The 71,252-nt window shown below is 52.2% G+C and overlaps 1 pseudogene; it reads left to right on the forward strand.

Moving 5' to 3' along the window:
* The first annotated feature begins 1,368 nt into the window (after positions 1-1,368).
* LOC148218104 (class II histocompatibility antigen, B-L beta chain-like) lies at positions 1,369-50,074 on the forward strand (annotated as a pseudogene).
* The last annotated feature ends 21,178 nt before the right edge of the window (positions 50,075-71,252 follow it).

Consider the following 71,252-nt stretch of genomic DNA (forward strand, 5'->3'; position numbering starts at 1 on the left):
AGCTAAAATCTTTACAGCTGCAGTTCGTGAAACACAGAAAGAAACCCAGCAGAAAGAGGGAGGGAAACCACGAAAACCCCCACCGAAACAAGGAAATGAAGCAGGAAATTATTCACCAAGGCGAACCTGCTTTTAATGTAACAAGAAAGGTCATATAAAGAAAAACTGTAAAGAACGGATACGGGATGAAAAATTGTTCCAAGAAGACGAATAGGGGTGTCAGGGGCTGTATGATCTGGGGACCATACCATCTAAAGAGCCCTTGATAAAATTAAGGATTGGTCCCCAGGGGGAGGTGGTGGAATTTTTAGTAGATACAGAAACCGAAAAAATCCACAATTAAACACCTACCAAAAGGGTGTAAACCTAGTAGAGAAACAGCACTCGTGGTTGGAGCAAAAGGTGAACCATTTCGGGTCCCTATTATTAAAAATGTACAAATTGAGACCCAAACCAAAATTGAATTAAAAGATCTGCTGTTACTGCCAGATGCAGAAAATAATTTACTGGGGAGGGATTTAATAATAGCATTGGATTTGAAAATTGAAGTATCCCAAGGGTAGCTTAAAATTTTTGCTTTAACCCAAAAGGACGAGGAGCAAATATGTCCTGAGGTGTGGTACACCCCTGGAGAAATAGGGAAGTTAAAAATGAAACCTATCAAAGTGAAAATCACTGATCCCGATTTACCTATCCGAGTTCATCAATATCCAATATCACTGGAAGGGAGACGGGGCCTTAAGCCTCTCATAGAAAACCTTTTGCAACAGGGGGCTTTGGAACCATGTATGTCCCCACATAATACTCCTGTTCTGCCTGTCAGAAAGACAGACGGGAATTACAGATTGGTACAGGATTTGAGGGCTATAAATCAGCGAACTGTTACCAAATTTCCTGTAGTAGCAAACCCTTACACTCTCTTAAGCCAGTTGTCCCCTGACTACACTTGGTATAGTGTAATAGATCTAAAAGATGCCTTCTGGGCATGCCCGTTAGAGGAAAGTAGCAGAGATTGCTTTGCCTTTGAATGGGAAGATCCTGATAAGGGCAGGAAACAACAACTGCCTTGGACAGTATTGCCTCAGGGCTTTACAGAATCCCCCAATGTCTTTGGGCAGCCCTAGAAGAATTAATGCAGTCTTTTGAGCTACCAGAAGGGCTGTGATTGTAGCCCGTTCATTATAAAAAAAGGGAGTCCATATTGTACTGAGTTGTGGTGGTGTCATTCCTATGGTGGGTATCCCCCATTCCCATTATGTGTCCAGTGTAGAAGAAATGAATGTAAGGAAACTATTAAGGTACTTAATACCCTATCAGCACAAGGAGAAATCGAAATTGATTATCATAACTGGTGGGAGTTATTCAAGAATGGAACGAGGTAAAAAAAGAAAGCCAGAGCAGAGGTATAGGCCAAAGAGTGTCAGAAGGGTTGTGTATACCGAGCTGCTACTGCTGTACCTCGTACTGGAATGTTAAAGCTAAAAGCTGGGACAAAATTAAGAAACACTACCAAAAGAGAAAGACAAAGTGGGAGAGCCCAGGACATATTCCCTGCTGCCGAGAAGATCAAACAAACCTCGGCTACTGGCAGCAACCCCGTAGGCCTTGAGGGAGGCAGAGGGATGAAAATGGTCATGGGAGTCATCCCATTGCTAATGATGATAAAAGGAAATAATGCTGATGCTTGTTCCAAGTGTCACCAGACAATTGGGTACGGGGATGCACGGTATCCACCCTTGCCTTCCACACACACATCAATTCGGCCTGCTGTAATAAACACATTATGCACTATTATGGAAAGAAGTGGCCACCAATTTGGGAAAAGGAGGGTGGGCTCCATGGGCATACCAAAGTTGCCCAGTAGGAGAGACACACCTCTGCTTCACAAAAGAAGGTATGTGGGGATATTCAGATCAGGGAGGAGTGCAAGATCACTACAAGGAGGAATTGATTAAAAAAAAAAATAACTAAAATGTTCAAGGGAAAAAGGACAAACCGTGGGGGAAGTTTTAACTTCTATGAGAGAATAAAACAACAACTCAGCGAACGGGAATTACCCACCTCGGGAAAAAATTTATTTGTAGAATTAATGAAAGAAATTACTACTGAACTTAACTCATTGTTGGATCTGTAGAGGAATGCAGATGACTGAACAATGGCCATGGAGGGGGGGAGGGATTAGGGCCAGAACAGTTGTTACAGTGAAATCAAACAGAAATATCGAGGGGGAGTGTGTGGGAAATTTAATAATTCTGAATACTGATTAGAAATTTATGATAAGAGTGAAGTAATTACTAAAATTGCAGAAGAAATAAAACGAATAGCCCATGTACTGTACAAACCTGAAACAATATGATTAATGATAATTGGTGGAATAACCTGTTGGGGGGAGCTTGGTGTAAGAAATTAAGGTTTATGTTAACATGTGCATTATTAGGAGTACTGTTCATCCCTTGTCTTGTTCCACGCTTCATTCGACTAATCCAGTCGGTGATTCAAGGAATGCAAGTTGCTACAATACCAAGAGACCCTGAGAAGGCAACAAAATTAATGGCAGTAGATGTATTAAATCTAGTACAAGAAGTACTGACAAAATTTGAAACCAGAACACGAATCAATGGGATAAAAAAAGAGAAGTGGGGAAATTGTGACAATTGATAAAAGATTTGTGTTAATCACAAAAGCATTGGGGTTTGTATAAACCAGAATACTAAGCTCTGAAATGAAGCATGGACACTAGATAAAGGAAATTATATGATAAAATAATTCTGTTTAAAATCACCTTGTTATGTTATATTATGTTGTATTATCTTATATTATATAATATGTTATGTTATGTTTTTCAAATAAGTTGTATAGACTACCAGCTTGCAAAATCAGACTTCCCAAAAAGCCCTTCCTGCCTTTGTCTAATCAATACTGCCTATCTCAAGGAACAGACTCCCAGAACTTCTCTGGTGCTTATCTAGAAGGACCGGATGGCTATCTGTGACTGATTATCACCCAAAGGCTTTGTGAATTTGTGTACAACGAGAACCCACAGTATAAGAAGAGGCTGCAAACCGAGGTTGGGTGGAGCGTGGAGTGGGCGGTGACCCCTCACGTTCCCCAGCGCTGCTTGCTCTTTCTATATCAAATAAAGCAATCTAAATTTTGCTGAATATCGAGACTTTTGTCTCTCATTTATAACAGGGTTCACCTTTTCCTCCTCCATGTGTAACGTCGTCTAGAGCACAGAGGTCCCAGGAGCTGCTTCCTCCTGAGCCAGTGGCACTCCTGGCACTGGGCAGCGCAGGGCCCTGTGCCCCGTATATACCCCTGCAGGGCGGGGCTGTGCCATGTCACCAGGACAACAGAATGGCCAACAGCACCCAGGAACCCGATAGAACGGCCCTGTGTCACAAAGGGCCCAGCCCAGCAGCCCTTCAGCAGCCCAAGCCCCTGGAAGTGTCATGGAGCAGGTGCCCAGCAGGTGCTGGCTTTGCAGGCTGGGCTGTGCGGGGCCAGAGGAATTGGCCGGATGGACGCAGGCAGGGAGTTGTGGTCAGCGGCTCCATGGGCGGCTGCAGGCCGGGGATGAGGGGTGTCCCTCAGGGAGGGCTCTGCCTCGGCCCCGGGGGGGCCCAATGCGAGGGCGAGGGGCTGGGGGGGCCATGGGGGCGTTCGATCAATGGGGAGGGCCCGGGGAGTGCTGAGAAGGGGGTGGTGAGTGGGGGGGAGGGAGGGGTCCCATGGATTTGGGGGGAGTCTTGATGAGTGTGGGGGGAGTCCCATGGATTTTGGAGTCCTGGTGACGGGGGGGGAGCGGTGAGTGGGGGGGTCCCATGGATGGGGGAGGGTCGGTGAGTGAGGGGGGGTCCCAGCGCTTTGGGGCGGTCGGTGAACGGGGGGGGCAGTGAATAGGGGGAGCCCCGGTAAATTGGGTGGGTCCCTAGGAGCTAATTCCCCCTTCCTTGTTTTAAAAACAGCATGCATGACTCTTGCCATGAACATGAAGGGAAGTTCAAAACAAAACCATACATGTAGTAAAACCAAAACTTACAGTAATCGGGAATAATTCTGATACAACAATCCAAAACATTTCCGAGAACAGATATAATTAAAAACACTTGTCAAATTAGATTATTACCAAACATTAAAATATTGTACCATCATCCCAGTGTCTGCAACAGCTGATAAACCTCAAATCAGTGAAGAACTGGATAAGCGTCTGTTGGGGGTTGTTTTTTCCTTTCCTCTCTGCCTGTGGAATTTTTTCCCATTGACATGCTAAGAAGCACTGATGGTTAGGTCCTAGCACCAGGGAGAGCCTCCCTGGTTTTTTGGGAATTTCTCTCGGAGGGTGGGGGGAGGGAAAGGGGGAACACGGTGAGATTGGAAGCAGGTAAAGGAGGGTGGGGGGCAGTTGCTGGCTCTCGCTCGCTTTTGGCTCTCGGAGCAGAAAGGTCATTGCTACCCCCCCACCATCCCAACGCCGGGAGCTGCCTCTCTGTTTTGGACCCCGCAGCCCTGCTTGGACGCCCTCCTGCTTCAGCTTGCTGTTTTCCCAGCATCCTGCCTCTCCTCCATCCCTTCCCATCTGGGACACAGCTGCCATCACCCCAGTGCCCCTGCAGCCTCACGGGGATCGTCGCACCTGCCCATCAGGAGCCTGCCAGAGCTCACTGCCAGCTGTGACAGCAACTGCACCAAAGGGGAAAGTGCCCGTGGCCCAGAGACTGGAACTGGGCTCCTGTTCTGTTTGTTGTTAATTTCATACTTGTTGTTATTCCTATTTCCATATCATTGCCTGAGAGACCCTTAATTTCAAAATTATACAGAGTGTTTATGACCCTCTAAAACTGGTGGAAAGCAGCAGGATCTTCCCTAATATCGACTTCTGTGCTAGTTTCACCTGGGGAGAAGAAACTCAAGAGAGAAATTCCCTGTGTGAGAACTCCCTCTGGGAGTTGATGGGACCTATTGGAGGCTGGTTTGGTTACTGACAGCCTGAACAACCAATTGCAGAAAGTTAGTTCGCTCGGTGAGCACACATTTTGAAGGCGGTAACCCAGGAAAAAACTCTCATTTATTTCCGGTGGCTGAGCAGGTAACAACGGCCCAGCCCGGGCTCCCTCCCATGTGGGGGGAGCTCGGGAGGCCGCTGGGCCCCGTTTGCAAACCAGGGAACCCGATGGCCGGGGGGAGGAAAGGCTCATTGATGAGACCTTAGCCCGGCTTCCTCCCCTACGAGCCCGCGGCTCTGGGGGGGCCCGGCTCCTGCTGCTGGCTCGGAGCAGCTTTGGAGGGGCCGAGCCCGCCCAGCCCCCGCACGGCCTGGGGGAGGCAGCCGGGCCCTGTCTGGAAGCAGGGGTGGCCATGGGCAGTGTGGGGCTGCAGCAAGCTCCAGAAAAGCTGATTAACATCTCAGCCGCCCCCACACCCAGCGCCGTGACTTCTGTGGGAAACTTTAACTCTTTAGTGCTCAGGTAAGATTTTGCAGACCTCCGGCTTTCCTTTGAATATGAGAGGGGGAAAAGGAGATGCTCCAAAGTCAGTGAAGCAAGAGCTAAGTTTCTTTAGACGGAAGGAGAATGAGGAGATGCTGTGAAGATGGCTGAAAATTACTTTTGTAAGATTTTAGGGATGAACTGATGAATATTCCTATAAACCATGGAGAAAGACACGGGGAGGTTGGAGATGTTCTATTTGATAGATTGTTAATCAAAAGCATCTGTGGTGAGAATCCTTCGTCCCGAGGAGAAAAGGGGATCTCTTTTTCAGGAGATGAAACACGAACAGAGAGAAAGAGTGATAAAGAGAATTTTAGTTTGGAACAGTTAATTCTTAAAACTAAATACCTCATGGGTTTAACATGGCCCATAAGCACAGCTTTGGGAAAGCTGTGAAGATGGGAGGAACTTCACTACTTTGCAAGTTTTTTCCCAGGCAGATGTAAATCGTGAAAGTGAAGCCATGAGAGGACTGGTTTTTTCCCTTCCTGTGGTGAAGTCACTATGGCCTGACAAGAGGAAACTTCTCTCTCCAAAGTGAACTGAAAAGGACTATTTAAGTTGGGAACTGACTGAAGTAGTTTTTTGTATGTTTGTTTTGTTGTTATGAAGGTTGGGAGAGGGAAGGAAGGAGTGCTCTAGAGATCTTATTCTGAATTTGCTTTTCTTTCTCTTTCTTTGTGTAGTTAATAAAGTTTTTTATACCCTTTCTAAGTTTTAGGCCTGCCTTGCTCTTTTGCTCCTGGTTCTGTCTCACAACAGAAAAATTAGTATATTTAAATTGGCAAAACTATAACAATGGAGGAGAGTGTCAGCAGCTGCAGCTAAGGGCTCGTGTCCCATCAGAGTCTCTAACGATGGCACCAACGCTGCTGCCTTGCAACAGCCGACTCTGGAAGGCGAGTGTGCCCTCGAGCAGAGCCGCTGAGGTCAGTCAGGGGGACAGGCTGCAGCTGAAGCTGCCAAGCGTTGCTCTGATTCTGGCAAGTCAAGAGAAAACCATGGTGACCACTTTCCCTGACACCCTTTGCCAAGCCACAAAAAATTATGCCCATAGCATCCCCTCTTTTGGCATCCTGTCTGGTGTGCATGTCTTCCTGAGGAGGTACAAGCCTTCTGGGTGCTGCTGTTCCTGTGCACACTCTGGTCATTTTTCTCTGGTGTCCAGAGCCACGTTGACAGCAGGAGCTCTGCAGGCCAGCTCCAGGAGACATCGTTCTTGCCATGGTGGCAGCAGCTCTGTGGGTCCCGAGCTCAGTGTCAGGGGAGTCTTGGCCACACAGCACTGTGGCCTGGACAGCTCTGGGGACCCGGGCTGATCGCCAGCGCTGCCACTTCCCACTGCTCCTCGCCTGCAGCAGCCAGTGGCCGTGCTCCAGCAGGGCCTCCTTGTCCCTCCCTGCCCCTCCTTCTCCCTGGCCAAAGCAGCCTGGCCACCTCGGGGCTGTCCCCACCGTCCTGCTGAGGCCAGGCCTCGAGGGCTTCTGCCACGGGCACCAGAGACGCGTCGGGGAAGCGCCAGAGCAGCCGGCTGGCAGGAAGAAGGTGGCTGTCTGGGGGCTGCTTATGGCCTCTGCCACCCAGTTCCTCAGGGCTTCCCACCAACCCATCCACACAAGTCCTCCTGGCCCATCACAGCCTCCCGCCACCCAGCGCCACACACATCCCCCTCACGCCTTCCCACTGCCTTCTCCGGGCAGGCCTTGGCAGCACCGCAGCCCTTCATGGCCTCCCACTGTCCCGTGCCCTCCACGCCTCCCCCAGGCCTGCCTGGCTGCTGAAGGAGCTCCAGAGGAGCCGCATCAAGAGGCACCTCAGAGCCCTCAGCAATCCAGCCAGCAACACACGGGCAGGACACAGATGGCGCTTCCAGGCTGGCAGAGGGGTGCTGGCCATCTCCAGGGACCGGTCTCTCAGGGATCCCCGCCGCAGCTCCGGCCTCTGCCCGCCCGCTCTGTCAGAAGCCTTAAGGCTTCCACAGAACCACCAAAGGCCAAGGGCCTTTTGGCCACTTTCCCTTCCACTCCGCACGCTTGGCCAACTTGCCCAGCACAAGCACCCTTTTTGCCCTCTTCCCCATTGGCCTGAAGACTCTGGGCACCAAAAGAAAGCTCCTGGACCTCTGTGTATGACAACAGCAATTTACTAATCCTACAGTGGCGTGAAACAAAGTGCTTGCAGAGCAGAGGTGTTCCCTGCAGGCTCAGGTGGTCCCAGCAGACGCAGCCTCCCGGATCAGTTCTCCACGGTGCTCATACAGGACAACCAGCCCCGGCGACACAGGGAAGGCCGTGACTTCCAGAGGCGGCGGAATCCATCTCGCATCTGCTGGAGTCGGGAGGAGGGAATGCTCTGTACAACTCTGTTGATGTACAGAGTCTGAAGAGCCAGGCATGAGATGGCAGGGCTGGTGTCATCTGTCATGTCCTGAAGGGCTGGAAGAGAGAGGAACAGAGCCACAGTCAGAGCCTGCATCTGCAGGGACCTGGGGAGACCCTCCTGCCCCATCCATCCCACACGGCAGCTCTTGCCATGGCCTGGAGGAAGCAGGAGACAGCAAGGATCAGCTGGAAGGCGCTGGCCACGAATGTCCCTCCCGCAGGCCCCTGGAAGGTCTCTGTGCTCTGCCCACGCCGCCCCTCGTGCGCGCAGGGAGCAGAGCCCTCCCAGCCGGGGCAGGGAACGCAGCTGCCAGCGCCAGCCCCCGCTGACAGCCCGCTGGCCTCACTCACCCCTGCACATGAGCTGCAACTCTCGCTGCTGCTCTCTCAGGAACCGCCCGGCCATCCCTGCCAACACAGAGCCTGTCACGGCCCCAGCCGCACAGCTGCCCCGCAGCGGCGCTGCCAGCCCTGCGGCCACAGCAGCGCCTTCCCCTGCAGGGCTCAGGCCCGGCCCTCGCCGCATCCTGACGCCCAAGGACACGGCTGCGAGAGGGCGGCAGCGGCGCCGAGGGCAGGCGGGGCTCCAGAGCCCCGGCCCGGATGGCGCTGCCGGGGCAGCAGGCGGGGCTGGGGCCGAGCTGCGGCGGGGCGGGGAGGGAGCCGGGCTTGTGGCTCACCAAGAAACCTGAGGGCCGCCTCTCGCAGGGGCTCCTGTGGGCTCCGCAGGTACGGCAGCGCCTGGCGCAGCAGCTCGGCCGCTCGGCTCCTGTCCTGTGCCAGCTGGAGAGAGCGGCAGGGCACGGAGGGAAGGGTTGGCGCGGGCTCTGTCCCTTGGCCCCGGCCTGCCCTGCCCGCACAGCCCTGAGCGGGGCAGAGGGCCCGGCAAGGCGCGGGCTTGATGGAGCTCGGGGCTCCATCAGCTCCTGGCCTGGGGCCAGAGGAGCCTGGAGAAGAGCCCGCGTGGGCAGCCCAGGGAAGGGAGCAGCGTTCTTACCAAGCACTCGCCAAACCTCCACATCTGATCCGCCATCAGCAGGTGCTCAAGATCCCTCCTCTTCAGGAAGCTTAGTGCTGAAAGCAGCGTTTCACAAGAGGCCTGCAGAGCAGCAGAGACCCAGAGATGGCACCGCAGCCCAGGGCACAGGAGCTGCCTCCCTGTGCCAAGGCCAGGAGGAGGCTGGAGCCCATGAGGTGCCCGGGTGCAGGGAGACAGCTGAGCCCCCTGCCAGGAGGACAGCAGCGCCCAGGAGTCCTCACCTCTGCCACACGCATGTTCTCATGGTGGCAGTTGAAGAAGAGTGGCAGCAGGCTCTTGCTCACAAGCATCTTGAGGGGCTTTTTACCCTTGGCCGCTACCAACCTCATCACCTCTTGGAAGAGGCGAATGGAGAGCAGCTGTACATGGCGGTTGTCCTGTTGGAAAGGAAGCAAAAGCCCTCCTCATCAGCTGCTCCAGGCCCCTCTGTGCACAGGCCCAAAAATCCACGGGGCACCACACTTGGGGACAGCACCCAGTGGCCGTGGCTGGGGGCACAGAGCCTTACGTTGTCCAGCAGTGGCCAGAGCACGCCAGCCAGCCGCAGGGCGATGGGGCTGGGTATTGCGAGGTGTCTGTGCGAGAGCAGAAAGCTGAGCACCACGACGGTCATCTCAACGATGTCTTCATCTGCATCCCGCAACAGGTCCACAAGGCTTTCTGTCAGGCTGTACATTCTAATGTTCTGCACGGAAGACAAGGCAGGGCAAGCCCACGCTGCTGCTGCTGCCGTGGAGCCCAGGGGCCGAAGGCCTGTCCTGAAGCACTCGGGCAGCTGAACAGCAACGCAGGAGAGCTGGGAGCAGCTGCCACAGCTCCCAAAGCCCAGCCAAGCCCAAGGGGCTGCTTTCCCCAGCCCCACGCTGCCCGCACAGCTTCAGCCACTGCTGTCTTCTCACCATCGAGGGGTCCTTGCTGAGCTGCACGAGGCCTCTGAGCACCAGGCGACGCATCTCCCTGGACGTGCTCTGCAGGCGCCTTGCCATGATCTCCAGGAGGCTGTCACCCCATTCTTTGATGTCCAGGAAGTCCAGGACCTGAAAGGCACAAAGCAGTGACCGGGGTGCCCAGCTGGCAGGAGCTCAGAACTGCACAGGGCTGAGCCAAGGCAGCAGCACAGGGCACGGGCACCATCCCAGGCAGCTGCGGCTGTGAGAGGGCAGAGAGGTGGGAGGCAGCTCAGCTGTGCTGCCCATGGGGCTCACCTCCACAAGGAACGCCATGGCAGGCAGCTGCCAGTCTGAAATGTCTTGGCTGAGGAGCTCCAAGAGGCAGGAGATGAAGCTGCAACACCAGATCATGGAGACACAGCGCATCTCCCTGGTGGAGGGGAAAAGGCATCATTGCCCGTGAGCCGAGAGGGCAAAGCTCTCCCAGGAGTGACCCACGGAGCTCTGGTCTTTTCCCAAGCACCCCGTGGGCGCTTTGGGAGGCGGCTGTTCCCGGGCACCCTCCTGTGCCAGCCTTTTCCAGTCTGCTCGTCCGTCTCTTTCTGAAAGAGCCCTCTCACCCCTGCCCATGGGAACTGTGTGGGGCACCCTGGGCACAAGTGCCGGGGGCAGCAGGGAGAAGGGGGTCTCACCTGGCCAGGAGTCCCACTGCATAGTGGTGGGTGTCAGTACAGAGCAGCGTGTCCCAGCCAGCCTTGCCTTCCATGGCTACCACAACACGCTCACACTGCACTCGGCAGAGCAGGACCTTCAGGGTCTGCACCGCAAACCTGTGTGCAGAGCAAAGCCCAGGTCATGCTGGCAGCCCTGGCTCCTGCCTTGGAAGGGATGGGGAGACTGGGAGGACTGGGATGGAGCACCTTTGGGGGTTGGTGGCAAGGCCCAGTTGCTCCTGGCACCCCTTCCAGAAGGTATCAACCTCCTCTGGCGTATCCAGTGCGCTGATGTAAACTTGGAAGAGCAGACACAGAAAGAGACGGGGAAAATACTCCAACACTATAGGTGGGCACCAGGTCAGGTTGAAGACCCTCCACAGTGTCACGGTTGCCTGCAAAAAATGAACCACCCAGAGACAACACTCAGTGCCAAGACATCCGTGTGGCAGGGCCCGAGCATGCCAGGGAGAGGCCGGGGGAGACACCTCGGGGGCGCCCAGCCTGGTGCCCCTGAACCTTGCCCCTAAGGCAGGTTTCAGCGCAGTGCCTGAGGCAGAGAGATGCAGCTGGGGGGAGGACAGAGAGCTAGCTGCTGGAGAGGTGGCCTAGGGGCAAGCCAAGGTCAGTTGCAGGAACTCACAGCCAGGGCAAAGACTCCTGTGCTGTCCCCATCGGAGGTGTACACACTGTCCACTGGCCAGGCGTTCAGCACATTGAGGAGTATCTGCAGCGCTGGCTCCGCAGTCCCAGTGGAGGACATGATCACTCCCCACATGGCCGTAGCAGCTCTGTGGGGTCAGAGCTCTGTGTCAGGGGGGTCTGGGCCACAGCACTGTGGCCTGGGCTGCTGCAGGGGCCCGCGCTGGCCGTCAGCCCTGCCTCTACCCACTGTCCCTCGCTGGCAGCACCCAGCCAGCCCACGGGGGTGCAGGCATCTTGAGGGGCAGGGAGGGAGCGTGGCAGCACGCTCAGGGGCTGACATGGCAGCACTGGCAAATGGAGAAGCCAGAGGCTCCTGGAACTGTCCCCCTGTCTGGCAGTCACCAGGGACAGGCTCTAGAGGGTAACGGGCCGGGGAACCCTAAACCCTCAAGGCAGGTGGGGCTGCTGTACCTGTCACCCGATGGGGCCCAGCGCAAGAGAGTCATCAGCACATCGCAGGGGTATTCCCTGGTCAGCTCCAGAAGGGCCTTGTCCAGCCTGTGCCCAGCAGACTCATTGGCCGTGAGCCACTTGTGGATGTACCTCACCATGGCTGGCACCTGCAGAAGGCCCGGGGAGACTTGAATACCTGCCCGAGCAGCAGGTTCCCCAGCTCCCCCTGAGAAGTGCTGCCCTTCCCACCCTATTGGTCTGGGCCTCAAAGACTGAAGGAACCCAGCAGAGCTGGCTTGAGGTGCCACACTATTCCTGGCTACAGGCTGCTTACTTGCTTTGGATTGGAGACACCCTTCTCCACAAGCAAATCCAGCATGGCAGCCCCGGTCTCAGCAGTGAAGAGGTGAAAGTTTGCCAAGAGCCCAGTGCCCACACCAGTGGTCTCTTCCCACCAAATGCACATGATGAATTCATAGATCATCTGCAGGAGAAGGGAAGGAAGAGAGGGAGAATCCATGGAGTGCTCCAAGCACGGTGCTGGGCTGAGCAGTGACAGCAGGCCCAGCCCAGGTGGGGATGGCTGCAGTACCTGCACTGTTCTGCGGAAGCGGCCACGGGCAGGGTCCTGCTCTTGTGTCGGGTCCATGGCGGCACCTGGCAAAGAGCGAGCGCAGCCAGGGCTGAGGGGCTGTGGGAGAGGCCGGAGAACACAGCCCAGCCCTGCATTCCCAAGCAGGGACAGCCCTGGGATGCTCCAGGGATGGGGTGTGGCTGCCAGGGCGTTCAGCCCCAGCGCCTCTTCTGTCCTATCCATGGGCATGTGGGATGGGATGGGATGGGATGGGATGGGATGGGATGGGATGGGATGGGATGGGATGGGGCTAAGCTGGCTCCAGGCACCAGCCCTGTGACCCAGCTCTGCTACTCACCGTCCTGCAGCAGCTGGATCTGCTCCAGCTCTTCAGGCTGCTGTGCTGAGGGAGCTGCAGCCTCCTCCTCCTCCTCCTTCACCCAGGCCAGCTTGGGCACTCTGGGTGGTGTCTGCTCCATGTCACTGTATGGAGTTGGGACTGCTTGCAGGAGAGATGTCTCAGAAAAGCTCCAGATGAGCAAGTGCTGCAGTTGAGCCTTGTAGGCACCTTCAGCAGAGAAGCCTTGGGAAGGCTACAGAACACCGTGTCCTGCAGTCTGTCCTCGAGGTCACCTGCAGAGGAAACGCTTTGGAAAAGCTCCGGGTCAGTAGGGAACAAGCTGGCTGTGTGGGGGCTCCTCACAGCACCGCTCTCTCCGTCCTGTCCCGACGAGTGCACCGAGCACTGTGGTGTGGCCGTGTCACCGCCAGCACCTATGTCACGATGTGTCACAAAGGGTCACCCTTGTACGCTCTGTCCCTTTCCTATTGCACGGTGACCACGGTGCACTGTGTCACAAAGAGCCCTAGGACACACCTCCACGTGCCCTGAGGACACCCCCACCCCCACCCCCCCCCCCCCCCCCCAAAGTGGCTCAGCTTGCAAGGAAGACGTTCCCCCAAGGTTCGAGGAGAGCCCAACAGGGATTTTAGGAATGGCTCAAACAACAAGCAGATGCTCCTCTGCTCTGCCTGCTCAGGGCAGCAGAAGGAGCCCCCACGGTTGCCGATGCAGCTGCAGCAGGAAGGGCATCGGGGCCTTCCACAGCAGCTGCCAGGGCCGCTCTGGGACAAGACCCGGTGCTGGGTGGCCGTCACACACACAGGAGTGTGACACAGACACGGGACGTATGGCCCAGGGCACGAATGCTGCTCTGAGCCCTGGGAGCAGTGAAATCAGCAGGTGTGGCAGAGTCCCTGCCAAAGGAGACCTGCCGCCCCCAAGGCCTGCCAATGCTGGTGCCTGCTCCTGCCACAGAGACCTGTGTCCCCTGGGGACTTCTCTGCCAGAGGACAGCCAAAGCCCACGTGCATTGGTGTGTGTGCTCCTTTCTGCAGGCGGCTGTTGGCAGGAGCACCTGGTGGCAACACTTGGTCTCTGTCAGAAGCTGTTACTCCTTCCTGGAATGATTTTTGCTTGGAAGTGATGATCTGCAGTGTCCACGCATCTCCCCAGCCCATCACTGCCTCACACACGAGGTGACCACCAAGCCACTCTCCGGCCATCTGACCCGCAGCTGAGCCCTTCCCAGAGTGCCCGCACCCGCAGGGAGCGCAGGGCTGGATTTGGCCGCCAGAGAGTTGGTGACCCTCGTGAGATCCTCGGTGCATTTAGTTCCTACAGGAGTGTGGGCACCACTGGGAAATTATCTGCATGCCTTGTTAATTGGATGTTCTTCCACCGCTAGCCTGGGACAGGATCTCTCCTGCTCCTCCTCTCAACTCCAGGGCCTCTCCTCAGCCAATCAGAGAAGGCACCAAAATAATTGAGCCAATCAGAGCACGCGGCGCTGATGACTCCTCAGGCAGTCCCAGAGCGCCCAGAGCTCCTCACCTGGACTCCACCCGCGCCCCGCCCCCAGCGCCCCCCGCCAGGAGAATTTGGGGAGGGGGGTATCGCGTTTAATCTTCTTTTGTGTTTTTCTAGAGTCAGGATTAAATGCTCGAGAGACGGAATTTCGTGTTTGGACTCAGATATTTTATTCTTATCTATATTACAGTGAGTTCTACAGCACTTCTAGCTAACAGGTCAAAAATGGACACGTATCTCTCTCTACAAGGCCTTTTAAGGGCCAATCTGTCCACTTAAGAACACACAGCTAAATTCTTTTTACTTTTAACCCAACAACCAATCACCTGTGACCTGCACGGTGGAATTTTCTATCCAATTACAAAAGTAGCAGCAAGACCCGTGAAGAAGGTGAAAAAGAAAGAAAACTCCACCCTAAAACCTCCATCTTGTTTTATATATATATATATATATATATATATATATATATATATATATATATATATATATATATATTAATATAGTCTAAAACCACAAATTCTAAATTTTCCACCATGGGACATTACACACGTCTATTCAAACTACACACCAGTGATTCCAGTTCTATCACAATTCTGGAAAGCTTCTTCACAGCCTCAGGTCAAAAGCAGTGTTTTCCTGGGGGTCAATGCCTGTCAGCACAGAAAGCCCAAACCCCTCAGTTTCCAGGGTTCCAGCAGGGGGGAGGTGTCAGACCCTGCCCGGCGCTGGCCATGGGGCGTGTGGCGGGGGCCCGGAGCCCTTGGCTACTGTGGGCTGCTGGGGGGCTGCTGGGGGGACACCCCCGGACCTGTGTCCTGCACACACAGCGCTGTTCCAGGAGATGGTTTAGTCCGAGTGTCACTTCATTCACGGCACCGACCGGCTGAGGTTCGTGGAGAGGAACATCTCCAACCGGGAGCAGTTCCTGCACTTGGGCAGCGATGTGGGGCTGCACGTGGGGACACACCTCCTTTGGGGACAAGGCTGCCAGGCACTGGAACAGCGACCCGCAATGGATGGAGTACAGACGGGCTGCGGTGGACAGGCACTGCCGGCACAACTACGAGTTGTCCAGCCCGTTCCTCGTGGAGCGCAGAGGTGAGCGTGGGGCAGAGCGTGTCCCCTCGGGCCCTGCCCTGGGAATGACCCTGGAGCCCCTCAAAACCTCCCTGGGAATCACCTGAGACACGTCAGCCCTTCTTGTTCCCACCCTCGGGCCTCCTGCCCCTCACCCCAAGTGACTCCGGTTGCTCTCCCAGTTCATCCCAGTCTCTCCTGCTGTCCTTACAGTCCGTGTCACCAGAGTATCTCCCATTTCCTCTCAGTCCACAGCCATTCCATTCCCTGTCCACTCCCCGAGCAGAAAAATCTCTCCAACCCCTTCCTCCCACCCAATGGGGATCACCAGGACCACGGATCACCAGGACTCTGGCCAACGAGGGTCACTGGGGATCATCCAACACCGATCCTCCCATGGGGGATGGAGCTGGAGCAGAGCACGAAGCTCTTCCCACACTCGGGGCTCTCACAGGGCTTCCCTTAGTGGAGCCTCCGTTGGTGATGGGTCAAGTTAGAGCTCTGTGAGAAGCTCTTCCCACACTCAGGACACTCGTAGGGCCTCTCCCCAGTGTGGATGCGCCGGTGGTCAGTGAGATGGGAGTTGCGGTTGAATCCCTTCCCGCAGTCGGGGCAGCGGAAGGGCCTCTCCTCTGTGTGAATCCGCTCATGTAGGAGGAGATTGGAGCTTCTCTGAAATCTTTTCCCACACTTGGGACACTCGTAGGGCCTCTCCCCAGTGTGGATGTGCTGGTGTTGTCTCAAGTCGCACCTCCACCCAAAACTCTTCCCACATTCCAAGCAGGTGTAGGGCCGTTCCCCAGTGTGGCTCACCTTGTGCCGCATCAGGCTGGAGCGCTGGCGGAAGCTCTTCCCGCATTCCCCACATTCATAGGGCTTTTCCCCAGTGTGGACCAGCACATGCTGCATCAGATTAGAGATCGTCATGAATCCCTTCTCACATTCCCCACATCTGTAAGGCCGTTCCCCAGTGTGGATCCTCTGGTGCCGGATCAGCTCGGAGCTCCAGCTGAAACCCTTCCCACATTCCAAGCACTTGTGGGGCTTCTCTCCTCCAGGAGACTTCTCCACCAGCTCTGAGCTCCGCCTGCATCTCCAGCCTCCTTCCTGGCTCGAGGAGGGTCTTTGCTCCTCACAGCTCACTAGGCTGGGTTTGCAGCCCCTCGTCCCACGGGATCTCCGGGGCTTTTCTTCCTCCTTCATCTGTTCACACCTTGGGAACGTAAAATTCTGGTTTGGGGAAAAAAACAAGAGGGGAGTGCCTTGAGTTGCGGGTCCCTCCTTGCCCAAATGTAAACCAGGAAATTATTGGGCATATGATGCCTGCAAGAACCTACAAAATACCAAGATTCAGCCTAAAAATCCTCCAAAACATCATGACACAGATAAGAAACTCCGCATAACAGCAAGATTTACCCAAAACCTCCTCCAAAATATAAGCATTCAGCCCCTGCAAAAAATCCAAAGCACCAACATTTAACCCAGTAATGCCCAGAAACACCAAGATGCACCCCTGTGGAAATCGTGGATCCCCCTCCCCGGTCACCTGCTGAATGTGGCGAGGGCAATGCTCCTGGGGCTGGGGGTTCCTCCTTTCAAAGTGCAACTCAGGAAGTCATTGGGCATCTTGTGTCTGTAAGAACCTCCAAAACACAACGATTCAGCACAAAAATTATCCAAACATCAAGACACAGATCAAAAACTCCCCAAAAAGCAAGTTTCAGCCCAAATCCCTTCCAAAATATAAAGATTCAGCCCCTGCAAAAAATCAAAGCACCAGCATTTAGCCCAATAAAGCTCACAAACACCAAGATTCACCCCTGTGAAAATCATGGACCGTGCTCTTCAGTCACCTGCTGCATGCGGGGGGAGCAACGCTCCTGGGGCTGGGGCAGAGGCTGCAGATACAGGGAGGAGTGGAACATTGTGCTGCTTCCCGTTTCTGCTCCTCCTCTGGTATCCCTACTCTTCCTCACAGGCCTCTTCCTCCCATTATTCATCTTTCTCCTGCACAATCCCACCTGCTCCTCCCACGTGCAGCGTTTGACCATTTTGTTCTTCAACCCTGCTTCTCCTTCCCTTCTCCTGCTGCCCCCAGGCCCAGCACCCACTGCCGGCTCCCTCTTCCCCCCAAACCCACAGCATCCCAGCGCAGGGGCAGCGATGGAGCTGGGGCAGCTCGGGCTGGGGCAGCGCTGGGCTCTCGGCCGCTCCCGCCCGCACTCGCTCCCCACTGCAGCCGCTGCCGCCACCACAGCGCGGGGGGGCCCGGCCTTGGCGCTCCCCCCCTCCCACCTCCCCAAATTCCCCTGCCGGGGGGCGCTGGGGCCAGGAGACAGACGAGTGACAGATCAGGGGGGCTGGGAAGAGTCGGCAGCCAGAGAGCACTGAAAATCTCAGCAGTGACTACAGTGGCATCTTCGGGGACTAAACATGGCAGGGCACCCATGGAGGGTAGAAAGGGAAAGCCAGGAAAGGCTCCTGGCTAAAGGGATGATGATCCCAAAATATCTCTGAAGGGTCCCAGGGGAGCATCTTGAGGAAGTTTGAACATTCTCCCAGAGGTAATCAAGGACAGGGACACCCAGGGGGGCAATAAGGGAATTCGAGAAGGGATTTAGACAACAGGGGATGGAGGTGTTGGTGTGCTGGGAAGGGATTGGGTGAAGGGGAGTGTGCAGGAATATGGTTCAGGCAAGAAGAAGCAGCAGGAGCAATCTATGTGGGAAGAGAAAGGATGATGGAAAAGAGGAGGAAGAGAAAAATACTGAGGATGGGGATGTGTTTCAGCAGGCTCTCATCCTCAAAAGTTGCCAGCTGCTGCAGATCCTTTGTATCCCCGGTTGCCAAGACAGGCACACAAGGAGGTCAGGATTGCAGGGGGTTTCTCTGTGCTGGGCAGCGGCAGGAGCGGGCGCAGAGGGGCGGCACCGGGAGCACGGGCTGGGGGCCTGTGGGGAGCTGCGGGGCCGGGCCGGGGCTGTGGGGCAGCCGGGGCTCAGCGCCGGGCGCTGCCTGAGCCCAGCACCCCCCGGCAATTGCAGGCCCGGCAGTGGCCCCCGGCCCCCAGGAGGCTGCGGGACGCCCCGGCCGCTGCCCGGCCCCGTGGAGCTGCCGGCCCTGCCCGCCGGGGGGGCCGCGTTTGGACACTGCGGCAGGACAGGCACCGGCTCTGGGATACGGGCTGGCCACGGCAGCCACAGCACAAGGAGCAGCACGAAGGAACAGCTGGGAAATGGGCATTGGACGTGCAAACATCCAGATTAGCTTTTAAGCATTTTCCTTGGGTCAGTGCAGAAAGGAATGATTTAGCAGAAAGCTCAGCAGCTGTCAGAGGATGAGCACCCCCAGGCACTGAGGGGGCTGCAGGAGGGGCAGAAGAAGCCCCTGGAGCACTTGGTCACAAAGGCACAGCAGGGGAATGCAAGAAGGGATGAGGAAAAGGCCAAGGGGAAGGCAAAGGCCATGGCAGAGTTTCTACAGCCCCTGAGGGATGAACCCCAGGGCCCAAGGGGGCTCCAGCACCCAGGGACTCTCACATCCTTGCACCATCTTCAACCAGGTGCCCTCCTCACACTGACACCATTCAGACCTTGATGGCAAAGATGCTTTCTGGGGATGCCCACTTACACAGGATGGTAAACTGGATTTTGCCTTTGAGTGGGAACAAGAGGTAGAAGGGAAAAATGAGAAAGACATGGACGGTCCTTCTGCAGGGATGCACGGAAGCACCAGCCTTATTGGGGCAAGCCTTGTAGAAAATATCACAAGAATTTACCCCACACCCAGGGATTGGGTTAATGCAGGATGTGGATGACTTGCTGCAGTCAGGAGGACAAGAAGTGGTAGAAGAAGCCTCTGTGAAATGGCTGAATGTTCAGGCTAAAAAACGTCTTTGAGTATATGAAAAAAAGGAGCAAATGTTGGAGTAAAAGGTAAAATATTTGGGACATATTTTGACTGAAGATTTGTGCTGTATTGACCCGGAGAGGGTCCGGAGACGCTCAGAAGTCATCCAGGACTGAAAAGGAGGTGTAAGAATTCTGAGCGTTATTAGGAAATTGCAGGACCTGGATTGAGGATTCTTTCTTCTACCCATAACATTGTATCACTTTCTAAACCCCAATAGCCTCAAGGCTGTGGTATGGCAGGACGAAAGGAAGAAAACGTGAGAAAATGAACAATAACAAAATGATTGGTGCCCCACCTATGGCTCTTCCCGACTCAGAAAATAAATTTGAATCCTAGGTGTCTTATGAGTACATATTAAATTATTGGCTTTTTGAAAATATTAAAATGAATGCTCTATGTTGAAAAACTTTCCTGTATGAACATAGTTTCTTTTAGCTTTGCTATTAACAGAACTTATAAACAATAGTGATAAATATATTTTTTTGGACTACAACATTTTGATGTAAAAAGCTTTTGTTCATTTAACTAACTCAGAGAATGGTAAAAAAGATAATCAGGAAATTCTTCACATTCCTGGATTATGGGACACCAGAGCCCTAGGGAGGGAAAAATTAATGATTTACAGGTTGGGGAGAATGATTGTGAATAATGCATGAAGGTCTATGAATATGCAACATGTTGCTGCATTTAGGAAGTGTTTTCTGAGTCGGTGTGTGCCCTTGGCTGAAGGCCAAGCATCCGGCCATTATAACCTTTGGCCAGAGCCAGGGCAGATATTCAATTCTCTCCCTTGGAATGGATCTTTGCAATTCCTTACCCTGGGAATTCTCCCCCTAGTGCGGGCTGGAGATAAGGGATGTATATTTCAAGCAGTCTGTGGCCAGAATCCTGTCTCTTGTGAAATCTCTGCCACAGGAAGCTGGGCTGGCACAGAGCCTGCCTTGGCACTTTGCTGTTCACAGCATCCACCCAGGACTCTGCCTCTCAATTACACTCACACACTGGGCTGCCTGCGATTCCACTGCTGGAAAATATACCAAATTTACAGTTTTTTACATTTCATTTTACTAGTCAGTCTCGGTTTGCCCTCAGGAAAGAAATTTTAAAAGGTATTGTTTATGGACTGTTAGACCACTCAACAGAGATGAGTTTAACATCTCAACTGACTGGGAATAGCCCAAAAGATTCCCACAAAGATAACAACATTGAACAAAACATCAAGGAAACATCAGCAAACATCAAGGAACACCCACCCCAGACACTGCCCCTGGCCCAGATGGAGACATCCGATCTGGAAAAGACTGAGAAGGAAATCCAGGAATGCGGATCTAATTAACATGAGAAGAGGAGAAATCTGAGTGCAATAGGAAACCAAACACTAAGAACTACACAACCTGGAAGCAATAAACACTAAACCAATGGATTTCAATGGGTTCAGACTGTAAAACGTTTAGGAAAAATCCCGTAAAATTCACATCTCATGGAATGATTTTCTCTGCACACCCGGGCTATGTGTGGATGAAATTATTTCTGTTGCTCATCCTGACCAGAATCAAGTAATGCTTTAACTCTCTAATACTAAAGACATTATTGAAGAGTTTTTGTTTTTCCTGGAGTTTCAGTGACAAGATTACACAATTAGAAAATTTTTTCATATTAATCCTACTTTTATTTTATCAGTTAGGTTTGGACCAGGGGTGTGACAAGCAATTTTTACTCCTAGGAGAAGATGCAGAAAAGACTTGCTTGCACTGGAATATTTTTCTATATATTTGTGGCTGACTCTTAATGATGGCAGAATTTCGGAATGGGTTTTTCAATGCTCACCTTTAAGTTGCATTTTGCAAACTTAGAAGAGTATTAACCGTAAGGCTTTAACACATAAATAGTTAATACAAAATCGTTAAAATAAAAAAAAAAAGAAAAATAAAGCAGATTGTGAGGGTGGACGTATGAATCACCTAAAGGCTGCTCTGGAAGAAAATCCTAGTTCCAGGCAGCCAGGAGAGGAGTTTTAGAAATGCAAATTAACATTGCTCTGGAGAAGTGTGGACAATGCCCAAGGGCCTTCTTGCCAGGGGGAGGAATTTCCCTGAGTCCATCTGCCCCTCACCCCCAGCTCTGCCTGCTTGCACAGATGGAATTTGCACAACTAAAGGCAGAGCCCATAGTGAGGATATCTGACTGCAACAGAAATTGGTTAAGCTGCAAAGGGAAACAGCAAACGGAGAATATTGAGCAAATTTCATGAAAAAAAAAGTGTGTGTGCGGGGATCATCCCTCTCCCCAAAGCAATGAGGTGTTTTTGCTAGTCCAGAGAAATCAGTTGGGAATCCAAACATTTTATCATTTCATAAGATAAAAGTGTTCAATTGATGCAGCCGTGGCAGGAGGGAGCACCCAAAAAAGGGAAAAAGATGAACGGCCACCAGAACAAATGCTACAACACCATGGACCAGCCCCTGGGATCCCTAACGAATTCATATCAGGACACAGAAAATCCATCCATAATTTGAGTGGCATAATTAGGTTTAAAAGTATCCTTGAAATAATAACCAAGCAGACAGCTCCAGCTCCTGACCTTCCTGCTGACCAAGGCGCTGAAATGAGGAACGAGACATTTCACCATGGGATGGGATCAGATTATCTACTTACAGAAGAAGGAGGAGTTTGTGGAAAATTAAGTGACACAAACGGCTGTTTGCAAACAGATGATAACCGAAAAGTGGTGAAACAGATAGCAAAGGAAATATGAATTTAGCTCGTATTCCGGAGAAAGGATGGGAATGGGACACGTTTTCGTGGTTCCCTGGCAGACCATGGCTTAAACGAATGCTGCTCCGCCTCTGACGTGCTGCAGCAACTCTCAGCTTTTTACCATACACGACACCTTGCGCCAAAGAGGATGCAGGAAAAGAGATTGAGTCACTGGAAATTAAAAGTTAGTAAAGGCAATTCTTGAGAAAATGAGAAAAGGAGGGATTGCACGCAGTAAGATTAATATCGTAGTAGGGGTGCATATTAACGAGGACATGCAGTAGGTGGATTGGGAAGTCTGAACCTTCCAAGTACCTCAGCCAGTGGGGAAAGGGAGAGGGAGATGCAGACGGGAAAATGAGGATAAAAAGGAGGCTGCGTTTCAGAGACCGCATGGCAAATGCCGCATGGCCTCTCTCTTTGTTCATCAATAAAGTCACTTTTACAGGACTCCTCTGTCTCCTGCGGGCACACAAACCTCTGGCCACGGGAATTTTCCCGCACAGCCCCGGGCACAGGGCAGACACCTCTGTGCCACCCACAGCAACCGGGACGAGCCAGCGCTGCTCCGGCACCGGCTCCTGCCGAGGCCCCAGCGGGAAGGAGACCGCGGGCAGCCGCTCCCGCAGCGCCCTCAGCCCAGCGCCAACACGGGCCGGCACCGGCACAACCAACCCGCCAGAGCCCCCTGCCGCCCCCTCGGCCCGCAGCGAGCCCCGAGCCCCCGCACAACCGAGCGCGGCTCCCACCTGCGCTGGGGCCGCCTCCGAGCTCCGCCGCCGCCTGTGGCTGAGGAATTCGATGGGATGTGTTGCCTTAACCTTTCTGACCACTCCCAGCCCATCTATGCCAGCACTCAAGCCCTCAAAGAAGGTGTGAATAAACTTCGGGTAGATCATGGGTACGACTGGCTGAACTGGCTCTTAGGGCACTGGGGACTCACTGGCTGGATCAGGAATTTAGTTAAAATAGGTTTGTATGTATTAGGCATCATATTATGCATTGAAGTAGTTATTCCTTGTATTTTACAGTGTGTTAAGAATTTAATCGACAAATCACTTTAGAGTGTATTTTTAGTTAAAAGAAATGGAGGAGGTGTGGATATTGGTAATGCAAATGAGACTGATAGTACTGCAGATTAAATCAGCAAATGCAGCCTGACAACGAGGATGCCTGGCAAGAGCAAACAGAGACCTGACTGCAAGAGGACTGGATCAAGTCTGGGTTATGGGAAATAAGATTTTACTAAGTCCAAATGTAAAGTTTGTCTATGTGAGAGTTTGTCTGTGTAAGGTTTGTCTATGTGATTGCAGGAAAATATTACCAGCCTTCCTGTAATTGGTATATAAGCACATGTAGTGCTCAGTAAAAATTGGATTTTGATCACCATTCAGTGTCCCCGTCTCTCTCTCATCGTCGATAGTTCAAGTACTCCCCGTGGGCTCCTGGAAAGAGAATGGTGGCACATCTACTGCCTGCTACCCCCCTCTAGGCAATATTCAACTGTTTAGTTCACAGACTCATCTTCTAGCACTCTTAGTGGGGTCAGCAGAGCCACTTCCCACTGGTGGGGGCAAAGAGCACCCTCTGTGCCTTTGTGGTGGGAGCAGACAGTGTTGTCTCAAAGGAAAGGTTAAAGAGAGACCAAGCTGGACCTCTGCCTCCTGCCCCTCACCCCACAAGGGAAGAAGGGCACAAAACTGAGCACCTTTTTATTTATTTTTTTTTTCTGCCCTGTCATTTCCAGGAGCTTGACTAGCTCGAAGGAGAGGATTAGAAGGATTTCTTGAGGATCACTGCCAGTGCACAGCACACATGGCATCCCTCACCCCTTACATCATCATGGGATGGAGGGGTAGGAACCAACAACAGCCCTACCCCACTGCTCCAGAAGCCAAAATCCCCATGCAAGCATTTAGTTATGGCCTTCTTAGAGAACCACATTCCCACCCAAATCTTCCCCTCTGCAGCAGCTCATTCCCACAGGAACTGGCAGAGCAGATGGGGTTTGGACATTGGCTGGCTTCCATTGCAGTCCTTGCCCTGGAGCTGGCACGGCAGGAGAAGGGCTCTGGTGAACCTTCTCCTCCTCCCATGTAGGCTCTAACCCAGCTGCCACAACTTCAAGTTCTCAGAGTACTTCTGGGCTCTGAGCAGCGGCCACGGGAGGAGGAGATGCAACTCCAAAGGCAGCAGTTCCCAGGCCCAGCTCCTGCCATCCCAGTGGGGCTGTTCGGTGGTTCAGGAGAGGAAGGGAAGGGCAAGTGCAGGTGGCAGTAGCTCATTTCAGACTGAAAGAGGGAAAGGTAATTTATTCACTTTGAAATCACTGCATTCAGGCTCTTATTTTAACCTGAAAGGGAAGTAACACCTTCTTTTGTTTAATTTGGGTGAAGAACAAATCTTACATTTGATGTGGTAAGCAGTTCAATTATCAGAGGGAAAGTGTACAGCAAAATTAGTGTTCACAGAGAGAGAGAAAAGTCAGGAGGTAGCAAAAGAGAGGAGGAAAAGAAAGCACGCCCCAAGCCAGTGTTTTTCCCAAATCCAGGATTTTCTGTTTGTAGGGAATGGGGTGCAGAGTAACTTTCCCTTGAGACTCAGGACTGAGAGGCCAGAGCTAGAAAGGTTGTTCACTGAGAAATCCCCTCTCCCAGATCTGTACAAGAGCTGTTCTTTAGCTTTTACATGGATGTTTAAAACCTGACATATCCATTCCTCATGTGACTCATCCCACGACCAGTAAACATAGCTGGACTTAATTACTCTCTTAGTCTGTTCTATTACACAACTCTATATCATCTTAAGTTCTTTGGTGATGGAGTCATATTTCCACCGGGCTAGTTTTCTTCCCGGGGGAGTATTTAAGGGTATATGTTGACATATTTCCATTTCTTTTTCCCCTAGTGAATTCCTTCCTTGCCCTTAGTCCCATTCTTCCCGCTAATCACTGGTTCTCACAACAAAAGCTGCATTCCCGACAGACAATTACAGGTCCTTGAAAGCAAAGCTGGACTACCAGGAATGTTTTTACAGATCAAGATCTCATTTCTTAGGAACATTAGTGTTAAATAAACGAGGATTTTCTCAAGGACTGTCTGAATGTTCCCACTGTTCTTGACTGGGCTTCCTTTCTTCCCAGAAAGTGGCACAGGGATGGGATTGGATGCAGGATGGGAATGCTGTGTATGACAGGGAGAGAATTTGGTTGTGGCTAAGCAAGGCTTGCCCTCCTCAAGGACTCTGCAGGGTCCTAGAAGCCACTCAATATCCCATGCTCTGCCATCGAGGAGGTGACAAAGAGCCTGGAGGGAGCCTGTCCAGGACAGCCCAAGGGACTGGACAGAGGGATATTCTCGGAGCTGGGAGCACCTGGATGTTGGACCAGCCAGCTCCTGCTGCCTTTTGGTGGTGCCTGAGCAGGGCTGTGACGATGCCAGGGACATCCTGCAGTGACATCTCCCCTGTCCGTCTGGGCGTGCGCTCGGTCCCAAAGCTCACCCTGATCCTGATCTCAATCTCACTCCATGTTGAGACACACTCACTCTCCTGGATTTAATCTCATCCAGAGATGAGCCAGACTCGTGCAGCCTCAGAGCCAATCTCAAGGCCAGGCCTAAGGCAAATGGCACATTTAGCCTTAACCCCAATTCCAGCTCTAATACAAACCCAAGCCCTAACCGCAAAGCCCAGCCCCAATTCCAGCCCCTACCAAATGCTCAGTCCTAAACCAAATGCCACGTTTAGCCCTAAGCCCAAAGCCAGCCCCAATTGCAACTCTAAGCCCAATCCCAATGGCAGTCTCAAGCCCCAAGTGCAGCTTTGAGTGCCAGCCCACACTCCAATGCCAGCTTTAGCTCGAATTCCCAAACTCAGCCCCAGTTCCTGCCCTAAGGCCAACACCGTTCTTAGTCCTAAACCCAATGGCAGCCCCAGTCACACTCCCTAGCCCAAGCCTGGCTCTGAACTCAAGATCACTGTGATAAATATATTACACTGTCAGCTTTAGCAATTGTTAGAGTGAATACTATGTGTTTTCTAAGGTTGACTTCTGTAAAAGAAGTTTTCCTAAAGTTTAGAGATCTTTTAATGCAAATGTTGTGTTGTGAATGTTGGTGAAGAGTTGTTGTAATGTTAACATTTAACCAGTGAAGGAATTCACACCTGTTGAATGTATTGAAAAGTAACAAATGATGAGGACTGGGAAAACTGCACATGCTTGAAAAAGGTAGGAGAGGGGAGAAACTCTGTTTAAGTGCTTGAATATGTATAGCCTTTTGTAAATATGTATTGGGCTGATGCAATACCCAGGTGGGCAGGGGGTAGTCTCTGCCCTCACCGATTCGGGTGGACTGGCACTGGCTCCATCCCCCTCTGATCTAGGGGGGCCAGTGCAGTCGCTGTTGTTACAGATGAGCAATGTGGTGGTTGGCTCTCACAATTAAAGGATGAACAGTGTGTGTATGTTAAGATAAGTTTTGTGGATGTATAATGATGTTATTGTAATATATCCTCCCATAGTCCTGTTTCCCCTCCCCCTTGCATTGTTGTCACAACATGGCTCAGGCAGTCGGGGCATTTGGGGAGGGCCGGCTTGTTCCTACACCTGACCTCCAGTGCAGATGTAAGAAAGGAGTCTCCAGCAATGGACGGCAGGGAAGGAGTTCAGCGACAAGACTTTGGGAGGGGCCAGGGCCATAAAAGGCAGAACATCCATTCTGTAGGGGAGCACGTGGGGATTTAGTCCTGTGCTCCCAGTGCTGATTTTTCTCCTAATTCACTCTTTTGCTGTATTTTTCTAAGGTTTAAGAAATTGCTGAAAGTTTTAAAAGAGCAAGCGCCGTTTCTCCCACCCTGCACTGCCGGGGTAGGAGGTGCAGCTGGAAGGAGGGAGGCGCGTGGAAAGCTGGTTTGAAGGGTCTCCATTTACTTCTCATTATGCTGCTCTGAGTTTTTGGAGTTTTCTGCCAGAAATCTCTCCCTCCACTCATCCCCTGGGGTGTGGGGCAGTTTTCCCATTTTGGGGGAAATCAAAGCTGAGAGGAATGTTGAATTTGTCTTTACAAATGAGTTGTGGATCAGACTGTAGATAAGGCTAGCACTGAGAGATAAAAGAAACAATGGGATGGATTCCACTGATTGATGAATGGAAAGAGATATTTGCCTTTACAAACAAACTGTAGGGCTGCTGATAAATGAAACTGGATATCGAAAGATGAAAGAAGCAACGGGGGGCAAACTATGAATTCTATAAGAATTAAAAATTAAAAGGGAGGGTTATACATTAGAGGGGAATTTCAGGTATCAGGCGTTCCGGGAAGTCTGTGTCTCTCAAGTACCTCAGCCAATGGGGAAAGAGAGAGGGAAATGCGGCCAGGAAAATAGGATAAAAAGGAGGCTGCGTCCTCCAAAAATTTGAGAGATCCCAGGCGAATGTCCCATGGCCTCTCCCTTTATTCGAATAAAGCAAAAAGGACTCCTCTGTCTCCTTTCTGGACATAAATCTCTGGTGTTTCTGGATTAATTTTCCTGACATAGGTGACCCGGGAGAGGGACCTCGCCCCCAATATCTTGGGCGGTCCTGGCAGGGTTTTTTTGAAATGGGGAGGGATATTTGGAGCTCACCCGAAGTATCTTTGGGTCTCCCTGTTTGTGTATTTCGGGAGGCGGCAGGCGGAGCGATGTTTGCATCTCGCAGGGCTCCAAAGCTGTCCCGAAATCCCCTTTTGGGGGATCCTGCGGGGTCCCCGGGTGGTTTTTTTGGGGATGTCTGGGTGGCGGCTGCAGACAGAGCCCCGGCGGTGGGTGGGGGATGGAGGTCCCCGGAGCCCCGTGGCGATCGCCCGGGACTGGCAGGGCGAGGGGAGCAGCCTTGAGGGGGGGAAAGCGAAAAGGGGAGAGCCCCGGGAGTGCCGGAGCCTGAAATGGGGGCCTGGAGAGGGGGGACCCCGAGAGCCGGGAGTGAGGGGAGCCTGGAGACGGGGCAGCCCGGAGAAGGGATGAGCCTGGAGACGGGGAGCCCCTGGGACACCAACGTGGGGACCCCAAAGCCTCCCAGGGCTCTGGCCACGCCAGGGGCTACAGGGACACGAGGCCGGCGCTGCTCCGGGCCGCTTCCAGGCTGTCCCTCTGCTCTTGGGTGCCGGGGGTGGCACTTTGTGACACGGGCGTGTGTCAGGGCCCTTGGTGATGTGGGACATTGTGGTGCTGTCATGAATGAGAGCGTTTGAGATCGCTTAAAAATCGATGACAAATGCATGAGCAAAAGTCAGATTTAATATTAAGCAACAAAGTACAATAAGTTTGTTGGTAAGACTCACTCTACTGCCTACAGGACAGCTAAGGCACAACAAGGGAAAACAGGCAACAACAAAACCAAACAAAATCCAGGCAACCAAACCAGAAATAAACCGAGAACTCCCTAGGGGAGCGTGGGTGGGTGTAAGTTCATAACTATAACTAAACCTTGTTTACCGGCCTAACTTAGATATCCAAGGTACTTCCACATCTAGGAAAGCTGTATTTCTCCCAGATTTGGTATAGCATATGTGCAGGGGCACACACACAGACAGGAACAGTCAGTGCAGGCAATTCCCCCCAGAGCTCAGTGAAATCCTCCCTTCAGATGTTTTTGCATCTCCCACTGGCCGAAGGATGGGGCCTTGAGCAGTGAGGGTATGGGCCCAGGACACGTCGTGTTTCAGTGATTCTCCAGGCACAGCAAAGCCGAGGGTTTGCTGGCTCTGAGAGGCCCCTCAGAGGGAGACTGCTGGTCACAGCCCACGGTGGCCCAGGAGAGCTCAGAGGTCTCCTTTTGGATTTCTGTTGAGAGGGTCACAACAGAGTGGGCTCCAGTCATAACCATGTTTCATCCCAGCCACAGATTGGGTCGGCACTTTCTCTAGGAGTGGGGGAATGCATCACCACACTGGGATCTCAGGGGTGCCCATGGCCTGGGTGACATTGGCCCGATGCCAGGCACCCACCAAAGCCATTGATCCTGCCTCTCCAGCTGCAAGGGAAGAGAAAGTTTAACCAGGAGCTCCAGGATCAGATTAAGATAGGACGAGCAAACACAGCAAACAGCAAAATGGGTGTCACAGACACAGCGTGGGCACAGCGAGGGAATTTATTAACAATCAAATCATAACAAAAGAAGGAAAAGAGAGAGAAATCTCTCCAACAACCTCCCCCCACCCAGTGGGGTCACCAGGACCACGGATCACCAGGGCTCTGCCCAACGGGGGTCACTGGAGATCATCCAACACCGATCCTCCCATGGGGGATGGAGCTGGAGCAGAGCACGAAGCTCTTCCCACACTCGAGACACTCACAGGGCTTCCCTTAGTGGAGACTCCGTTGGTGTTGGGTCAAGTTACACCTCTGTGAGAAGCTCTTCCCACACTCAGGACACTCGTAGGGCCTCTCCCCAGTGTGGATGCGCCGGTAGACAGCGAGGTTGCCATGTTGCTTGAAGCCCTTCCCGCAGTCGGGGCAGCGGAAGGGCCTCTCCTCTGTGTGAATCCGCTCGTGTAGGAGGAGATTGGAGCTTCTCTGAAACCTCTTCCCACACTTGGGACACTCGTAGGGCCTCTCCCCAGTGTGGATGCGCTGGTGCCTTCTCAGGGCAGAGCTCCACCCAAAGCTCTTCCCACATTCCAAGCAGGTGTAGGGCCGTTCCCCTGTGTGGATCACCTGGTGCCAGATCAGGCTGGTGCTGTAGTTGAAACTCTTCCCACATTCCCCACAAATGTAGGGCTTTTCCCCATTGTGGATCCTCTGGTGTAGGATCAGCTGGGACCTGTAGCTGAAACCCTTCCCACATTCCAAGCACTTCTGGGGCTTCTCCCCTCCAGGAGGCTTCTCCACCAGCTCTGAGCTCTGCCTGGATCTCCGGCTGCCTTCCCGGCTCAGGGAGGGTCTTTCCTCCTCACAGCTCCCTGGGATGGGTTTGCAGCCCCTCCTCGTGAGAGATCTCCGGGGCTTTTCTGCCTCTTCCATTCCCACACACCTGGGGAATGAAAATTCCTGGTTTAGGGGGAAATAACAAGAAAAGAGCTCCATAAATTGGATGTTCCTCCTCGCCCAAGTTCATCTCTGCAAGTCATTGAGCATCTTGTGTCTGTAAGAACCTCCCAAACACCAAGATTCCCACCCAGAATCCTCCAGACTTTAAGACACGGATCAAAAACTCCCCAAATATCAAGATTCAGCCAAAATCCCCTCCAGACTTGTGCTGGTTTGAAAGCAAAACCAGTGAGAGACTCCAAGTCAGAAATACAATTTGATAGGAAAAAAGAGAAGAGAAATAAAATACATGCAATAGTACAAAAGAAAACAACTGACAGAATCAGAATACAACCTGACACCCCGCTAGTTTTGATGGTGGTAGCAGTCCAGATGAAGGGGTCTTGTAGTAGTGATGCTGTAGAAAGGTCTGGTAGCTCTTGTCCTCTGGAAACCAGTGGGTAAGGGCTGCCTTGGTGTTCCAAATCTCAGATTTTATCTAGGTAGGAAAGGCTTGGCTCCTCCCCCTGGCTGGAGCATCTCCCAATGGGATGATGGAATTTTATCAGTCATGCAGTGGCACTCAATGGCCCATTAACAGAAGATATCTTCCTGGAGGAAGGATGGGTTGTGGAAAAGATAAAGAACACTGCCCCACCTGGTTTTAACAGATGGCCCATTAGCAGAGGATATCTCCCACACAGATAAGGATCAGTGCTCCACCTGATTTTTTCCACCACTCTTTGTTCTTTTGTTTCTTCCTCTGACTGTTGACTTCATGTTTGCTGCTGATTTCCTCTCCCTTTTGAAGATGAAAATGGTAAAAGTGTCTTTGACCTGCCTTGCTGGATATTGTGAAGAGGAACAGTCATCTACTGCAAGTGGAAGTCTCACGGGTGGAGCAGAGTTCTGTGAGTGCTGTATCAAACCAGACCTCATCAGACCAGCCAGAACAACTGGTCCATGCTGCCCTTCACTGCTCTGCCTGTTCCCCACTGTTTCATGCCAGAGTAATTTAACTGCTGTTAATTGGGTGTGTGTTTCACTCGAGCCAGTCCAGCAGAACCAGCAGAAAGCAGCCCCAGAATGAATGGGGCTCTGCAGAGGAGCCCCAGACTATTCATCAGCCTGCCCGCAGAACTGGCTCCAACTCTGAACCCTTGTGACCACACTCTGAAGAAGATACACTTCTGATATTTCTGAGGCACTTATGACTGAGGCACTGCACGAGCTTGTGCAGGTAAGAATCCCAAAGTGCTTTCTGTCAGGAAAATTAATCCTCAAACACCAGAGTTTTATGTCCAAAAAGGAGACTTTATTGGAATAAAGGGAGAGACCATGGGACATTCCCCTGGGATCTCTCAAATTTTTGGAGGACGCAGCCTCCTTTTTATCCTATTTTCCTGGCCTCATTTCCCTCTCTCTTTCCCCATTGGCTGAGGTACTTGAGAGGCACAGACTTCCCGGAACGCCTGATACCTGAAATTCCTCTCTAATGTATAACCCTCCCTTTTAATTTTTAATTCTTACAGAATTCATAGTTTTCTCCCCCGTTGCTTCTTTCATCTTTCGATATCCAGTTTCATTTATCAGCAGCCCTACAGTTTGTTTGTAAAGGCAAATATCTCTTTCCATTCATCAATCAGTGGAATCCATCCCATTGTTTCTTTTATCTCTCAGTGCTAGCCTTATCTACAAGCAGATCCACAACTCATTTGTAAAAAAAAAATTCAACATTCCTCTCAATGTGGTTCTCTAAGAAGGCCATAACTAAATGCTTGCATGGGGGTTTTGGCTTCTGGAGCAGTGGGGTAGGGCTGTTGTTGGTTCCTACCCCTCCATCCCATGATGATGTAAGGGGTGAGGGATGCCATGTGTGCTGTGCACTGGCAGTGATCCTCATGAAATCCTTCTAATCCTCTCCATCGAGCTAGTTAAGCTCCTGGAAATGACAGGACAGAAAAAAAATTTTAAAAGTGCTCAGTTTTGTGCCCTCCTGCCCTCGTGGGGTGAGGGACAGGAGGCAGAGGTCCAGCTTGGTGTCTCTCTGACCTTTCCTTTGAGACAACACTGTCTGCTCCCACCACAAAGGCACAGAGGGTGCTCTTTGCCCCCACCAGTGGGAAGTGGCTCTGCTGACCCCACTAAGAGTGCTAGAAGATGAGTCTGTGAACTAAACAGTTGAATATTGCCTAGAGGGGGGTAGCAGGCAGTAGCTGTGCCACCATTCTCTTTCCAGGACCCCACTGGGAGTACTTGAACTATCGACGATGAGAGAGAGACGGGGACACTGAATGGTGATCAAAATCCAATTTTTACTGAGCACTACATGTGCTTATATACCATTTACAGGAAGGCTGGTAATATTTTACTGCAATCACATAGACAAACCTTACATAGACAAACTCTCACATAGACAAACGCTCACATAGACAAACTTTACATTGGGACTTAGTAAAATCTTATTTCCCATAACCCAGACTTGATCCAGTCCTCTTGCAGTCAGGTCTCTGTTTGCTCTTGCCAGGCATCCTCGTTGTCAGGCTGCATTTGCTGATTAAATCTGCAGTACTATCAGTCTCATTTGCATTACCCATATCCACATCTCCCCCGTTTCTTTTAACTAAAAATACACTCTTAAGCGATTTGTCGATTAAATTCTTAACACACTGTAAAATACAAGGAATAACTACTACAACGCATAATATGATGCCTAATACATACAAACCTATTTGAACTAAATTCCTGACCCAGCCAGTGAGTCCCCAGTGCCCTAAGAGCCAGTTCAGCCAGTCGTACCCATTATCTACCCGAAGTTTATTCCCACCTTCTTTCAGGGCTTGAATGCTGGCATAGATGGGCTGGGAGTGGTCAGAAAGGTTAAGGCAACACATCCCATCGAATTCCTCAGCCACAGGCGGCGGCGGAGCTCGGAGGCGGCCCCAGCGCAGGTGGGAGCCGCGCTCGGTTGTGCGGGGGCTCGGGGCTCGCTGCGGGCCGAGGGGGCGGCAGGGGGCTCTGGCGGGTTGGTTGTGCCGGTGCCGGCCCGTGTTGGCGCTGGGCTGAGGGCGCTGCGGGAGCGGCTGCCCGCGGTCTCCTTCCCGCTGGGGCCTCGGCAGGAGCCGGTGCCGGAGCAGCGCTGGCTCGTCCCGGTTGCTGTGGGTGGCACAGAGGTGTCTGCCCTGTGCCCGGGGCTGTGCGGGAAAATTCCCGTGCCCAGAGGTTTGTGTGCCCAAAGGAGACAGAGGAGTCCTGTAAAAGTGACTTTATTGATGAACAAAGAGAGAGGCCATGCGGCATTTGCCATGCGGTCTCTAAAGCGCCGCCTCCTTTTTATTCTCATTTTCCCGTTTGCATCTCCCTGTCCCTTTCCCGACTGGCTGAGGTACTTGGAAGGTTCAGACTTCCCGATCCACCTACTGCATGTCCCTCTTAATATTCACTCCTACTACGATATTAATCTTACTGCTTTCCATCCTGCCTTTTCTCATATTCTCAAGAATTGCCTTTACTAACTTTTAATTTCCATTGACTCAATTTCTTTTCCCGCATCCTCTTTGGTGCAAGGTGTCGTGCATGGTAAAAAGCTGAGAGTTGCTGCAGCACGTCAGAGGAGCAGCAGCATTCGTTTAAGCCTTGGTCAGCCAGAGAACCACGAAAATTTGTCCCATTCCCATCCTTTCTCCGGAATACGAGATATTTTCATATTTCCTTTGCTATCTGTTGAACCACTTTTCGGTTATCATCTGTTTGCAAACAGCCGTTTGCGTCATTTAATTTTCCACAAACTCCTACTTCTTCTGTAAGTAGATAATCTGATCCCATCCCATGGTGAAATGTCTCGTTCCTCATTTCAGAGGCTTGGTCAGCAGGAAGGTCAGGAGCTGGAGCTGTCTGCTTGGTTATTATTTCAGGGATACTTTTTAACCTAATTATGCCACTCAAATTATGGATGGATTTTCTGTGTCCTGATATGAATTCGTTAGGGATCCCAGGGGCTGGTCCATGGTGTTGTAGCATTTGTTCTGGTGGCCGTTCATCTTTTTCCCTTTTTTGGGTGCTCCCTCCTGCCACGGCTGCATCAATTGACCACTTTTATCTTATGAAATGATAAAATGTTTGGATTCCCAACTGATTTCTCTGGACTAGCAAAAACACCTCAGTGCTCTGGGGAGAGGGATGATCCCCCCCCACTTTTTTTTCATGAAATTTGCTCAATATTCTCCGTTTGCTGTTTCCCTTTGCAGCTTAACCAATTTCTGTTGCAGTCAGATATCCTCACTATGGGCTCTGCCTTTAGTTGTGCAAATTCCATCTGTGCAAGCAGGCAGAGCTGGGGGTGAGGGGCAGATGGACTCAGGGAAATTCCTCCCCCTGGCAAGAAGGCCCTTGGGCATTGTCTGCACTTTTCCTGAGCAATGTTAATTTGCATTTCTAAAACTCCTCTCCTGGCTGCCTGGAACTAGGATTTTCTTCCAGAGCAGCCTTTAGGTGATTCACACGTCCACCCTCACAATCTGCTTTATTTTCGTTTTTATTTTTTTTAGCGATTTTTTATTAACAGTTTATGCGTTAAAGCCTCACCATTAATACTCTTCTAGGTTTGCAAAATGCAACTTAAAGGTGAGCTTCTAAAGATCCATTCCGAAATTCTCCCATCATTAAGAGCCACCACAAATATATAGAAAAATATTCCAATGCAATCAAGTCTTTTCTGCCTCTTCTCCTAGGAGTAAAAATTGCTTGTCACACCCCTGGCCCAAACCTAACTGACAATCTAAAAGTAGGATTAATGTGAAAATTTTTTCTCCTGGTGTAATCTTGTCACTGAAACTGCATGGACAATAAAAAACTCTCCAGCAATATCTTTAGTGTTAGAGAGTTAAGGCATTACTTGATTCTGGTCAGGATGTGCAACAGAAATAATTTCATCCACACATAGCCCGGGCGTGCAGAGAAAATCATTCCATGAGATGTGAATTTTGCTAGATTTTTCCTGAAATTTTACAGTCTGAACCCATTGAAATCCATTGGTTTAGTGTTTATTGCTTCCAGGTTGTGTAGTTCTTAGTTTTTGGTTTCATATTGGACCTGGATTTCTCCTCCTGTGATGTTAATGAGGTCCCACTCCTGGATTTCCTTCTCAGCCTTTTCCAGACCAGGTGTCTCCATCTGGGCCAGGGGCAGTGTCTGGGGTGGGTGTTCCTTGATGTTTGCTGATGTTTCCTTGATGTTTTGTTGAATGTTGTTATCTTTGTGGGAATCTTTTGGGCTATTCCCAGTCTGTTGAGATGTTAAACTCATCTCTGTTGAGTGGTGCAACATCCCTTAAAAAAAACCTTTTAAAATTTCTTTCCTGAGAGAAAGGCAAACCGAGCCTGACTAGTAAAATGGAATGTAAAAAAAATTGAATTTGGTATACTTTCCAACAATGGAATCGCAGGCAGCCCAGTGTGTGAGTGTAATTGAGAGGCAGAGTCCTGGGTGGATGCTGTGAACAGCAAAGTGCCAAGGCAGGCTCTGTGCCAGCCCAGCTTCCTGTGGCAGAGATTTCACAAGAGACAGGATTCTGGCCACAGACTGCTTGAAATATACATCCCTTATCTCCAGCCCGCACTAGGTGGAGAATTCCCAGGGTAAGGAATTGCAAAGATCAATTCCAAGGGAGATAATTGAATATCTGCCCTGGCTCTGGCCAAAGGTTATAATGGCCGGATGCTTGGCCTTCAGCCAAGGGCACACACTGACTCAGAAAACACTTCCTAAATGCAGCAACATGTTGCATATTCATAGACCTTCATGCATTATTCAGATTCATTCTCCCCAGACCTGTAAATCATTCTTTTTCCTTCCTGGGATTCTGGTGTCCCATAATCCAGGAATGTGAAGAATTTCCTGATTATCTTTTTTACCATTCTCTGATTTACTTACATGAACAAAAGCTTTTTACATCAAAATGTTGTAATTACAAAAAATATATTTACCACAACTATTTCTAAGTTCTGTTAATCGCAGAGCTAAAATAAACTATGTTCATACAGCAAAGTTTTCCAAGAGATAGCATTCATTTTAATATTTGCAAAAAGACAATAATATAATATGTACTTATAACACACGTAGAATCCAAATTTCTTTCCTGAGTCTGGAATAGTCATAGCTGTGGCACCAATCATTTTGTTAGTTTTCATTTTCTCAGCTTTTGTTCCCTTTCTTCTGTCCATACCCCAACCTTGAGGCTATTGGGGTTTAGAAAGTGATACAATGTTATGGGTAGAACAGAGAACTCTCAATTCAGGTCCTGCAGTTTCCTATTAATGCTCAGAATTCTTGCACCTCCTTTTCACTCCTGGATTACTTCTGAGACTCCCCTGACCCCCTCTAGTTCAAGATACCACAAACCTTCAGAAAAAATATCTCACAAATATTTAACTCTTTTCTCTAGCATTTGCTCTTTTTTTTTTTCAAATACTGAAAGATTAATTTTAGGCTGAACATTCAGCCATTTCACAGAGGCTTCTTCTGCCACTTCTTGTCCTCCTGATGGCAGCAAGTCATCCACATCCTGCATTAACCCAATCCCTGGGTGTGGGGTAAATTCTTGTGATATTTTCTGCAAGGCTTGTCCTAATAAGGCTGGTGCTTCCGTGCATCCCTGAAGAAGGACCGTCCATGTCTTTTCCATTTTCCCTTCTACCTCTTGTTCCCACTCAAAGGCAAAATCCAGTTTACCACCCTGTGTAAGTGGGCATCCCCAGAAAGCATCTTTGCCATCAAGGACTGAATGGTGGCAGTGTGAGGAGGGCACCTGATTCAAGATGGTGTAAGGATGTGAGAGCCCCTGGGTGCTGGGGCCCCCTTGGGCCCTGGGGTTCATCCCTCAGGGGCTGTAGAAACTCTGCCATGGCCTTTGCCTTCCCCTTGGGCTTTTCCTCCTCCCTTCTTGCATTCCCCTGCTGTGCCTTTGTGACCAAGTGCTCCAGGGGCTTCTTCTGCCCCTCCTGCAGCCCCCTCAGTGCCTGGGGGTGCTCATCCTCTGACAGCTGCTGAGCTTTCTGCTAAATCGTTCCTTTCTGCAGTGACCCAAGGAAAATGCTTAAAAGCTAATCTCGATCTTTCCACGTCCAATGCCCATTTCCCAGCTGTTCCTTTGTGCTGCTGCTCCTTGTGCTGTGGCTGCCGTGGCCAGCCCGTATCCCAGAGCCGGTGCCTGTCCTGCCGCAGTGTCCAAACGCGGCCCCCCCGGCGGGCAGGGCCGGCAGCTCCACGGGGCCGGGCAGCGGCCGGGGCGTCCCGCAGCCTCCTGGGGGCCGGGGGCCACTGCCGGGCCTGCAATTGCCGGGGGGTGCTGGGCTCAGGCAGCGCCCGGCGCTGAGCCCCGGCTGCCCCACAGCCCCGGCCCGGCCCCGCAGCTCCCCACAGGCCCCCAGCCCGTGCTCCCGGTGCCGCCCCTCTGCGCCCGCTCCTGCCGCTGCCCAGCACAGAGAAACCCCCTGCAATCCTGACCTCCTTGTGTGCCTGTCCTGGCAACCGGGGATACAAAGGATCTGCAGCAGCTGGCAACTTTTGAGGATAAGAGCCTGCTGAAAAACATCCCCATCCTCAGTATTTTTCTCTTTCTCCTCTTTTCCATCATCCTTTTTCTTCCCACATAGATTTTTCCTGCTGCTTCTTTCCTGAACCATATTCCTGCACACTGCCCTTCACCCAATCCCTTCCCAGCACAGCAACAGCATCCATCCCCTGTTGTCTAAATCCCTTCTCGACTTCCCTGATAGCTCCCCTTGGCGTCCATGTCCTTGATTACCTCTGCGAGAATGTGCAGACTCCCTCACCATGCTTCCCAGGGACCCTTCAGATATATTTTGGGATCATCGTTCCTTTTGCCAGGATCCCTTCCTGGCTTTTCCTTTCTACCCTCCATGCGTGCCCTGCCATGTTTAGTCCCCGAAGATGCCACTGTAGTCCCTGCTGAGATTTTCAGTGCTCTCTGGCTGCCGACTCTTCCCAGCCCCCCTGATCTGTCACTCGTCTGTCTCCTGGTCACTCTCGGGTACCCAATCCATGCCCGGTGCCGCAGCCACCCAAGGGAACCGATCACCCAAACTCGGTGAGGCACCTTCAGCTCCACTGACTGCCCCCGCCCCGGACGGGGGAACGAATTCTGGCCGAGTCCCAAGGTGTGTGGAAAAATTCACATCACCAGATGTTTCTGTCTGCTAGGATGACAGAGGAGTCCTGTAAAAGTGATTTAATTCATAAAAAAAGGAAGAGGCCGTGGGCCATTTCCCATGGGGTCTCTGCAGTTGTTAGTAGACACAGCCTCCTTTTCATCCTAATTTTCCCGGCTGCATCTCCCTCTCCCTTTTCCCACTGGCTGAAGTACTTGAGAGGTACAGACTTTCCAATGCACCTGCTGAATTCCCCCCCCCCCGTTAATATGCACCCCACTATTGTATATCTAACGATATTCACGGCTCTGTTAGGTGTTTGTTCTTCTTCTGGGAGTTCACGAATTGAGCAGGACCTTGGCTGAGCAGCAGTCTGTGTGGTCAATTAATAACATTTTCTGACCCTGATGGCTTCTGCTGTCACTTCCTTATGTCCACGTCCCCGGCCCTGTGTCCAAGCGGATTCGCAGCATGTGTTTGTAGAGACCCTTTGCTGTTGTTCCTTGCATGGGGGTCCCCCGTTTTGGGGCCATCCCCCCTGGAGCAGGGTGTCCCGGCTTGGTGCAGCCCCGCCCCTCGGGCAGCGCTGAGCCAATGAGAGCGCGCGGCGGTGATGACGCAGCAGTGTCCAGGCAGAGCCGCAGCTCCCAGCGTTGCCCACCTGGAGCCACCTGCGCCCGGCCCGGGCCCCAGCGCCCCCCGGCAGGGGAATTTGGGGAGGTGGGAGGGGGGGAGCGCCAAGGCCGGGCCCCCCCGCGCTGTGGTGGCGGCAGCGGCTGCAGTGGGGAGCGAGTGCGGGCGGGAGCGGCCGAGAGCCCAGCGCTGCCCCAGCCCGAGCTGCCCCAGCTCCATCGCTGCCCCTGCGCTGGGATGCTGTGGGTTTGGGGGGAAGAGGGAGCCGGCAGTGGGTGCTAGGCCTGGGGGCAGCAGGAGAAGGGAAGGAAAAGCAGAGTTGAACAACAAAATGGTCAAATACTGCACGTGGGAGGAGAAGGTGGGATTGTTCCGAAGGAGGAATAGTAGGAGGAAGAGGACTGTGAGGAAATTTGGCGAAAACAGAGGAGGAGGATGAGCAGAAACGGGAAGCAGCACAAGGTTCCACCATTCCCTATATGTGCAGCCTCCCCTCCAGCCCCAGGAGTGTTGTTCCCCCCACATGCAGCAGGTGACAGGGGAGAGGGTTCCACGATTTTCACAGGGATGAATCTTGGTGTTTTGGAGGTTTTACACACAGACACAAGATGCTCAGTGACTTCCTGAGATGATCTTGGGAAAGGAGAAGCCCCCAGCTCAAGTACCTCTTATCTTGTTCTTTTCCTCAAACCAGGACTTGTCATTCCGAAGGTGTGGGCAAATGGAGGAGGAGGAAAAGCCCCAGAGATCCCTCACGAGGAGGGGCTGCAAACCCAGCCCAGGGAGCTGCGATGAGGAAAGACCCTCCCTGAGCCAGGAAGGCGGCCGGACATCCAGGCAGAGCTCAGAGCTGGTGGAGAAGCCTCCTGGAGGGGAGAAGCCCCACAAGTGCTTGGAATGTGGGAAGGGTTTCAGCTACATCTCTGAGCTGATCCGGCACCAGAGGATCCACACCGGGGAGAAGCCCTATGAGTGTGGGAAATGTGGGAAGGGCTTCAGCGACAGCTCCAGCCTGATACAACACCAGGTGATCCACACAGGGGAACGGCCCTACACCTGCTTGGAATGTGGGAAGAGCTTTGGGCGGAGCTCTGACCTGAGAAGCCACCAGCGCATCCACACTGGGGAGAGGCCCTATGAGTGTACTAAGTGTGGGAAGAGGTTTCAGACCAGCTCCAATCTCCTCCTACATGAGCAGATTCACACCGAGGAGAGGCCCTTCCGCTGCCCCGACTGCAGGAAGGGCTTCAAGCACAACTCCAACCTCATCAGGCACCGGCGCATCCACACTGGGGAGAGGCCTTATGAGTGTCCTGAGTGTGGGAAGAGCTTCTCACAGAACTCTCACTTGACCCAACACCAACGGAGGCACCACTAAGGGAAGCCCTGTGAGTGCCCAAGTGTGGGAAGAGCTTCGTGCTCTGCTCCAGCTCCATCCCCCATGGGAGGATCGGTGTTGGATGATCCCCAGTGACCCCCGTTGGGCAGAGCCCTGGTGATCTGTGTTCCTGGTGATCCGTGTTGGGTGGGGGGAAGGAATTGGAGAGATCTTTTCACTCTCCTTGTTTTTGAGCTATTTGGTTGGTAATAAATTTCCTCCCTGTTCCCAGGCTGGGTCTGTGATGCCTGTTCTGCTGTTTATGGACGATCTCTCCCTGTCTTAATCTGACCCAGAAATTCTCTTTTAAATTTTCTCTCCTCTGTGCACCTGGAGGGGCAGGGTCAGAGTGGCTTTGGTGGGTGCCTGGCATCGGGCCAGCGTCACTCAGGCCATGGGCACCCCTGAGATCCCAGTGTGGTGATGCATTCCCCCACTCCTAGAGAAAGTGCTGACCCAAACTGAGGTCAAGATGAAACATGGTTATGACTGGAGCCCACTCTCTTGTGACCCTCTCAACAGAAATCCAAAAGGAGACCTTTGAGCTCTCCTGGGCCACCGTGGGCTGTGACCAGCAGTCTCCCTCTGAGGGGCCTCTCAGAGCCAGCAAACCCTCGGCTTTGCTGTGCCTGGAGGATCGCTGAAACACGACGCGTCCTGGGCCCATACCCTCACTGCTCAAGGCCCCATCCTTCGGCCAGTGGGAGATGCAAAAACATCTGAAGGGAGGATTTCACTGAGCTCTGGGGGGAATTGCCTGTACTGACTGTTCTGTCTGTGTGTGTGCCCCTGAACATATGCTACAGCAAATCTGGGAGAAATACAGCTTTCCTAGATGTGGAAGTACCTTGGATATCTAAGTTAGGCCGGTAAGCAAGGTTTAGTTATAGTTATGAACTTACACCCACCCACACTCCCCTAGGGAGTTCTCAGTTCATTTCTGGTTTGGTTGCCTGGATTTTGTTTGGTTTTGTTGTTGCTTGCTTTCCCTTGTTGTGCCTTAGCTGTCCTGTAGGCAGTAGAGTGAATTTTGCCACCAAACTTGTGCTTTGTCGCTCAATATTAAATCTGACTTTTGTTCATGCCCTTGTCACCAATTTTTAAGCGATCTTAAATACTCTCATTGATGATGAGTGGATAAATGGATTTCAATGGATTTCAATCTCATTCATGACAGCACCACAATGTCCCGCATCACCGAGGGCCCTGACACACGCCCGTGTCACAAAGGGCCACCCCCGGCACCCAAGAGCAGAGGGACAGCCTGGAAGCGGCCCGGAGCAGCCCCGGCCTCGTGGCCTTGTAGCCCCTGGCGTGGCCAGAGCCCTGGGAGGCTTTGGCCACGGTGGGAGCCGGCAGCCCCAGCCCCGGCCTGCAGAGCCCTGGGGCTGCAGCCCGGGCTGGCCGGGGCAGGAGGAATTGGCCGGGCCGGACGTGCCAGGGCCTTGTGGGCAGTGGCTCCGTGTCCCGCGGGAGGCCGGGGACGAGGGGTGTCCCTCAGGGCTGTGCCCGGGCACCGGGGCTCGTCAGTGCCTCGCTCAGTGACACCCAGGGGCACCGAGCGCAGCCTCGGCGCCTTTGCAGGGCACGGGGAGCTGAGCGGGGCAGGGGCACCACGGAAACACCGAGTGCCTGCCCGGGGCAGAGCCGGGGCAAAGCCGGGCTGGAGAGCCGGGAGAGGCTGCTCAGAGCTGGCCCGGGCACTTGGGCACCTGGGAGACAGAGCCCGGCTCTGGGCTGACACTGAGCCCAATACCTGAGAAATCACAGCCGGCTTTTGTAAACACACTTCATATTGTATTTCTCAACGTGACTTTCTATCTTTTCCAATGTTCATTTTACTTTATTTTTTACCCTTTAGAAAGAATTCCATTGTATTTTGTTATGTGTGAGGGGGGATGTGCTGGGAAAGGTTGTGGTAATGGAGTTTTTTATTCAATATATTTTCAAATCTGAGATGTGCCAAGTCCAGACTTTGACTCCAGCAGCAGTGTCTGGTTCCAGACTGCTCTGCTTTTCACAGTGACATCTCAGTTCATTCAATTCCAGCAGTCAAAGCCCTGGAAACACGAAAAAGCTGGGAATGAGGTTAAAGACCTTGGAGGCTTTTCTGTGTCCGTACATTCCCCATCTCTCCTGGGGTCCGTTCAGCCTCTCCACTCCTGTCCTAGAGCACATTGCTGTATCCAGAGTGCAGTACGTGCTTTTACAGATAGATACATGTGATTATTGTGTACACGATTCTCTTGCAGTGAGTTACTGTGATGGTAATTCCATGATCCTCTGCTTTGTGCCCAAAGAAGGGTTATTGTATCTAAACCCCGGCAGCCCGGGAGGGGATGTGTGCGGGGCCGGGGCGGGGAGAGGCTCCTTGTTCATTCCGCGGGCGTTTTGAAGCCTCGCTGCTCGGGTTTTCCGCGGCTCTCTCTGTGCACCGTGGGTTTCTGTTTGGCTGAGAAGCGGTTTTGCCCCAAGCAAACAAAGGATTTTTCCCCTTTTCTTGGCTCGGAGAGGCTGCAGGGGCAGCCTTGCCGTGCCTGGAGGCGAACTGAGCAGCTGCTGTGTCGCAGCCCGGGGGCTCCGCGCCGGCAGGAGCGGAGCGGCGCCGCTGCAGCCCAAAGCCGCTGCGAGCCGGGCCGAGCCGGGAGAGAAAACAGCCCGAGGCTTCAGCCCCGCTGCTTCGCCTGCCGGGACCGTGCCCGCGGAGCCCGGCTGGGGAGGAGTTCAAGGGCAGGCGAGCCCCGGGCTTTCATCTCCTTCGGGACAGCCCCTGGTTGGTTTTTCCCCTGGGGAAGAAGTCGGCGCCACCTGTACCGAGTGTGGTGAGCGGGGAATTTTGGGTCTTTTGTCCCAGGTATGTGCGTGGGGTAAGGTCTGACAATTTAATATTTAGAAATCATTTACTTTTTTACCCCTTTGCCTTGTGGACTTACTGTTTGTTAGTAACTGTTGGAGGTTTTTTTCCACTTTCATCTACTAATTATTACCTATTGGTGGAAAGGTATTATTGGAACCCTATAGAGGAGACAAAACTAATGTCCTCTTTAAAACTGTCTCTCAAACTAAGATACCCATCCCTGTGGTCTCCTGCCCCCACACCCCAAGTGAATCTGATGGCTCTCCCAGTCCACCCCATCTCTTCCAGTGTCCTCACAGTCCCTCCCAATTCCTCTGAGTCCACAGCCATTGCATTCCCAGTCCACTCCCAGACCTCCACCCTCTCTCCCAGTGCATCCCAGTGCTCCCCCAAATCTCTCTGCTCTCTCCCAGTGCCCTCCCAGTCCTTTCCAAAAGCTTTTCAGTACAATCTGAAAACTCCACTCTTTCTCCCATTGCCCCAATCCACTCCACTCTGTCCCAGTGTTCCTCCACTCTCTCCAATTTCATTCTCAGTCCCTCTCAGTTCCACACCAGCCCTCTCCCCTCTCTCCCAGGTCCTCCCAGCTGATCCCAGTGTGTCCCCACTCTCTCCCAGTGCCCATCTCACTCTTGCCCTTGAGCTCACAACCCAGACCCAGCTGCCTGCTCTCCTCCATGATGGATTTCTACCCTGCCGACATCCAGCTGAGCTGGTTCCAGGGCCAGCAGGAGCTCTCGGGCCACGTGGTGGCCACCGACCTGGTCCCCAGTGGGGACTGGATTTCTACCAGCTCCTGGTGCTGCTGGACCCCCCCGATACGCGACCAGCTCCAGCTCCAGGTGCAGCACCCCCTGAGCCGGCACTGGGGCACGGCCCGAACCCCAAAGTGCAGGGGTAGTAGGGGAGGCACTGGGGGAGATGGGAGGGGGATTGGGGTGTGCTGGGAGTAACTGGGAGGGAGTTTGGGGGTGCTGGGTGTAACTAGGAGGGGTTTGAGTGAGTCTGGAGGGGTTGGAAAAAGATCAGGGATTGGAAAGCAGGGGTTGGAATGAGGTTGGTTGTGCTGGGAAGAGACTGGGACAGGTCTTTGTGAGTCCTGGTGGGACTGGGAAAGGGTCCGGGGGCAGTGGGGAGAAAGTGAGAGGAGGTTATGGGATCCTGAGAGGGATAGGAGGGGCTTTGGTGAGTGCTGGGGAGGTTGGGAAGAGATGGGGAGGAGGTTTTAAGGGGTCCTGGGTGGGCTCGGGACAATTGAGAGGGTGCTTGGAGGGGCTTGGGGTGTCTGTGAGAGGTTTTGTGAGATCCTAACCCTTGTGGACCCCCAGAGATGCTGCCAGACACTGCCCGCCGCAAAATGCTGATGGGGATCAGGGGCTTCATGCTGGGCTTTGTTTTCCTGGCACTGGGACTCGGCTTCTACCTGTGCAAGAAGGTGAGAGGGGGTCCCTTGGAGCGTGTGTGCACCCCCTCGGGCCCCCAGTCAGGTGCTACCCCCTTTTCTCGGCCCACAGAGCTCCTGAACCAGCAGTGGCTGCAGCCCCTCCCCGTGGCCTCAGGCCCAGCCAGGACCCCCTGCTTCGTCCCCGTGCTGATTTTGGGGGAGATCTTGTGTCCTCTCCAGCCCCGTTGTCACTCTGCCCACACGCGGCTGTTCCCGTTTATTGTGGGGTGGGACTGGGGAGGGACTCGAGGGAACCCCGCGGGGGGATCGTGATTGGGCGGGGAGGGCGGGTCCAGGTGGGGAACACTGGGTGCTGCGGGTCTGCCCGGCAACCGATGAGTCATCAGAGCTGCTCTCTCTGATTGGCTGGATCTTCTTCATCGCATTCTCTGATGGGCTGAGGAGAGGCCCGGGAGTGAGAGAAGGAACAGGAGAGATCCCGGCCCGAGCACCGGCACGGGAACAACAGAGCCAGCCTGGGCACAGCGAGGGAATTTATTACCAACTAAATTACAGCAGTACAAGCAGAAGGGAAAGAAATCTCTCCAACCCATTCCCACGCACCCAACACGGATCACCAGGACCACGGATCACCAGGGCTCTGCCCAACGGGGGTCACTGGGGATCATCCAACACCGATCCTCCCATGGGGGATGGAGCTGGAGCAGAGCACAAAGCTCTTCCCACACTCGGGACACTCACAGGGCTTCCCTTAGTGGTGCCTCCGTTGGTGTTGGGTCAAGTGAGAGCTCCTGGAGAAGCTCTTCCCACACTCAGGACACTCGTAGGGCCTCTCCCCAGTGTGGATGCGCCGGTGGACAGTGAGGGTGGAGTTGCGGTTGAATCCCTTCCCGCAGTCGGGGCAGCGGAAGGGCCTCTCCTCGGTGTGAATCCGCTCATGTAGGAGGAGATTGGAGCTGGTCAGAAACCTCTTCCCACACTTAGGACACTCGTAGGGCCTCTCCCCAGTGTGGATGCGCTGGTGTTTTCTCAGGTCAGAGCTCCATCCAAAGCTCTTCCCACATTCCAAGCAGGTGTAGGGCCGTTCCCCTGTGTGGACCACCTGGTGCCTGAGCAGGCTGGAGCTGTTGCTAAAACCCTTCCTGCATTTCCCACACTCATAGGGCTTCTCCCCAGTGTGGATCCTCTGGTGCCAGATCAGCCTGCACCTGTAGCTGAAACCTTTCCCACATTCCAAGCACTTGTGGGGCTTCTCCCCTCCACGAGGCTTCTCCACCAGCTCTGAGCTCTGCCTGGATCTCCGGCCGCCTTCCCGGCTCAGGGAGGGTCTTTCCTCCTCGCAGCTCCCTGGGCTGGGTTTGCAGCTCCTCCTCATGAGGGATCTCCGGGGCTTTTCTGCCTCCTCCATCCCCGCACACCTGGGGAATGAAAATTCCTGGTTTAGGGGGAAATAACAAGAAGAGAGCTCCATAAACTGGGTGTTCCTCCTTGCCCAAGTTCATCTCTGGAAGTCATTGAGCATCTTGTGTCTGTAATAACCTCCCAAACACAAAAATTCCCACCCAAAATCCTCCAAACTTTAAGACACGGATCAAAAACTCCCCAAATATCAAGCTTAAGCCAAAATCCCCTCCAAAATTGTGCTGGTTTGAAAGCAAAACCAGTGAGAGACTCCAAGTCAGAAATAGAATTTCATAAGAAAAATATAAGAGAAAAAAATCCATGCAATAGTACAAAAGAAAACAACTGACAGAATCAGAATGCAACCTGACACCCCGCTAGTTAGGGTGGTGGTAGCAGTCCAGATGAAGTGGTCTTGTTGTAGTAGTGATGCTGTAGAAAGGTCTGGTAGCTCTTGTCCTCTGGAAACCAGTGGGGAAGGGCTGTCTTGGTGTTCCAAATCTCAGATTTTATCTAGGTAGGAAAGGCTTGGCTCCTCCCCCTGGCTGGAGCATCTCCCAATGGGATGATGGAATTTTATCAGTCATGCAGTGGGACTCAATGGCCCATTAACAGAAGATATCTTCCTGGAGGAAGGATGGGTTGTGGAAAAGATAAAGAACACTGCCCCACCTGGTTTTATCAGATGGCCCATTAGCAGAGGATATCTCCCACAGAGATAAGGATCACTGCTCCACCTGTTTTTTTCCACCACTCTTTATTCTTTTGTTTCTTCCCTGGACCTCTGACTGCTGAATTCATTTTGCTACTGATTTCCTCTCCCTTTTGAAGATGAAAATGGTAAAAGTGTCTTTGACCTGCCTTGCTGGATATTGTGAAGAGGAACAGTCATCTACTGCAAGTGGAAGTGTCACAGGTGGAGCAGAGTTCTGTGAGTGCTGTATCAAACCAGACCTCGTCAGACCTGCCAGAACAACTGGTCATTCTGCCCTTCACTGCTCTGCCTGTTCCACACAGCGCCAGGCGCTGCCTGAGCCCAGCACCCCCCGGCAATTGCAGGCCCGGCAGTGGCCCCCGGCCCCCAGGAGGCTGCGGGACGCCCCGGCCGCTGCCCGGCCCCGTGGAGCTGCCGGCCCTGCCCGCCGGGGGGGCCGCGTTTGGACACTGCGGCAGGACAGGCACCGGCTCTGGGATACGGGCTGGCCACGGCAGCCACAGCACAAGGAGCAGCACGAAGGAACAGCTGGGAAATGGGCATTGGACGTGCAAGGATCCAGATTCGCTTTTAAGCATTTTCCTTGAGTCACTGCAGAAAGGAATGATTTAGCAGAAAGCTCAGCAGCTGTCAGAGGATGAGCACCCCCAGGCACTGAGGGGGCTGCAGGAGGGGCAGAAGAAGCCCCTGGAGCACTTGGTCACAAAGGCACAGCAGGAGAATGCAAGAAGGGATGAGGAAAAGGCCAAGGGGAAGGCAAAGGCCATGGCAGAATTCCTACAGCTCCTGTGCCCATGGGGTCACTGTTTTTCCAGGGAAAATGGAAAAGACATGGACGGTCCTTCAGCAGGGATGCCTGGAAGCACCAGCCTTATTGGGGCAAGCCTTGCAGAAAATATCACAAGAATTTACCCCACCCACCCCCAGGGATTGGGTTAATGCAGGATGTGGATGACTTTCTGCAATCAGGAGGACAAGAAGTGGTAGAAGAAGCCTCTGTGAAATGGCTGAATGTTCAGGCTAAATAGCATCTTTGATTATTTGAAAAAAAAAGTGCAAATGGTGGAGAAAAAGGTTAAATATTTGGGACATATTTTAACTGAAGCTTTGTAGTGCATTGACCCAGGGAGGGACCAGGCAACCTCAGAACTAACACTACCCAGCACTAAAATGGAGCTGGGACAATTCAGGGGATTAAGAGTGAATTGCAGGACCTGCATTGAGGATTCTCTGTTCCAGCCTGAATGTTGTATGACTTTTTAACCCCAGATAGCCTTAATATTATGGTATGGACATAAGAAAAAGTACAAAACTTGAGAAAATGAAAAAATCCAAAGTGATTGAATCCCTGCCATGGCTCTACCAGAGTCAGAAAAGAAATTGGAATGGGATGTGGATGTTACATAGGGCCATGCCAAAGGAATTTGGACTTCCCGGCTGCAGGAGCAGCATGGGAGGGCACCACTGACCCTGCACTGAAGGCAACGCAGCAGCAGCCAGGGCTCCACATCGGGCCAAGCCCCTGGGCCTGCCCACAGATCCTCTGCTGAAATCCTCTGCCTGGGCACCCTCCTTTGGCATCTCCACACACTGGGGCCAATCCTTGCTGCCACTGCTGGAGCTTCGCTGCTTTCTGTGCCTGCACTGCCACAGCTGCTGGGGAAGACAACGGCACAATTCCACTCTGCCCCTCAGTTACACTCACACACTGGGCTGCCCGGGATTCCATGGTCAGAAAATATAGCAAGTTAAAATTATTTAAAAATCTCTTTTCTCTACTCAGGCTTCATGTGCCTTTGCATTGGGGAAACGAATTTGAAAGAGATTTCTAAGGAATATTCCTGCACTCAACAGAGAGGAGTTTAACATCTCAATAGACTGGGAATAGCCCAAAAGATACTCACAAAGATAACGACCATTAAGGCCCATCAGCAAACATCAAGGAACACCCACCCCAGACACTGCCCCTGGCATAGTTGGAGATGCCTGGTCTGCAAAAGGCTGAGAAGGAAATCCAGGAGTGCGGACCTAATTAATATAGAGGGGAAGAAATCCGGGGCCGATAGGAAATTGAATACTTAAAATTGTACAACTTCGAAGCAATAAACATGAAACCAATGGATTTCTATAGGTTTTGGACTGTAAAAAGTTAAGGGAAAATCTAGTAAAACTCACGTATCATGGAATGATTTTCTCTGCACACCCGGGCTATGTATGGCTGAAATTATTTCTGCTGCACATCCTGGCCGGAATCAAGTAATGCCTTGATTCTCTAACAGTAGAAATGGTGTTGAAGAGTTTTGGGTCCTCCCGCAGTTTTGGTGACAAGATTATACCATTAGAATGTTTTTTCTTAATAATCCTACTTTTATATTTTCAGTTAAGATTGGGCCAAGGGTGTGAGAACCACATTTTAGTGTTAGGGGAATAAGCAGAAAAAAATCTTTATTCCTTTGGGGATTTTTTGTGTATGTTTATGAGTGGCTGTTAGTGATGGTAAAATTTTGGTATGGAATTTGTAATGTTCACTGTTCACCTTTAGGCTGCATATGGCAAAACCAGAAGACCTGTAATATTTAATAGAATATTGTTTTAAAAAGAGACCAAAGAAGAAAAGCAGCGGGAGGGGGGAGGGGAGAGAGGAAGGAGAGAATATGTGAGTCACCTGATGGGCTGTGATGAAAAGAAGATTCATTCCAGGCAGAGCCAGGAGAGGAACTTTAGAAATGCAAACTAACTCTGCTAAGACAAAGCGCAGACAATTTACCAAACTCTTCATGCCTGGGGGAGGAATGTGGCTGATTCCCTCTGCCCCTCACCCCAAGCTCTGCCTGCTTGCACAGATGGAATTTGCACAACTAAAGGCAGAGCCCATAGTGAGGATATCTGACTGCAACAGAAATTGGTTAAGCTGCAAAGGGAAACAGCAAACGGAGAATGTTGGGAAAACTTTACTAAAAAAAGTGGGGAGGAATCATCCCTCTCCCTGCTCCAACCTGTGCTGTCACTGTCCAGGTTATATAGGGTGTATTGGGGCACTGGGGTGTTTTTGGTGCCACAAGTTCAGGGAAATGAGTTGGAAATCCAAGTATGTGGTGATTTAATTAGAGAAAAGTGGTCAATTGATGCAGCCCTGGATGGAGGGAGCACCCAAAAACGCAAAAAAGATGAACAGACACCAGAGCCAATCCTACAACACCATGGACCAGCTCCTGGGAACCCTAACGAATTCATATCAGGAGACAGAGAAGTCATTTATCATTTCAATAGCATAATTAGATTACACAATGTCCTCGAAATAACACCCAACCAGACAGCTCCAGCTCCTCACCTTCTTCCTGACCAATCCACTCAGATGAGGAATGCAACGTTTCCCGATGGAATGGAATCAGATGATCTATTAACAGAAAGTGGAGGAGTTTGTGGAAAATTAAATGACTCAAACTGCTGTTTGCAAACAGATCGCAAAGGAAAAGTGGTGAAACAGATAACAAAGGAAGTGAGAAAGTAGCTCATATTCCGGTCAAATGTGGAAAGGAAGGGAATGGGACACGTTTTCGTGGTTTCCTGGCAGACCATGGGTGAAACGAATGCTGCTCCTCCTCTGACGTGCTGCAGAAACTCTCAGCTTTTTACCATGCACGACACCTTGCGTCAAACAGGATGCAGGAAAAGAGATTGAGACAATGGAAGTTAAAAGTTTGTAAAGGCAATTCTTGAGAAAATGAGAAAAGGAGGGATTGAAAGCAGTAAGATTAATATCGTAGTAGGACTGAATATTAACGAGGACATGCAGTAGGTGGATCGGGAAGTCTGAACCTTCCAAAAACGTCAGCCAGAGGGGAATGGGAGAGGGAGATGCAGCCGGGAAAATGAGGATAAAAAGGAGGCGGAGCTTTAGAGACCGCATGGCAAATGCCGCATGGCCTCTCTCTTTGTTCATCAATAAAGTCACTTTTACAGGACTCCTCTGTCTCCTGCGGGCACACAAACCTCTGGCCACGGGAATTTTCCCGCACAGCCCCGGGCACAGGGCAGACACCTCTGTGCCACCCACAGCAACCGGGACGAGCCAGCGCTGCTCCGGCACCGGCTCCTGCCGAGGCCCCAGCGGGAAGGAGACCGCGGGCAGCCGCTCCCGCAGCGCCCTCAGCCCAGCGCCAACACGGGCCGGCACCGGCACAACCAACCCGCCAGAGCCCCCTGCCGCCCCCGAGGCCCGCAGCGAGCCCCGAGCCCCCGCACAACCGAGCGCGGCTCCCACCTGCGCTGGACTTCTTTACCGGAAATATGGGGGTATTGAATTCTGATTCACATTCCTGTAATATCCCTAAACTAACAAACTGATCTATTAAGGGTGCTACTCCTTTCCGAGCCTCCAGTTTCAGAGGGTACTGCCTTATCCGTACGGGTTGTGCTCCTTCCTTCAATTCCACAACTACCGGTTGTGCTGCTTTTGATTTTCCAGGAATTCCTATTTCCCATACCCATGGTACCACAGCCTGTTCTATTTCTGTGGGGATTTCTGTTGCCTTTACTTCTTTCACTGTAAATAATTTGGCTATATTATCTTCTGGAATTTCTAATTTTACTCTTCCTTTTTCAAAGATTATTTTTGCCTCTAACATTGATAACAAATCCCTCCCCATTAGTGATTCTGGGCTATTTGGCATGTATAAAAATTGATGATCAAATTCTTTCCCCCCAAACTTTATATCCAACGGACGTAAAAATGCCCTTTCTTCCACCTGTCCTGTAACCCCTACCACCCGAATGGTAGAATCACTTAGAGGTCCTAATTTGGTGTTAATTGCAGAATATGTAGCCCCCGTATCTACTCTAAATTCCAGTGGTTCCCCGTCTACTTCTAAAACTACCTTCAGATCCCGATCTAGTCAGCTTTGATTCTGGTAGCTTCCCATCATAAAGGCTTGGGTGTCACCTTGTGGCCCTCCCCGAACTGCACTTGAATTATTTATCAACCCCTCCCCGCTATTCAGCCCGAATCCCATACCTTGATTAAGTGGACATTCGTTTTTCCAGTGTCCTCTGTTCTTGCACAAGGCACACTGATCCAATCCCAGTCTCATTTTTCCTTGTCCCATTTGTAATTGGTTTGGGAATCCCCTTCCACCCATCGAAATTCCTCCCCTAGCCATTCCTCGCCCCCGTCCGCGCCCCCGGCCACCTCCCCACATACCATTCCCCGTTATCTGCTGTAGTACTGCCAACATACTAGCTTGTTGCTTCTTAGCAGTCTCTTTTTCCCTATTATTATATACCTTCCACGCAACTTCTAAAAGTTTATCCAAATTCCGTGTATCTTCCCCTTCTAATTTCTGCAACTTTTTCCGAATATCCTCTTGGGATTGTCCCATAAAAATTAAAGCTAGCTGCAATTTCCCTGATTCCCCTTCAATTTCTAAACTGGTATATTTTCGAGCAGTTTCCTTAAGCCTTTCTAAGAAAGCTGACGGGGACTCATTTTTCTCCTGCCTTACTGAATACAGCTTGGACCAGTTTAACGTCTTAGGTATCCCGCTCCGTATTCCTTCTACCAACAATTCTTGATAAGCCTTAAGTCTATGGTAACCCCCTGTTGAATTAACATTCCACTTTGGATCCTCCCGCGGCACCAAATCATTTAATGTACCGTCCGCTATTTGCAACCTAATAATTTCTCGTGCCTTTTCCCTCATAGCTTTAAACACCATCTCTTTCTCAGTAGAGTCCATTATTGTATCCAGTAAGACTTGTAAATCATTCCAGTCTGGATTTTGTGTTTTAATCACCATTTTCACTACCCTTGCCGCCCGTTCAGGATCCTCCCGATAAGCCCCCGCAGACTGCTTCCAAATTAACAAATCATTAGGAGAAAAAGGAACTTTCACCATTACTCGTTCCCCGTGGGGTCCAACCGCTTCCCACAACGGAGCCATCAATTGGGCACCCCTTTTTCCCTTCTTCTCCCGCCCGCTACGGGTCCTTTCACATAGAGGAGTACGCGGCTTATCAACGACTTTTCCTTTCTCTAAATCCCCCCCCTTTTCTTCCTCATTCACCTCTTCGTCCGACTCACTCGGTTCACTCTCCTCCAGGGGAGGGACACTAGGTGCTACCAACAGAGAAACATCCTCCTCAGGGTCTGACAACTTAACAGAATACTCCTTCCCTTTCTGCCACCCTTTGCAGCCCGCACAACCATCTGTTGCTGTTTTTAAGACCATGATGCCACACTCCTTCTGCCATTCTCGCTTATTTTTCAAACAATAAAACAAATCAAGATAGGGAATTTCTTCCCATTTCTCATTATTTTGTAAGAAGTGCATAAGAGGAGTTATAATATCAGGATTTAGAGTACCATTTCGGGGCCATTGCATACCCTCAGGTTCGTAGTGGGGCCACACATGATTACAAAAATCAATCAATTTCTTTTTACTCAGTTCTTCACCAAAATTCCCCACCTTCCAATGTTGCAACAGCCCAAGGGTGAATCATTCGGAATTTCCATCCCCGAACTAGCCAGAGCTTTAAAGGTTTTAAAAGGCATCATAACACTCACACTCACACACTTTACTATTATTTCCACACTCACACACCCTTTACCACAATTCTTGCCTTTCTCGTCGCCGCGAGTGGCAAGTGCTGGATCTGCGCAATCACTGTTGCGTCTGACGACCAGCGCCTAGGCTTCCTTTTCCACAACCTTTAAGACGTCCTTTGCCCCCGGTGCGGGATCACCGTCCCGTCTTAATCGGCGGGCTTTCCCTTTCAATAAAGAATAAAGCACCTTGCGGGCTTACCTCACAGTCGTCCGTCAGGCGCTGGGTCGGGCACGGGTTGATGTCTCCCCAGAAATCACCTGGTGCCGGCGTGGAGTAGATCAGCTCGCGAACCGCCCCTGCCGCCTCCGGAGTCCTGCCGCGGTCGCCAAAACTGCTGCCCGAAACCCCAAGTAAAACACAAACTAACAGAGTGTCAGTTTATGCGGTGCTTTATTTAGCCAGACAGGAGCATCGGACTGTGAGTATCTGTGTGGTTTGGTGGGGATGACTGTGTGCTTGCCTGAATGAGACGTGGCCTTTGCTGCGAAGCGAGAGTGGAGTCCTTCTATCCGCGTTTCCAGCATCCCGCGAGGGACCTGGCCGGTGACCGGACGAAGCGAGTGAGCACAAAGGGAGAGACTGCTTTTCTTGTCCTAGCCCAGGTAGAGGCTGGGTCCTTCCCATCCTAGCCCAGGCAAAGGCAGGACCCGGGAAGGGGGCGGGGGGGAGAGGGGGAGGAAAAGAAAAGCAGATGGCAACACACCAGTCACGGAGGGAGAAGGGAAAAGCTGCTTTTCCCATCCCAGCCCAGGTAGAGGCGGGTTCCAGTCCATCCTGACCCGAGGAGAGGCAGGAGTTCAAGCAGAACACATCGGGGAGTACAAACACCTCAAGACAGTCCCTTGAGGTAAAAATGGGACAAAGAGGGAGGAAGATTCTGAGTCCCAAGGACCCACGAAGAGGTTCCAGTTCATTTGGTCCACAAGGAGACCGGGAAAATAAAGACAAGACAAGTAGGTTGCCAGAAATACCACCAGGCAGCCCTTTGGGAGTAATATTAAGATGTTGGGACACGGGTGGTATAGAGAGGAAAAAGTAAAGAAAAATTGATTCAGTATTGCATGGTGGAATGGACCAAAGAAATTATCCATAAAGATATCCTATACTGGCCCATGTTCGGATCATTTGAGGGTTGGATTTGTCGGGCATGAAACACATATGTGGCTCATAAAGAACCATTTAACAGAGAGGAATGTGAGTATGCTGCCCTGTGGGCAAAACAGTCCAAGCCATCCTTGATATATACTTTAAAAGAAAAAGAGGATGAGGATAAAAAAGGTTACCTGGGAACCCCTCGATGATCTCCCACCTCCGTATAATACAGAAAATACAGGAGACCCCCCCACGCACCCACTTCTCCTCCTGGTACTCCCATAGCTCTAAGAACTCGCTCCAGTCAAAGGAATACCAGGAGAGATGGTATCACCAGAGAGGAGGGAGATAACGACACAAAGGCTCGCCTTTACCCCCTGAGGGAAGTGCCATTAGCAGGACAACAGGCTGGATTAATTGGATTTGTAAATGTTCCCTTGAACACAGGGGAAGTGAGGAACTTGAAAAAAGAAATGGGAGAACTATTAGAAGATCCTATAGGAGTATCAGAGAGACCAGATCAATTCCTCGGACCAAGTATGTATACTTGGATGGAATTACAATCTATATTAAGTATCCTATTCACCACGGAGGGACGGGAAATGATCAGACAGGCTGGAATGAGGGTATGGGACCGGGAGCATCAGATTGGACCTAGGGGAGACCAGAAATGGCCATTAAATAATCCTAACTGGGATAATCAGAATGATGTCCATCGCCAGAATATGATGGACTTAAGATGGATACTCGTTAAAGGTGTCCGAGAATCAGTTCCTAAAGGATAAAATATTAATAAAGCCTTTAGTGAACAAAAACAACAAAAAAAGGACGAATCCCCGACTGACTGGTTGGAGCGGCTGAGGAAAAATCTCCAAATGTACTCCGGGATAGACCCTGACACACAAGTGGGTCAGGCACTCCTCAAAACCCGATTTGTTGCTCGATCATGGGGCGATATTAGAAAGAAATTAGAAAAGTTAGACGATTGGCAAGATCGGGGGTTACAAGAATTGCTAAGAGAAGCAGAAAGCAAAAGCTAAAATCTTTATAGCTGCAGTTCGTGAAACACAGAAAGAAACCCAGCAGAAAGGGGGAGGGAAATCACTAAAACCCCCACCGAAACAAGGAAATGAAGCAGGAAATAATTCACCAAGGCAAACCTGCTTTTATTGTAACAAGAAAGGTCATATAAAGAAAAACTGTAAAGAACGGATACGGGATGAAAAATTGTTCCAAGAAGACGAATAGGGGTGTCAGGGGCTGTATGATCTGGGGACCATACCATCTAAAAAGCCCTTGAAAAAATTAAGGATTGGTCCCCAGGGGGAGGTGGTGGAATTTTTAGTAGATACAGAAACCGAAAAAATCCACAATTAAACACCTACCAAAAGGGTGTAAACCTAGTAGAGAAACAGCACTCGTGGTTGGAGCAAAAGGTGAACCATTTCGGGTCCCTATTATTAAAAATGTACAAATTGAGACCCAAACCAAAATTGAATTAAAAGATCTGCTGTTACTGCCAGATGCAGAAAATAATTTACTGGGGAGGGATTTAATAATAGCATTGGATTTGAAAATTGAAGTATCCCAAGGGTAGCTTAAAATTTTTGCTTTAACCCAAAAGGACGAGGAGCAAATATGTCCTGAGGTGTGGTACACCCCTGGAGAAATAGGGAAGTTAAAAATGAAACCTATCAAAGTGAAAATCACTGATCCCGATTTACCTATCCGAGTTCGTCAATATCCAATATCTCTGGAAGGGAGACGGGGCCTTAAGCCTCTCATAGAAAACCTTTTTCAACAGGGGGCTTTGGAACCATGTATGTCCCCACATAATACTCCTATTCTGCCTGTCAGAAAGACAGACGGGAATTACAGATTGGTACAGGATTTGAGAGCTATAAATCAGCGAACTGTTACCAAATTTCCCGTAGTAGCAAACCCTTACACACTCTTAAAGGATTTGTCCCCTGACTACACTTGGTATAGTGTAATAGATCCAAAAGATGCCTTCTGGGCATGCCCGTTAGAGGAAAGTAGCAGAGATTGCTTTGCCTTTGAATGGGAAGATCCTGATAAGGGCAGGAAACAACAACTGCGTTGGACAGTATTGCCTCAGGGCTTTACAGAATTCCCCAATCTCTTTGGACAAGCCCTAAAAGAATTAATGCAGTCTTCTGAGTCACCAGAAGGGCTGTGATTGTAGCCCGTTCATTATAAAAAAAAAGGGTGCCCATACTGTACTGAGTTGTGGTGGTGTCATTCCTATGGTGGGTATCCCCCATTCCCATTATGTGTCCAGTGTAGAAGAAATGAATGTAAGGAAACTATTAAGGTACTTAATACCCTATCAGCACAAGGAGAAATCGAAATTGATGATCATAACGGGTGGGAGTTATTTGAGAATGGAATGAGGAAAAAAACGAAAGCCAGAGCAGAGGTATTGGCAAAAGAGTGTCAGAAGGGTTGTGTATACCGAGCTGTTACTGCTGTACCTCGCACTGGAATGTTAAAGCTAAAAGCTGGGACAAAATTAAGAAACACTACCAAAAGAGAAAGACAATGTGGGAGACCCCAGGACATATTCCCTGCTGCCAAGAAGATGAAACAAACCTCGGCTACTGGCAGCAACCCCGTAGGCCTTGAGGGAGGCAGAGGGATGAAAATGGTCATGGGAGTCATCCTATTGCTAATGATGATAAAAGGAAATAATGCTGATGCTTGTTCCAAGTGTCACCAGACAATTGGGTACGGGGATGCACGGTATCCACCCTTGCCTTCCACACACACATCAATTCGGCCTGCTGTAATAAACACATTATGCACTATTATGGAAAAAATTGGGTGGCCACCAATTTGGGAAAAGGAGGGTGGGCTCCATCGGCATACCAAAGTTGCCCAGTAGGAGAGACACACCTCTGCTTCCCAAAAGAAGGTATGTGGGAATATTCAGATCAGGGAGGAGTGCAAGATCACTACAAGGAGGAATTGACAAAAAAAATTATAACTAAAATGTTCAAAGGAAAAAGGACAAACCATGGGGGAAGTTTTAACTTGTATGAGAAAATAAAACAACAACTCAGCGAATGGGACTTACACACCTTGGGAAAGAATTTATTTGTAGAATTAATCAAAGAAATTACTACTGATCTTAACTCACTGTTGGATCTGTAGAGGAATGCAGATGACTGAACAATGGCCATGGAGCGGGGGAGGGATTAGGGCCAGAACAGTTGTTACAGTGAAATCAAAGAGAAATATCGAGGGGGAGTGTGTGGGAAGTTTAATAATTCTGAATACTGTTTAGAAATTTATGATAATAGTGAAGTAATTACTAAAATTGCAGAAGAAATAAAACGATTAGCCCATGTACTGTACAAACCTGAAACAATATGATTAATGATAATTGGTGGAATAACCTGTTGGGGGGAGCTTGGTGGAAAAAATTAAGGTTTATGTCAACATGTGCATTATGAGAACTACTGTTCATCCCTTGTCTTGTTCCATGCTTCATTCGACTAATCCAGTCGGTGGTTCAAGGAATGCAAGTTGCTACAATACCAATAGACCCTGAGAAGGCAACAAAATTAATGGCAGTAGATGTATTAAATCTAGTACAAGAAGTACTGACAAAATTTGAAACCAGAACACGAATCAATGGGATAAAAAAAGAGAAGTGGGGAAATTGTGACAATTGATAAAAAATTCGTGTTAATCACAAAAGCATTGGGGTTTGTATAAACCAGAATACTAAGCTCTGAAATGAAGCATGGACACTAGATAAAGGAAATTATATGATAAAATAATTCTGTTTAAAATCACCCTGTTATGTTATATTATGTTGTATTATGTTACATTATAATATATTATGTTATGTTTTTCAAATAAGTTGTATCGACTACCAGCTTGCAAAATCAGACTTCCCAAAAAGCCCTTCCTGCCTTTGTCTAATCAATACTGCCTATCTCAAGGACCAGACTCCCAGAACTTCTCTGGTGCTTATCTAGAAGGACCGGATGGCTCTCTGTGACTGATTATCACCCAAAGGCTTTGTGAATTTGTGTACAACGAGAACCCACAGTATAAGAAGAGGCTGCAAACCAAGGTTCAGTGGAGCGTGGAGTGGGCGGTGACCCCTCACGTTCCCCAGCGCTGCTTGCTCTTTCTATATCAAATAAAGCAATCTAAATTTTGCTGAATATCGAGACTTTTGTCTCTCATTTATAACAGGGTTCACCTTTTCCTCCTCCATGTGTAACGTCGTCTGGAGCACAGAGGTCCCAGGAGCTGCTTCCTCCTGAGCCAGTGGCACTCCTGGCCCTGGGCAGCGCAGGGCCCTGTGCCCCGTATATACCCCTGCAGGGCGGGGCTGTGCCATGTCACCAGGACAACAGAATGGCCAACAGCACCCAGGAACCCGATAGAACGGCCCTGTGTCACAAAGGGCCCAGCCCAGCACCCCTTCAGCAGCCCAAGCCCCTGGAAGTGTCATGGAGCAGGTGCCCAGCAGGTGCTGGCTTTGCAGGCTGGGCTGTGCGGGGCCAGAGGAATTGGCCGGATGGACGCAGGCAGGGAGTTGTGGTCAGCGGCTCCATGGGCGGCTGCAGGCCGGGGATGAGGGGTGTCCCTCAGGGGGGGCGAGGGGCTGGGGGGGCCATGGGGGCGTTTGATCAATGGGGAGGGCCCAGGGAGTGCTGAGAAGGGGGTGGGGAGTGGGGGGGAGGGAGGGGTCCCATGAATTTGGGGGGAGTCTTGATGAGTGTGGGGGGAGTCCCATGGATTTTGGGGTCCTGGTGACGGGGGGGAGCGGTGAGTGGGGGGTCCCATGGATGTGGGAGGGGCGGTGAGTGAGGGGGGGTCCTGGCGCCCTGGGGTGGTCCCAAGTATCCGGGGGGGGTCCCAGCGCTTTGGGGCGGTCGGTGAAGGGGGGGGCAGTGAATAGGGGGAGCCCCGGTAAATTGGGGGGGTCCCTGGTGATAACCGGAGGAGGAAATGGGGGGAAAGGAGCGAGCCCCAAGGGACGCCCCCCGGTGCTGAGGACACCCCGGTGCCCCCCCAGCGCACGGCCCCCCCATTCCCGCTCCTGTTCCCGGGGGAAGTCAAAGGGGAGGGGCGGAATCCCCGGGATGGGCAGGGGGGACACAAAGGGGGGTCCGGGCCCTGTGCACCGGAGGGTGGTCGGTACACGAGGGGGGGGTCCAGTCCCGGTGCCCGAGGAGGCGTCCCGGTGCCCGGTGATTCGTGAGGGGGTGTCCGGTGATTCCTGGGGAGGTCTCCGGTGGTCCTGGTGCATGACGGGGGGGTCCCGGTGACTCATGGAGGGGTCTCCGGTGATCTCGGTGCTCGAGGCTGGCGATGTTTGAGGGGGGGTCCGGCGGTCCCGGTGCACGATGAGAGGGTGTCACTGCTCGATGGGGGGGGGAGTCCCGGTGCACGGTGACGGTGCTGATTGATGGGGGAGGTCCTCTGGTGGTGCCGGTGCCCGGTGATTGATGGAGGGGGTCTCCGGCGATTCCTCGGGAAAGGGGGGGCGGTCCGGTGATGCCGGTGCACGAGGAGGGGAGAGAGGAAACTCGAGGGTCCTGAGGGGGTCCCGGTGCACGAGGACGGTTAAATTCGGGGGTCCTGGTGCTCGGAGGGGGGGTCGGTTCCTGGTGTGTGTCACAGAGAGAGACCCCGGTGACACAGGGGACCCTGGCACGGGGCTGGTGACACTCAGGGGCTCCGGGTGGCACAGAGACTCTGCCCAAATTCTCTGGCAGGAGGGGCTCTCGGTGATACGAGGAGCTGGTGGCACTCCAGGGGCTCCTGGTGGCACAAGGAGCTGGGGGCACTTGAAGGGCTCTTGGTGACACAGGGCTCTCAGTGTCACTCACAGGCCACTCAGTGACACGAGAAATCCCCCAGATTCCTCGCAGTGACACAAAGGGCTCCCCAAACTGGTCTGGGTGACACGAGGAGACGGTGGCATGAGAAGAGCCCTTTGCAGGAGGATCCGTCGCACGAGGACCCCCAAAATTCCTCGAGCGAACCCCCTCGAAATCCTCACGCGGGACCCCCCACTCAGCGCGAGCCCAATTCCCCCCCTCTCCTGCTCCTCACCCCGGGGGTCTCCGGGTGATCCCGCCCCAGGTCCTCCCCTTTCCCCCTTTTCCCCCAGGACTGGGAAGGTTGGAGAGACTGAAGGGGGGGTGCGGGTGCGGGTTTTTTTCGGGGGGGTCCCGGCCGCCCCCGGGGCGGGGTCAGTGCTCAGCAGCGGGGCCGCGCCGCTCGCACCCGTTGGCCGAGATCGGGGGGGGCGGGGGCGGCCCGGGGACCCCTCTGGGCCCCCAAATCACACCCGGGTCTGCTGGTTTAGTCCTGTGCTCCCAGCGCTGATTTTTCTCCTAATTCAGTCTTTTGGTGTATTTTTTTTTGCTAAGGTTTAATAAACCTTTATAATTTTACAAAGTGAGCGTCGTTTCTCCCACCCTGCACTGCCGGGGTAGGAGGTGCAGCTGGAAGGAGGGAGGCGAGTGGAAAACTGGTTTGAAGGGTCTTCATTTACTTCTCATTATGCAGCTCTGAGTTTTTGGAGATTTCTGGCAGAAATCTCTCCCCTCTCCCACTCAACCACAGGGGTTTGGGGCAGTTTTCCCTTTTTGTGGGGGAAATCAAAGCCATGCACCGACGCTCCTAATTAGGGGGTAGCAGCAGTGAGGCTCCAGGGCTTCCCGCTGAGCCGGAGCCAGCGAACACGCAGGGCTGGGAAAGGCGTGCCGGGAGCTGCGGAGAACTTTGTTTGTGTTTCCAGGCCAATGGCGGCTCGGGCCCGGGCCCGTTCCAGGGCTGTTCTTCATCTCCGCCTTTGCCCTCCCACAGCCCGGGGGGCCCTGAGAGCGCGGGCCGAGGCTGGGCCGTGTGCAGAGCCCGGCCCTCGCTGCCATTGGCTGATTGTGCCAATGTCACTCCTGGTTGTCGCGCGCTGATTGGGCAAAGCAGCAAAGGCGCCATTGTGGCAGCGTCTGTGCGGGCCCGGCAGCGGCGGCAGCGGCCGGAGCCCGGGGAGGCGGCGGCGGAGCTCGGAGGCGGCCCCAGCGCAGGTGGGAGCCGCGCTCGGTTGTGCGGGGGCTCGGGGCTCGCTGCGGGCCGAGGGGGCGGCAGGGGGCTCTGGCGGGTTGGTTGTGCCGGTGCCGGCCCGTGTTGGCGCTGGGCTGAGGGCGCTGCGGGAGCGGCTGCCCGCGGTCTCCTTCCCGCTGGGGCCTCGGCAGGAGCCGGTGCCGGAGCAGCGCTGGCTCGTCCCGGTTGCTGTGGGTGGCACAGAGGTGTCTGCCCTGTGCCCGGGGCTGTGCGGGAAAATTCCCGTGGCCAGAGGTTTGTGTGCCCGCAGGAGACAGAGGAGTCCTGTAAAAGTGACTTTATTGATGAACAAAGAGAGAGGCCATGCGGCATTTGCCATGCGGTCTCCCCGATTGTTGTAGTACGCAGCCTCCTTTTTATTCTCATTTTCCCGGCTGCATTCCCCCTCTCCCTTTCCCCTCTGGCTGACGTTTTTGGAAGGTTCAGACTTCCCGATCCGCCTACTGCATGTCCTCGTTTATATGCACGCCTCTTTTTGTATAAGATGCGATATTCCTGGCTTTGTTAAGTGTTTCTCCTTCTCGAAGGTCAGGCACTGAGCAGGATCTTGGCTGAGCAGCTGTCTCTGGAAATTAGTAACTTTTTCTGAAGTTGATGGTTTCTCCCGTTACTTCCTTTTATAGAAATCCCTGGTCCTATCTCCAGGCATATTCATCTTACTCCTCTCAAATCCCGTTCTCATTTTCTCAGTAATTATCTTTACGAAATTTAATTACCACTGGTTCACTCTCATTTCCTGGATCCTCTTTGGTTTGGGATTATTCTCAGTGACCTCACTGCCTGTCCTTTTGTAGCCGTTTCAGGATCAGGAGGCCTGGCTGCCACCTGCATCCCCTTGCTCACCTGCTGAATGAGCTGCACTCAGCAAGGTGTCGTGCATGGTAAAAAGATGAGAGTTGCTGCAGCACATCAGAGGAGGAATTGCATTCGTTTAATCCATGGCGCCCCAAAAACTTGTCTAATTCTCATCCTTTCTACATTTCTACCAGAATATGTGCTACTTTCTACTTTCATTTGTTATCTATTTCACCAGTTTTCGGTTATCATCTGTTTGCAAATAGCAGTTTGAATCATTTAATTTTCCACAAATGTGGCCTTCATCTTTGGCGTGGTTTGGCTGTCATGAAGGTCAGGAGCTGGATCTGTCTGCTTCATTATTATTTCGAGGACATCTTGTAATCTAGTCCTGTAGTTGGAATGATAAATGGGTACTTTTCCCCAGCACTGTTAATCTGCGTTTCTAAAGCTCTTCTGACTGCCTGGAACCAAAGGTTCTCTTCCAGAGCAGGCATTGCATGACTCACATGTGGCCCCCCACAATCTGCTTTTTACTTGATATCTTTAGTGTTAGAGAGTCAAGGCGTTATTTGATTCTGGGCAGGATGTGCAACAGAAATCATTTCATCCACACATAAGTGCCCGGGTGTGCAGAGAAAATCATTCCATAACACGTGAGTTTTACTAGATTTTTCCTGACTTTTTACAGTCTAAACCCTTTGAAATCCATTGGTTTAGTGTTCATTGCTTCTAAGTTGGTTAGTTCTTAATATTTGGTATCCTATTGGCCCCGTATTACTTTGATGTTAATGAGGTCCTCACTCCTGGATTTCCTTCTGAGCCTTTTCCAGACCAGGTGTCTCAATCTATGCCGGGGGCAGTGTCTGGGGTGGGTGTTCCTCGATGTTTGCTGATGTTTCCTTGATGTTTTGTTGAAGTTTGTTCTCTTTGTGGGTATCTTGTGGGCTATTCCCAGTCTGTTGAGATGTTAAACTCATCTGTGTTGAGTGGTGGAACATTCCTCAAACTGAATCATAGTTTTAAAGACTTCGGATTTTTGCTAAGGTTAGAAGTAGTTTACATGACCAAGATGTAAGTTAAGTAGGTAAATGGTAGGTTAATAATTACTAGATGCTTAGGTAAGAGCTAAATTGGTATCATTATCTGCTATTATAAATTTACATACAGAAGAACGTAAAATAATAAACCCTTATTCACGAGGCATGAGGCCTTGGATCGTGCCAGAGGGTCACTGAGACCTGATGAAGACTCTCCTGACTTCATCCTTTGAGACCACTGACCCATTTCGAGACCACCGACCCAATTCAAGAAAAGAACTGCCACGCATGAAGGACGAATGGGCTCATTTTAATATGGGATGGGGATGGGAGGTGCTGGGATTATGCACATGTATTGTATGTAAGATCTTGGGCAATAAATAGAGGGCAAAGAACCTTGCTGCCCACCAGTGAATAAACATACCACTTTCTAACTTTAAATAGTTAGAGGGGCTATGTCCATGATTATACTGTTTTTTTTTAAATTATTCAAAACAATCTCTTTAAAATTCCTTTCCCCAGTGCAAAGGCACATGAAGCCTGAGTAGAGAAAAGAGATTTTTAAAAAATTTAATCTGGGTATATTTTCCGACCATGGAATCCCCGTCAGCCCAGTGTGTGAGTGTAACTGAGGGGCAGAGTGGAATTGTGCCGTTGTCTTCCCCAGCAGCTGTGGCAGTGCAGGCACAGAAAGCAGCGAAGCTCCAGCAGTGGCAGCAAGGATTGGCCCCAGTGTGTGGAGATGCCAAAGGAGGGTGCCCAGGCAGAGGATTTCAGCAGAGGATCTGTGGGCAGGCCCAGGGGCTTGGCCCGATGTGGAGCCCTGGCTGCTGCTGCGTTGCCTTCAGTGCAGGGTCAGTGGTGCCCTCCCATGCTGCTCCTGCAGCCGGGAATTCCAAATTCCTTTGGCATGGCCCTATTTAACATCCACATCCCATTCCAATTTCTCTTCTGACTCTGGTAGAGCCATGGCAGGGGCGTCAATAACTTTGTTTTTTCATTTTCTCAAGTTTTGTGCTTTTTCTTATGTCCATACCATAATATTAAGGCTCTCTGGGATTAAAACGTATTACAATGTTCTGTCTGGAACAGAGAATCCTCAGTGGAGATCCTGCAATTTCCTATTAATCCTCAGAGTTGTCCCAGCTCCATTTCAGTGCTGGGTAATGTTACTTCTGAGATTGCCTGGTCCCTCTACAGATAAATACACCAGAAACCTTCAGACAAAAAAATGTCCCAAATATTTAACCCTTTTCTCCACCATTTCCTCTTTTTTTTCCAATACTCAAAGATGCTTTTTAGCCTGAACATTCAGCCATTTCACAGAGGCTTCTTCTACCACTTCTTGTCCTCCTGATTGCAGCAAGTCATCCCCATCCTGCATTAACCCAATCCCTGGGTGTGGGGTAAATTCTTGTGATATTTTCTGCAAGATTTGCCCCAATAAGGCTGGTGCTTCCGTGCATCCCTGCAGAAGGACCGTCCATGTCTTTTCCATTTTTCCTTCTACCTCTTGTTCCCACTCAAAGGCAAAATCCAGTTTACCATCCTGTGTGAGTGGGCATCCCCAGAAAGCATCTTTGCCATCAAGGACTGAATGGTGTCAGTGTGAGGAGGGCACCTGGTTGAAGATGGTGTAAGGATGTGAGAGCCCCTGGGTGCTGGGGCCCCCTTGGGCCCTGGGGTTCATCCCTCAGGGGCTGTAGAAACTCTGCCATGGCCTTTGCCTTCCCCTTGGCCTTTTCCTCATCCCTTCTTGCATTCCCCTGCTGTGCCTTTGTGACCAAGTGCTCCAGGGGCTTCTTCTGCCCCTCCTGCAGCCCCCTCAGTGCCTGGGGGTGCTCATCCTCTGACAGCTGCTGAGCTTTCTGCTAAATCATTCCTTTCTGCACTGACCCAAGGAAAATGCTTAAAAGCTGATCTCGATCCTTGCACGTCCAATGCCCATTTCCCAGCTGTTCCTTTGTCCTGCTGCTCCTTATGCTGTGGCTGCCGTGGCCAGCCCGTATCCCAGAGCCGGTGCCTGTCCTGCCGCAGTGTCCAAACGCGGCCCCCCCGGCGGGCAGAGCCGGCAGCTCCACGGGGCCGGGCAGCGGCCGGGGCGTCCCGCAGCCTCCTGGGGGCCGGGGGCCACTGCCGGGCCTGCAATTGCCGGGGGGTGCTGGGCTCAGGCAGCGCCCGGCGCTGAGCCCCGGCTGCCCCACAGCCCCGGCCCGGCCCCGCAGCTCCCCACAGGCCCCCAGCCCGTGCTCCCGGTGCCGCCCCTCTGCGCCCGCTCCTGCCGCTGCCCAGCACAGAGAAACCCCCTGCAATCCTGACCTCCTTGTGTGCCTGTCCTGGCAACCGGGGATACAAAGGATCTGCATCAGCTGGTAACTTCTGAGGATAAGAGCCTGCTGAAAAACATCCCCATCCTCAGCATTTTTCTCTTCCTCCTCTTTTCCATCTTCCATTTTCTTACCACAAGATTCTTCCTGCTGCTTCTTCTTGCCTGAACCATATTCCTGCACACTCCTCTTCACACAATCCCTTCCCAGCACACCAACAGCCTCCATCCCCTGTTGTCTAAATCCCTTCTGGACTTCCCTTATTGTGCTGCTGGGTTTCTATGTCCTTGATTACCTCTGGGAGAATGTGCAAACTCCCTCACCATGCTCCCAAGGGACCCTTCAGAGATATTTTGGAATCATCATCCCTTTGGCCAGGAGCCCTTCCTGGCTTTCCCTTTCTACCCTGCATGGGTGCCCTGCCATGTTTAGTCCCCGAAGATGCCACTGTAGTCCCTGCTGAGATTTTCAGTGCTCTCTGGCTGCCGACTCTTCCCAGCCCCCCCTGATCTGTCACTCGTCTGTCTCCTGGCCCCAGCGCCCCCCGGCAGGGGAATTTGGGGAGGTGGGAGGGGGGGAGCGCCAAGGCCGGGCCCCCCCGCGCTGTGGTGGCGGCAGCGGCTGCAGTGGGGAGCGAGTGCGGGCGGGAGCGGCCGAGAGCCCAGCGCTGCCCCAGCCCGAGCTGCCCCAGCTCCATCGCTGCCCCTGCGCTGGGATGCTGTGGGTTTGGGGGGAAGAGGGAGCCGGCAGTGGGTGCTGGGCCTGGGGGCAGCAGGAGAAGGGAAGGAGAAGCAGGGTTGAACAAATTGGTCAAATGCTGCACGTGGGAGGAGCAGGTGGGATTGTGCAGAAGAAAGAGGACTAATGGGAGGAAGAGGAGTGTGAGGAAGAGTAGGGACACCAGAGGAGGAGCAGAAATGGGAAGCGGCACAATGTTCCACTCCTCCCTGTATCTGCTGCCTCTGCCCCAGCCCCAGGAGCGTTGCTCCCCCCACCTGCAGCAAGTGACTGAAGATGATGATCCATGATTTTCACAGGGGTGAAACTTGGTGTTTGTGAGTTCTATAGGGCTAAATGTTGGTGCTTTTGTTTTTGCAGGGGCTGAATCTTTATATTTTAGAGGAGATTTGGGCTGAAACTTGCTTTTTGGGGAGGTTTTGATCTGTGTCTTGATGTTTGGATAGTTTTTTTGCTGAATCATTGTGTTTTGGAGGTTCTTATAGACACAAGATGACCAATGACTTCCTGAGATGAACTTTGGAAGGAGGAACCCCCACCCCAAGGTGCTCTCTTGTGTTTTCCCCCAAACCAGGATTTGTCATTCCAAAGGCGTGGGTGGATGGAGGAGGAAGAAAAGCCTCGGAGATCTCTCACAAGGAGGGGCTGCAAACCCAGCACAGGGAGCTGCAAGGAGGAAAGACTCTCCCTGAGCCGGGAAGGCGGCCGGAGATCGAGGCAGAGCTCAGAGCTGGTGGAGAAGCCTCCTGGAGGGGAGAAGCCCCAAAAGTGCTCAGAATGTGGGAAGGGTTTCAGCTGGAGGTCTGAGCTGATCCGGCACCAGAGGATCCACACTGGGGAAAAGCCCTACGAGTGTGGGAAATGCGGGAAGAGTTTCAGCACTATTTCTTATCTGATGAAGCACCAGGTGATCCACACAGAGGAACGGCCCTACACCTGCTTGGAATGTGGGATGAGCTTTGGGTGGAGCTCTGCCCTGAAATACCACCAGCGCATCCACACTGGGGAGAGGCCCTACGAGTGTCCCAAGTGTGGGAAGAGGTTTCACACCAGCTCCCATGTCCTACGACATGAGCGGATTCACACAGAGGAGAGGCCCTTCCGCTGCCCCGACTGCGGGAAGGGATTCAATCTCAACTCCACCCTCATCAGGCACAGGCGCATCCACACTGGGGAGAGGCCCTACGAGTGTCCTGAGTGTGGGAAGAGCTTCTCACAGAGCTCTCACTTGACCAAACACCAACAGAGGCACCACTAAGGGAAGCCCTGTGAGTGCCCCGAGTGTGGGAAGAGCTTCGTGCTCTGCTCCAGCTCCATCCCCCATGGGAAGATTTGTGTTGGATGATTCCCCAGTGACCCCCATTGGGCAGAGCCCTGGTGAATCGTGGTCCTGGTTATCCCCGTTTGGTGGTGGAAGTGGCTGGAGAGATTTCTTTCCCTTCTCTTTGTGCTGCTGTGATTTGGTTGGTAATAAATTCCGTCGCTGTGCCCAGGCTGGCTCTGTTGTTCCCGTGCTGGTGCAGGAGGCCCCGGGGATGGGCACAGAAGGGCTGACGTGTCTCGGGTGATTCCCAGGCAGGTTTTGAGGGGCTCCAGGGTCATTCCCAGGGCAGGGCCCGAGGGGACACGCTCTGCCCCACGCTCACCTCTGCACTCCACGAGGAACGGGCTGGACAACTCGTAGTTGTGCCGGCAGTGCCTGTCCACCGCAGCCCGTCTGTACTCCATCCATTGCGGGTCGCTGTTCCAGTGCCTGGCAGCCTTGTCCCCAAAGGAGGTGTCCCCACGTGCAGCCCCACATCGCTGCCCAAGTGCAGGAACTGCTCCCGCTTGGAGATGTTCCTCTCCACGAACCTCAGCCGGTCGGTGCCGTGAATGAAGTGACACTCGGACTAAACCATCTCCTGGAACAGCGCTGTGTGTGCAGGACACAGGTCCGGGGGTGTCCCCCCAGCAGCCCCCCAGCAGCCCACAGTCGTCAAGAGCTCCGGGGCAACCCCGACCTTGCACCCCCAGTGCCCCACAGCCGTCATGGGACCCTTCTTCCCGCAGTTCCAGTTCCTCTTTTCCAGGCTTCTCTGTATTTTCCTCCCCATTTCCCAACATTCTCCAATCACCAGCCCTCCCCAACATCTGTTTGGGGGTCCCACCTCCCCATTTCCCTTTCTCTCCCCACCGTTCCCACCACTTCCCTTCCCGCCCCTCCCGCTCACCCGACAGCTCCGCGCCCCCAGCCCGGGGGGCTCCCAGTGGCACCAGTAGGGCCCCAACTGCCCCACACGCCCCATGGCCAGCGCCTGGCAGGGTCTGACACCTCCCCCTGTTGGAACCCTGGAAACTGAGGGGTTTGGGCTTTCTGTGCTGACAGGCACTGACTTCCAGGAAAACACTGCTTTTTACTAGAGGCCGTGAAGAAGCTTTCCAGAATTGTGTGATACAACTGGGATCACTGGTGTGTAGTTTGAATAGAAGTGTGTAATGTCCCATGGTGGAAAATTTAATATTTGTGGTTTTAGAATATATCAATACATATAAAACAAGATGGATGATTTAGGGTGGAGTTTTCTTTCTTTTTCACCTTCTTCACGGGTCTAGGTGATAATTGTAATTGGATAAAAAATTCCACATTGCAGGTCACACGTGATTGGTTGGTGGGTTAAAAGTAAAAAGAATTTAGCTGTCTGTTCTTAATTGGAAAGATTGGCCCTTAAAAGGCCTTGTAGAGAGAGATACGTGTCCATTTTTAGCCTGTTAGCTAGAAGTGCTGCAGAACTCACTGTAATATAGATAAGAATTAATAAATATCTGAGTCCGAACACGAAATTCAGTCACTCGAGCATTTAATGCGGACTCTGGAAGAACAAAAAAGAAGATAAAACGCGATACCCCCCTCCCAAAATTCTCCTGGCGGGGGGCGCTGGGGGCGGGGCGCGGGTGGAGTCCAGGTGAGGAGCTCTGGGCGCTCTGGGACTGCCTGAGGAGTCATCAGCGCCGCGCGCTCTGATTGGCTCAATTATTTTGGTGCCTTCTCTGATTGGCTGAGGAGAGGCCCGGGAGTTGAGAGGAGGACCGGGAGAGATCCTGCCCCAGGCTAGCGGTGGAAGAACATCCAATTAACAAGGCATGCAGATCATTTCCCAGCGGTGCCCACACTCCTGTAGGAACTAAATGCACCGAGGATCTCACGAGGGTCACCAACTCTCTGGCGGCCAAATCCAGCCCTGCGCTCCCTGCGGGTGCGGGCACTCTGGGAAGGGCTCAGCTGCGGGTCAGATGGCCGGAGAGTGGCTTGGTGGTCACCTCGTGTGTGAGGCAGTGATGGGCTGGGGAGATGCGTGGACACTGCACATAATCACTTCCAAGCAAAAATCATTCCAGGAAGGGAGTAACAGCTTCTGACAGAGACCAAGTGTTGCCACCAGGTGCTCCTGCCAACAGCCGCCTGCAGAAAGAGCACACACACCAATGCACGTGGGCTTTGGCTGTCCTCAGGCAGAGAAGTCCCCAGGGGACACAGGTCTCTGTGGCAGGAGCAGGCACCAGCATTGGCAGGCCTTGGGGGCGGCAGGTCTCCTTTGGCAGGGACTCTGCCACACCTGCTGATTTCACTGCTCCCAGGGCTCAGAGCAGCATTCGTGCCCTGGGCCATACGTCCCGTGTCTGTGTCACACTCCTGTGTGTGTGACGGCCACCCAGCACCGGGTCTTGTCCCAAAGAGTCCCTGGCAAGCTGCTGTGGAAGGCCCCGATGCCCTTCCTGCTGCAGCTGCATCGGCAACCGTGGGGGCTCCTTCTGCTGCCCTGAGCAGGCAGAGCAGAGGAGCATCTGCTTGTTGTTTGAGCCATTCCTAAAATTCCTGTTGGGCTGTCCTCGAACCTTGGGGGAACGTCTTCCTTGCAAGCTGGGCCACTTTGGTGGGGGGGGGGGGGGTGTCCCCAGGGCACGTGGAGGTGTGTCCTAGGGCTCTTTGTGACACAGTGCACCGTGGTCACCGTGCAATAGGAAAGGGACAGAGCGTACAAGGGTGACCCTTTGTGACACGTCGTGACATAGGTGCTGGCGGTGACACGGCCACACCACAGTGCTCGGTGCACTCGTCGGGACAGGACGGAGAGAGCGGTGCTGTGAGGAGCCCCCACACAGCCAGCTTGTTCCTTACTGACCCGGAGATTTTCCAAAGGGTTTCCTCTGCAGGTGGCCTCGAGGACAGACTGCAGGACACGGTGTCCTGTAGCCTTCCCAAGGCTTCTCTGTTACAGGTGCCTACAAGGCACAACTGCAGCACTTGCTCATCTGGAGCTTTTCCGAGACATCTCTCCTGCAAGCAGTCCCAACTCCAAACAGTGACATGGAGCAGACACCACCCAGAGTGCCCAAGCTGGCCTGGGTGAAGGAGGAGGAGGAGGCTGCAGCTCCCTCAGCACAGCAGCCTGAAGAGCTGGAGCAGATCCAGCTGCTGGAGGAGGGTGAGTAGCAGAGCTGGGCCACAGGGCTGGTGCCTGCAGCCAGCTTAGCCCCATCCCATCCCATCCCATCCCATCCCATCCCATCCCATCCCATCCCATCCCATCCCATCCCAACATGCCCATGGATAGGACAGAAGAGGGGCTGGGGCTGAACCCCCTGGCAGCCGCACCCCATCCCTGGAGCATCCCAGGGCTGTCCCTGCCTGGGAATGCAGGGCTGGCCTGTGTTCTCCGGCCTCTCCCACAGCCCCTCAGCCCTGGCTGCGCTCGCTCTTTGCCAGGTGCCGCCATGGACCCGACACAAGAGCAGGACCCTGCCCGTGGCCGCTTCCGCAGAACAGCGCAGGTACTGCAGCCATCCCCACCTGGGCTGGGCCTGCTGTCACTGCTCAGCCCAGCACCGTGCTTGGAGCACTCCATGGATTCTCCCTCTCTTCCTGCCCTTCTCCTGCAGATGATCTATGAATTCATCATGTGCATTTGGTGGGAAGAGACCACCGGTGTGGGCACTGGGCTCTTGGCAAACTTTCACCTCTTCACTGCTGAGACCGGGGCTGCCATGCTGGATTTGCTTGTGGAGAAGGGTGTCTCCAATCCAAAGCAAGTAAGCAGCCTGTGGCCAGGGCTTGATCACCCCAGGAATTGTGTGGTGCCTCAAGCCAGCTCTGCTGGGTTCCTTCAGTCTTTGAGGCCCAGCCCAATA

This window comes from Sturnus vulgaris, unplaced genomic scaffold (genome assembly GCF_052056855.1).
Source record: "Sturnus vulgaris isolate bStuVul1 unplaced genomic scaffold, bStuVul1.hap1 Scaffold_195, whole genome shotgun sequence".
Taxonomy (NCBI): Eukaryota; Metazoa; Chordata; class Aves; order Passeriformes; family Sturnidae; genus Sturnus; species Sturnus vulgaris.